The following is a 72089-nucleotide window of genomic DNA, read 5'->3' as shown; positions in this document are numbered from 1 at the left end:
TCAACCAAACAAAAAAATTGACCTTTCACGCCAAATCTCCTAGGCTGCTGCCTAGGGCTACGAAGCGATCTCGTAATTCACTCATATTTCTCTCCAACTAGCTCTAATTTTTTTGAACCAATTCCCATCACAATAATATTATACAGGGCTATTATTGACCATGAATTGGAGTCCTAACTCAACCAAACAAAAAAATTGACCTTTCAGGCCAAATCTTCTAGGCAGCTGCCTAGGGCTCCGTAGCGATCTCGTAACTCACTCATATTTTTCTCTAACAAGCTCTAATTTTTTTGAACCTTTTCCCATCTCAATAATATTATATAGGGCTATTATTGACCATGAATTGGGGTCCTAATTCAACCAAACAAAAAAATAGACCTTTCAGGCCAAATCACCTAGGCAGCTACCTAGGGCTCCGAAGCGATTTCGTAATTCACTCATATTTCATTCTAACAAGCCCTAATTTTTTTGAACCTTTTCCCATCTCAATAATATTATATAGGGCAATTATTGACCATGAATTGGGGACCTAATTCAACCAAACAAAAAAATTGACCTTTCAGGCCAAATCTCCTAGGCGGCTGCCTAGGGCTTCGAAGCGATCTCGGAATTCACTCATATTTCTCTCTAACTAGCTCTAATTTTTTTAAACCTTTTCCCATGTCAATAATATTATATAGGTGTATTATTTACCATGAATTGGCGACCTAATTCAACTAAACAAAAAATTGACCTTTCAGGCCAAATCTCCTAGGCAGCGGCCTAGGGCTCCGAAGCGATCTCGTAATTCACTCATATTTCTCTCTAACAATCTCTAATTTTTTTTCCCCTTTTCGCATCTAAATAATATTATATAGGGCTATTATTGACCATGAATTGGGGTCCTAATTCAACCAAACAAAAAAATTGAACTTTCTGGCCAAATCTCCTAGGCAGCGGCCTAGGGCAACGAAGCGATCTCGTAATTCACTCATATTTCTCTCTAACTAGCTCTCATTTTTTTGAACCATTTCCCATCTCAATAATATTATATAGGGCTATAATTCACCATGAATTGGTGTCCTAATTCAACCAAACAAAAAATTCACCTTTCAGGCCAAATCTCATAGGCAGCTGCCTAGGGCTCCGAAGCGATCTCGTAATTCACTCATATTTCTCTCTAACTAGCTCTAATTTTTTTGAACCATTTCCCATCTCAATAATATTATATAGGGATATTATTGACCATGAATAGGTGTCCTAATTCAACCAAACAAAAAAATTGACCTTTCAGGCCAAATCTCCTAGGCAGCTGCCTAGGGCTCCGTAGCGATCTCGTAATTCACTCATATTTCTCTCTAACAAGCTCTAATTTTTTTGAACCTTTTCCCATCTCAATAATATTATATAGGTCTATTATTTACCATGAATTGGCGACCTAATTCAACTAAAAAAAAAAAATTGACCTTTCAGGCCAAATCTCCTAGGCCGCTGCCTAGGGCTTCGAAGCGATCTCGGAATTCACTCATATTTCTCTCTAACTAGCTCTAATTTTTTTGAACCTTTTCCCATGTCAATAATATTATATAGGTCTATTATTTACCATGAATTGGCGACCTAATTCAACTAAACAAAAAATTGACCTTTCAGGCCAAATCTCCTAGGCAGCTGCCTAGGGCTCCGTTGCGATCTCGTAATTCACTCATATTTCTCTCTAACAAGCTCTAATTTTTTTTGAACCTTTTCCCATCTAAATAATATTATATAGTGCTATGATTGACCGTGAATTGGGGTCCTAATTCAACCAAACAAAATAATTGACCTTTCAGGCCAAATCTCCTAGGCAGCTGCCTAGGGCACCGAAGCGATCTCGTAATACACTCATATTTTCTCTAACTAGCTCAAATTTTTTTGAACCTTTTCCCATCTCAATAATATTATATAGGGCTATTATTGACCATTAATTGGCGACCTAATTCAACGAAACAAAAAAATTGACCTTTCAGCTCAAATCTCCTAGGCAGTTGCCTAGGGCTCCGAAGCGATCTCGTAATACTCTTATATTTCTCCCAAACAAGCTCTAATTTTTTTGAACCTTTTCCCATCTCAATAATATTATATAGGGATATGATTGACCATGAATTGGCGACCTAATTCAACCAAACAAAAAAATTGACCGTTCAGGCCAAATCTCCTAGGTAGCCGCCTAGGGCTCCGAAGCGATCTCGTAATACACTCATATTTCTCTCTAACTAGCTCTAATATTTTTGAACCTTTTCCCATCTCAATAATATTATATAGGGCTATTATCTACCATTAATTGGTGACCTAATTCAACCAAACAAAAAAATTGACCGTTCAGGCCAAATCTCCTAGGCAGCTGCCTAGGGCTCCGAAGAGATCTCGTAATACACTCATATTTCTCCCTAACAAGCTCTAATTTTTTTGAACCATTTCCCATCTCAATAATATTATATAGGGCTATTATTGACCATGAATTGGGGTCCTAATTCAACAAAACAAAAAAATTGACCTTTCAGGCCAAATCTCCTAGGCAGTTGCCTAGGGCTCCGAAGCGATCTCGTAATACACTCATATTTCTCCCTAACAAGCTCTAAATTTTTTGAACCTTTTCCCATCTCAATAATATTATATAGGGATATTATTGACCATGAATTGGGGTCCTAATTCAACCGAACAAAAAAACTGACCTTTCAGGCCAAATCTTCTAGGCAGCAGCCTAGGGCTCTGAAGCGATCTCGTAATTCACTCATATTTCTCTCTAACTAGCTCTAATTTTTTTGAACCATTTCCCATCTCAATAATATTATATAGGGCTATTATTGACCATGAATTGGTGTCCTAATTCAACCAAACAAAAAAATTGACCTTTCAGACCAAATCTCCTAGGCAACTGCCTAGGGCTCCGTAGCGATCTCGTAATTCACTCAAATTTCTCTCTAACAAGCTCTAATTTTTTTGAACCTTTTCCCATCTCAATAATATTATATAGGGCTATTATTGACCATGAATTGGTGTCCTAATTCAACCAAACAAAAAAATTGACCTTTCAGGCCAAATCTCCTAGGCAGCTGCCTAGGGCTCCGTAGCGATCTCGTAATTCACTCATATTTCTCTCTAACTAGCTCTAATTTTTTTGAACCATTTCCCATCTCAATAATATTATATAGGGCTATTATTGACCATGAATTGGAGTCCTAACTCAACCAAACAAAAAAATTTACCTTTCAGGCCAAATCTTCTAGGCAGCTGCCTAGGGCTCCGTAGCGATCTCGTAATTCACTCATATTTTTCTCTAACAAGCTCTAAATTTTTTTGAACCTTTTCCCATCTCAATAATATTATATAAGTCTATTATTTACCATGAATTGGCGACCTAATTCAACTCAACAAAAAAATTGACCTTTCAGGCCAAATCTCCTAGGCAGCTGCCTAGGGCTCCGAAGCGATCTCGTAATACACTCATATTTCCCTCTAACTAGCTCAAATTTTTTTGAACCTTTTACCATCTCAATAATATTATATAGGGCTAAGATTGACCAAGAATTGGCGACCTAATTCAACCAAACAAAAAAATTGACCGTTCAGGCCAAATCTCCTAGGCAGATGCCTAGGGCTCCGTAGCGATCTCGTAATTCACTCATATTTCTCTCTAACAAGCTCTAATTTTTTTGAACCTTTTCCCATCTCAATAATATTTTATAGGGCTATTATTGACCATGAATTGGGGACCTAATTCAACCAAACAAAAAAATTGACCTTTCAGGCCAAATCTCCTAGGCGGCTGCCTAGGGCTTCGAAGCGATCTCGGAATTCACTCATATTTCTCTCTAACTAGCTCTAATTTTTTTGAACCTTTTCCCATGTCAATAATATTATATAGGTCTATTATTTACCATGAATTGGCGACCTAATTCAACTAAACAAAAAATTGACCTTTCAGGCCAAATCTCCTAGGCAGCTGCCTAGGGCTCCGTAGCGATCTCGTAATTCACTCATATTTCTCTCTAACAAGCTCTAATTTTTTTTGAACCTTTTCCCATCTCATTAATATTATATAGGGCTATGATTGACCATGAATTGGGGTCCTAATTCTACCAAACAAAAAAATTGACCTTTCAGGCCAAATCTCCTAGGCAGCATCCTAGGGCACCGAAGCGATCTCGTAATACACTCATATTTCTCTCTAACTAGCTCAAATTTTTTTGAACCTTTTACCATCTCAATAATATTATATAGGGCTAAGATTGACCAAGAATTGGCGACCTAATTCAACCAAACAAAAAAATTGACCGTTCAGGCCAAATCTCCTAGGCAGCTGCCTAGGGCTCCGTAGCGATCTCGTAATTCACTCATATTTCTCTCTAACAAGCTCTAATTTTTTTGAACCTTTTCCCATCTCAATAATATTATATAGGTCTATTATTTACCATGAATTGGCGACCTAATTCATCTAAACAAAAAAATTGACCTTTCAGGCCAAATCTCCTAGGCGGCTGCCTAGGGCTTCGAAGCGATCTCGGAATTCACTCATATTTCTCTCTAACTAGCTCTAATTTTTTTGAACCTTTTCCCATGTCAATAAAATTATATAGGTCTATTATTTACCATGAATTGGCGACCTAATTCAACTAAACAAAAAATTGACCTTTCAGGCCAAATCTCCTAGGCAGCTGCCTAGGGCTCCGTTGCGATCTCGTAATTCACTCATATTTCTCTCTAACAAGCTCTAATTTTTTTTGAACCTTTTCCCATCTCATTAATATTATATAGGGCTATGATTGACCGTGAATTGGGGTCCTAATTCAACCAAACAAAAAAATTGACCTTTCAGGCCAAATCTCCTAGGCTGCTGCCTAGGGCACCGAAGCGATCTCGTAATACACTCATATTTCTCTCTAACTAGCTCAAATTTTTTTGAACCTTTTCCCATCTCAATAATATTATATAGGGCTATTATTGACCATTAATTGGCGACCTAATTCAACGAAACCAAAAAATTGACCTTTCAGGCCAAATCTCCTAGGCAGTTGCCTAGGGCTCCGAAGCGATCTCGTAATTCACTCATATTTCTCCCAAACAAGCTCTAATTTTTTTGAACCTTTTCCCATGTCAATAATATTATATAGGGCTATGATTGACCATGAATTGGCGACCTAATTCAACCAAACAAAAAAATTGACCGTTCAGGCCAAATCTCCTAGGTAGCCGCCTAGGGCTCCGAAGCGATCTCGTAATACACTCATATTTCTCTCTAACTAGCTCTAATATTTTTGAACCTTTTCCCATCTCAATAATATTATATAGGGCTATTATCTACCATTAATTGGTGACCTAATTCAACCAAACAAAAAAATTGACCGTTCAGGCCAAATCTCCTAGGCAGCTGCCTAGGGCTCCGAAGAGATCTCGTTATACACTCATATTTCTCCCTAACAGCTCTAATTTTTTTGAACCATTTCCCATCTCAATAATATTATATAGGGCTATTATTGACCATGAATTGGGGTCCTAATTCAACAAAACAAAAAAATTGACCTTTCAGGCCAAATCTCCTAGGCAGTTGCCTAGGGCTCCGAAGCGATCTCGTAATACACTCATATTTCTCCCTAACAAGCTCTAATTTTTTTGAACCTTTTCCCATCTCAATAATATTATATAGGGCTATTATTGACCATGAATTGGGGTCCTAATTCAACCGAACAAAAAAACTGACCTTTCAGGCCAAATCTCCTAGGCAGCAGCCTAGGGCTCTGAAGCGATCTCGTAATTCACTCATATTTCTCTCTAACTAGCTCTAATTTTTTTGAACCATTTCCCATCTCAATAATATTATATAGGGCTATTATTGACAATGAATTGGTGTCCTAATACAACCAAACAAAAAAATTGACCTTTCAGGCCAAATCTCCTAGGCAGCTGCCTAGGGCTCCGTAGAGATCTCGTAATTCACTCAAATTTCTCTCTAACAAGCTCTAATTTTTTTGAACCTTTTCCCATCTCAATAATATTATATAGCGCTATTATTGACCATGAATTGGTGTCCTAATTCAACCAAACAAAAAAATTGACCTTTCAGGCCAAATCTCCTAGGCAGCTGCCTAGGGCTCCGTAGCGATCTCGTAATTCACTCATATTTCTCTCTAACAAGCTCTAGTTTTTTTTTAATCTTTTCCCATCTCATTAATATTATATAGGGCTATGATTGACCATGAATTGGGGTCCTAATTCAACCAAACAAAAAAATCGACCTTTCAGGCCAAATCTCCTAGGCAGCTGCCTAGGGCACCGAAGCGATCTCGTAATACACTCATATTTCTCTCTAACTAGCTCAAATTTTTTTGAACCTTTTACCATCTCAATAATATTATATAGGGCTAAGATTGACCATGAATTGGCGACCTAATTCAACCAAACAAAAAAATTGACCGCTCAGGCCAAATCTCCTAGGCAGCTGCCTAGGGCTCCGAAGCGATCTCGTAATACACTCATATTTCTCTCTAACTAGCTCTAATATTTTTGAACCTTTTCCCATCTCAATAATATTATATAGGGCTATTATTTACCATGAATTGGTGACCTAATTCAACCAAACAAAAAAATTGATCGTTCAGGCCAAATCTCCTAGGCAGCTGCCTAGGGCTCCGAAGCGATCTCGAATACATTCATATTTCTCCCTAACAAGCTCTAATTTTTTTGAACCATTTCCCATCTCAATAATATAATATAGGGCTATTATTGACCATGAATTGGGGTCCTAATTCAACCAAACAAAAAAATTGACCTTTCAGGCCAAATCTCCTAGGCAGTTGCCTAGGGCTCCGAAGCGATCTCGTAATTCACTCATATTTCTCCCTAACAAGCTCTAATTTTTTTGAACCTTTTCCCATCTCAATAATATTATATAGGGCTATGATTGACCATGAATTGGGGTCCTAATTCAACCGAACAAAAAAATTGACCTTTCAGCCCAAATCTCCTAGGCAGCTGCCTAGGGCTCCGAAAGGATCTCGTAATTCACTCATATTTCTCTCTAACAATCTCTAATTTTTTTTCACCTTTTCGCATCTAAATAATATTATATAGGGCTATTATTGACCATGAATTGGGGTCCTAATTCAACCAATCAAAAAAATTGAACTTTCAGGCCAAATCTCCTAGGCAGCGGCCTAGGGCAACGAAGCGATCTCGTAATTCACTCATATTTCTCTCTAACTAGCTCTCATTTTTTTGAACCATTTCCCATCTCAATAATATTATATAGGGCTATTATTGACCATGAATTGGTGTCCTAATTAAACCAAACAAAAAAATTGACCTTTCAGGCCAAATCTCATAGGCAGCTGCCTAGGGCTCCGAAGCGATCTCGTAATTCACTCATATTTCTCTCTAACTAGCTCTAATTTTTTTGAACCATTTCCCATCTCAATAATATTATATAGGGCAATTATTTACCATGAATTGGCGACCTAATTCAACCAAACAAAAAAATTGATCGTTCAGGCCAAATCTCCTAGGCAGCTGCCTAGGGCTCCGAAGTGATCTCGTAATTCACTCATATTTCTCTTTAACAATCTCTAATTTTTTTGAACCATTTCCCATCTCAATAATATAATATAGGGCTATTATTGACCATGAATTGGGGTCCTAATTCAACCAAACAAAAAAATTGACCTTTCAGGCCAAATCTCCTAGGCAGTTGCCTAGGGCTCCGAAGCGATCTCGTAATTCACTCATATTTCTCTCTAACTAGCTCTAATTTTTTTGAACCATTTCCCATCTCAATAATATTATATAGGGCAATTATTTACCATGAATTGGCGACCTAATTCAACCAAACAAAAAAATTGATCGTTCAGGCCAAATCTCCTAGGCAGCTGCCTAGGGCTCCGAAGTGATCTCGTAATTCACTCATATTTCTCTCTAACAATCTCTAATTTTTTTTCACCTTTTCGCATCTAAATAATATTATATAGGGCTATTATTGACCATGAATTGGGGTCCTAATTCAACCAAACAAAAAAATTGAACTTTCAGGCCAAATCTCCTAGGCAACGGCCTAGGGCAACGAAGCGATCTCGTAATTCACTCATATTTCTCTCTAACTAGCTCTGATTTTTTTGAACCATTTCCCATCTCAATAATATTATATAGGGCTATAATTGACCATGAATTGGTGTCCTAATTCAACCAAACAAAAAATTCACCTTTCAGGCCAAATCTCATAGGCAGCTGCCTAAGGCTCCGAAGCGATCTCGTAATTCACTCATATTTCTCTCTTACTAGCTCTAATTTTTTTGAACCATTTCCCATCTCAATAATATTATATGGGGATATTATTGACCATGAATAGGTGTCCTAATTCAACCAAACAAAAAAATTGACCTTTCAGGCCAAATCTCCTAGGCAGCTGCCTAGGGCTCCGTAGCGATCTCGTAATTCACTCATATTTCTCTCTAACAAGCTCTAATTTTTTTGAACCTTTTCCCATCTCAATAATATTATATAGGTCTATTATTTACCATGAATTGGCGACCTAATTCAACTAAACAAAAAAATTGACCTTTCAGGCCAAATCTCCTAGGCAGCAGCCTAGGGCTCCGTAGCGATCTCATAATTCACTCATATTTCTCTCTAACATGCTCTAATTTTTTTGAACCTTTTCCCATCTCAATAATATTATATAGGTCTATTATTTAACATGAATTGGCGACCTAATTCAACTAATCAAGAAAATTGACCTTTCAGGCCAAATCTCCTAGGCAGCTGCCTAGGGCTCCGTAGCGATCTTGTAATTCACTCATATTTCTCTCTAACAAGCTCTAATTTTTTTGAACCTTTTCCCATCTCATTAATTTTATATAGGGCTATGATTGACCATGAATTGGGGTCCTAATTCAACAAAACAAAACAATTGACCTTTCAAGCCAAATCTCCTAGGAAGCTACCTAGGGCACCGAAGCGATCTCGTAATAAACTCATATTTCTCTCTTACTAGCTCTAATTTTTTTGAACCTTTTCCCATCTCAATAATATTATATAGGGCTATGATTGACCATGAATTGGCGACCTAATTCAACCAAACAAAAAAATTGACCGTTCAGGCCAAATCTCCTAGGTAGCCGCCTAGGGCTCCGAAGCGATTTCGTAATACACTCATATTTCTCTCTAACTAGCTCTAATATTTTTGAACCTTTTCCCATCTCAATAATATTATATAGGGCTATTATCTACCATTAATTTGTGACCTAATTCAACCAAACAAAAAAATTGACCGTTCAGGCCAAATCTCCTAGGCAGCTGCCTAGGGCTCCGAAGCGATCTCGTAATACACTCATATTTCTCCCTAACAAGCTCTAATTTTTTTGAACCATTTCCCATCTCAATAATATTATATAGGGCTATTATTGACCATGAATTGGGGTCCTAATTCAACAAAACAAAAAAATTGACCTTTCAGGCCAAATCTCCTAGGCAGTTGCCTAGGGCTCCGAAGCGATCTCGTAATACACTCATATTTCTCCCTTACAAGCTCTAAATTTTTTGAACCTTTTCCCAACTCAATAATATTATATAGGGCTATTATTGACCATGAATTGGGGTCCTAATTCAACCGAACAAAAAAACTAACCTTTCAGGCCAAATCTCCTAGGCAGCAGCCTAGGGCTTTGAAGCGATCTCGTAATTCACTCATATTTCTCTCTAACTAGCTCTAATTTTTTTGAACCATTTCCCATCTCAATAATATTATATGGGGATATTATTGACCATGAATAGGTGTCCTAATTCAACCAAACAAAAAAATTGACCTTTCAGGCCAAATCTCCTAGGCAGGTGCCTAGGGCTCCGTAGCGATCTCGTAATTCACTCATATTTCTCTCTAACAAGCTCTAATTTTTTTGAACCTTTTCCCATCTCAATAATATTATATAGGTCTATTATTTACCATGAATTGGCGACCTAATTCAACTAAACAAAAAAATTGACCTTTCAGGCCAAATCTCCTAGGCAGCAGCCTAGGGCTCCGTAGCGATCTCATAATTCACTCATATTTCTCTCTAACAAGCTCTAATTTTTTTGAACCTTTTCCCATCTCAATAATATTATATAGGTCTATTATTTAACATGAATTGGCGACCTAATTCAACTAATCAAGAAAATTGACCTTTCAGGCCAAATCTCCTAGGCAGCTGCCTAGGGCTCCGTAGCGATCTTGTAATTCACTCATATTTCTCTCTAACAAGCTCTAATTTTTTTGAACCTTTTCCCATCTCATTAATTTTATATAGGGCTATGATTGACCATGAATTGGGGTCCTAATTCAACAAAACAAAACAATTGACCTTTCAAGCCAAATCTCCTAGGAAGCTACCTAGGGCACCGAAGCGATCTCGTAATAAACTCATATTTCTCTCTTACTAGCTCTAATTTTTTTGAACCTTTTCCCATCTCAATAATATTATATAGGGCTATGATTGACCATGAATTGGCGACCTAATTCAACCAAACAAAAAAATTGACCGTTCAGGCCAAATCTCCTAGGTAGCCGCCTAGGGCTCCGAAGCGATCTCGTAATACACTCATATTTCTCTCTAACTAGCTCTAATATTTTTGAACCTTTTCCCATCTCAATAATATTATATAGGGCTATTATCTACCATTAATTGGTGACCTAATTCAACCAAACAAAAAAATTGACCGTTCAGGCCAAATCTCCTAGGCAGCTGCCTAGGGCTCCGAAGCGATCTCGTAATACACTCATATTTCTCCCTAACAAGCTCTAATTTTTTTGAACCATTTCCCATCTCAATAATATTATATAGGGCTATTATTGACCATGAATTGGGGTCCTAATTCAACAAAACAAAAAAATTGTCCTTTCAGGCCAAATCTCCTAGGCAGTTGCCTAGGGCTCCGAAGCGATCTCGTAATACACTCATATTTCTCCCTAACAAGCTCTAAATTTTTTGAACCTTTTCCCATCTCAATAATATTATATAGGGCTATTATTGACCATGAATTGGGGTCCTAATTCAACCGAACAAAAAAACTGACCTTTCAGGCCAAATCTCCTAGGCAGCAGCCTAGGGCTCTGAAGCGATCTCGTAATTCACTCATATTTCTCTCTAACTAGCTCTAATTTTTTTTGAACCTTTTCCCATCTCAATAATATTATATAGGGCTATTATTGACCATGAATTGGGGTCCTAATTCAACCAAACAAAAAAATTGACCTTTCAGGCCAAATCACCTAGGCGGCTACCTAGGGCTCCGAAGCGATTTCGTAATTCACTCATATTTCATTCTAATAAGCTCTAATTTTTTTGAACCTTTTCCCATCTCAATAATATTTTATAGGGCTATTATTGACCATGAATTGGGGACCTAATTCAACCAAACAAAAAAATTGACCTTTCAGGCCAAATCTCCTAGGCGGCTGCCTAGGGCTTCGAAGCGATCTCGGAATTCACTCATATTTCTCTCTAACTAGCTCTAATTTTTTTGAACCTTTTCCCATCTCAATAATATTATATAGGTCTATTATTTACCATGAATTGGCGACCTAATTTAACTAAACAAAAAATTGACCTTTCAGGCCAAATCTCCTAGGCAGCTGCCTAGGGCTCCGTAGCGATCTCGTAATTCACTCATATTTCTCTCTAACAAGCTCTAGTTTTTTTTGAATCTTTTCCCATCTCATTAATATTATATAGGGCTATGATTGACCATGAATTGGGGTCCTAATTCAACCAAACAAAAAAAATTGACCTTTCAGGCCAAATCTCCTAGGCAGCTACCTAGGGCACCGAAGCGATCTCGTAATACACTCATATTTCTCTCTAACTAGCTCAAATTTTTTTGAACCTTTTACCATCTCAATAATATTATATAGGGCTAAGATTGACCATGAATTGGCGACCTAATTCAACCAAACAAAAAAATTGACCGTTCAGGCCAAATCTCCTAGGCAGTTGCCTAGGGCTCCGAAGCGATCTCGTAATTCACTCATATTTCTCTCTAACTAGCTCTAATTTTTTTGAACCATTTCCCATCTCAATAATATTATATAGGGCAATTATTTACCATGAATTGGCGACCTAATTCAACCAAACAAAAAAATTGATCGTTCAGGCCAAATCTCCTAGGCAGCTGCCTAGGGCTCCGAAGTGATCTCGTAATTCACTCATATTTCTCTCTAACAATCTCTAATTTTTTTTCACCTTTTCGCATCTAAATAATATTATATAGGGCTATTATTGACCATGAATTGGGGTCCTAATTCAACCAAACAAAAAAATTGAACTTTCAGGCCAAATCTCCTAGGCAACGGCCTAGGGCAACGAAGCGATCTCGTAATTCACTCATATTTCTCTCTAACTAGCTCTGATTTTTTTGAACCATTTCCCATCTCAATAATATTATATAGGGCTATAATTGACCATGAATTGGTGTCCTAATTCAACCAAACAAAAAATTCACCTTTCAGGCCAAATCTCATAGGCAGCTGCCTAGGGCTCCGAAGCGATCTCGTAATTCACTCATATTTCTCTCTAACTAGCTCTAATTTTTTTGAACCATTTCCCATCTCAATAATATTATATGGGGATATTATTGACCATGAATAGGTGTCCTAATTCAACCAAACAAAAAAATTGACCTTTCAGGCCAAATCTCCTAGGCAGCTGCCTAGGGCTCCGTAGCGATCTCGTAATTCACTCATATTTCTCTCTAACAAGCTCTAATTTTTTTGAACCTTTTCCCATCTCAATAATATTATATAGGTCTATTATTTACCATGAATTGGCGACCTAATTCAACTAAACAAAAAAATTGACCTTTCAGGCCAAATCTCCTAGGCAGCAGCCTAGGGCTCCGTAGCGATCTCATAATTCACTCATATTTCTCTCTAACAAGCTCTAATTTTTTTGAACCTTTTCCCATCTCAATAATATTATATAGGTCTATTATTTAACATGAATTGGCGACCTAATTCAACTAATCAAGAAAATTGACCTTTCAGGCCAAATCTCCTAGGCAGCTGCCTAGGGCTCCGTAGCGATCTTGTAATTCACTCATATTTCTCTCTAACAAGCTCTAATTTTTTTGAACCTTTTCCCATCTCATTAATTTTATATAGGGCTATGATTGACCATGAATTGGGGTCCTAATTCAACAAAACAAAACAATTGACCTTTCAAGCCAAATCTCCTAGGAAGCTACCTAGGGCACCGAAGCGATCTCGTAATAAACTCATATTTCTCTCTTACTAGCTCTAATTTTTTTGAACCTTTTCCCATCTCAATAATATTATATAGGGCTATGATTGACCATGAATTGGCGACCTAATTCAACCAAACAAAAAAATTGACCGTTCAGGCCAAATCTCCTAGGTAGCCGCCTAGGGCTCCGAAGCGATCTCGTAATACACTCATATTTCTCTCTAACTAGCTCTAATATTTTTGAACCTTTTCCCATCTCAATAATATTATATAGGGCTATTATCTACCATTAATTGGTGACCTAATTCAACCAAACAAAAAAATTGACCGTTCAGGCCAAATCTCCTAGGCAGCTGCCTAGGGCTCCGAAGCGATCTCGTAATACACTCATATTTCTCCCTAACAAGCTCTAATTTTTTTGAACCATTTCCCATCTCAATAATATTATATAGGGCTATTATTGACCATGAATTGGGGTCCTAATTCAACAAAACAAAAAAATTGACCTTTCAGGCCAAATCTCCTAGGCAGTTGCCTAGGGCTCCGAAGCGATCTCGTAATACACTCATATTTCTCCCTAACAAGCTCTAAATTTTTTGAACCTTTTCCCATCTCAATAATATTATATAGGGCTATTATTGACCATGAATTGGGGTCCTAATTCAACCGAACAAAAAAACTGACCTTTCAGGCCAAATCTCCTAGGCAGCAGCCTAGGGCTCTGAAGCGATCTCGTAATTCACTCATATTTCTCTCTAACTAGCTCTAATTTTTTTGAACCATTTCCCATCTCAATAATATTATATGGGGATATTATTGACCATGAATAGGTGTCCTAATTCAACCAAACAAAAAAATTGACCTTTCAGGCCAAATCTCCTAGGCAGCTGCCTAGGGCTCCGTAGCGATCTCGTAATTCACTCATATTTCTCTCTAACAAGCTCTAATTTTTTTGAACCTTTTCCCATCTCAATAATATTATATAGGTCTATTATTTACCATGAATTGGCGACCTAATTCAACTAAACAAAAAAATTGACCTTTCAGGCCAAATCTCCTAGGCAGCAGCCTAGGGCTCCGTAGCGATCTCATAATTCACTCATATTTCGCTCTAACAAGCTCTAATTTTTTTGAACCTTTTCCCATCTCAATAATATTATATAGGTCTATTATTTAACATGAATTGGCGACCTAATTCAACTAATCAAGAAAATTGACCTTTCAGGCCAAATCTCCTAGGCAGCTGCCTAGGGCTCCGTAGCGATCTTGTAATTCACTCATATTTCTCTCTAACAAGCTCTAATTTTTTTGAACCTTTTCCCATCTCATTAATTTTATATAGGGCTATGATTGACCATGAATTGGGGTCCTAATTCAACAAAACAAAACAATTGACCTTTCAAGCCAAATCTCCTAGGAAGCTACCTAGGGCACCGAAGCGATCTCGTAATAAACTCATATTTCTCTCTTACTAGCTCTAATTTTTTTGAACCTTTTCCCATCTCAATAATATTATATAGGGCTATGATTGACCATGAATTGGCGACCTAATTCAACCAAACAAAAAAATTGACCGTTCAGGCCAAATCTCCTAGGTAGCCGCCTAGGGCTCCGAAGCGATCTCGTAATACACTCATATTTCTCTCTAACTAGCTCTAATATTTTTGAACCTTTTCCCATCTCAATAATATTATATAGGGCTATTATCTACCATTAATTGGTGACCTAATTCAACCAAACAAAAAAATTGACCGTTCAGGCCAAATCTCCTAGGCAGCTGCCTAGGGCTCCGAAGCGATCTCGTAATACACTCATATTTCTCCCTAACAAGCTCTAATTTTTTTGAACCATTTCCCATCTCAATAATATTATATAGGGCTATTATTGACCATGAATTGGGGTCCTAATTCAACAAAACAAAAAAATTGACCTTTCAGGCCAAATCTCCTAGGCAGTTGCCTAGGGCTCCGAAGCGATCTCGTAATACACTCATATTTCTCCCTAACAAGCTCTAAATTTTTTGAACCTTTTCCCATCTCAATAATATTATATAGGGCTATTATTGACCATGAATTGGGGTCCTAATTCAACCGAACAAAAAAACTGACCTTTCAGGCCAAATCTCCTAGGCAGCAGCCTAGGGCTCTGAAGCGATCTCGTAATTCACTCATTTTTCTCTCTAACTAGCTCTAATTTTTTTTGAACCTTTTCCCATCTCAATAATATTATATAGGGCTATTATTGACCATGAATTGGGGTCCTAATTCAACCAAACAAAAAAATTGACCTTTCAGGCCAAATCACCTAGGCGGCTACCTAGGGCTCCGAAGCGATTTCGTAATTCACTCATATTTCATTCTAACAAGCTCTAATTTTTTTGAACCTTTTCCCATCTCAATAATATTTTATAGGGCTATTATTGACCATGAATTGGGGACCTAATTCAACCAAACAAAAAAATTGACCTTTCAGGCCAAATCTCCTAGGCGGCTGCCTAGGGCTTCGAAGCGATCTCGGAATTCACTCATATTTCTCTCTAACTAGCTCTAATTTTTTTGAACCTTTTCCCATCTCAATAATATTATATAGGTCTATTATTTACCATGAATTGGCGACCTAATTTAACTAAACAAAAAATAGACCTTTCAGGCCAAATCTCCTAGGCAGCTGCCTAGGGCTCCGTAGCGATCTCGTAATTCACTCATATTTCTCTCTAACAAGCTCTAGTTTTTTTTGAATCTTTTCCCATCTCATTAATATTTTATAGGGCTATGATTGACCATGAATTGGGGTCCTAATTCAACCAAACAAAAAAAATTGACCTTTCAGGCCAAATCTCCTAGGCAGCTACCTAGGGCACCGAAGCGATCTCGTAATACACTCATATTTCTCTCTAACTAGCTCAAATTTTTTTGAACCTTTTACCATCTCAATAATATTATATAGGGCTAAGATTGACCATGAATTGGCGACCTAATTCAACCAAACAAAAAAATTGACCGTTCAGGCCAAATCTCCTAGGCAGCTGCCTAGGGCTCCGAAGCGATCTCGTAATACACTCATATTTCTCTCTAACTAGCTCTAATATTTTTGAACCTTTTCCCATCTCAATAATATTATATAGGGCTATTATTTACCATGAATTGGTGACCTAATCCAACCAAACAAAAAAATTGATCGTTCAGGCCAAATCTCCTAAGCAGCTGCCTAGGGCTCCGAAGCGATCTCGTAATACATTCATATTTCTCCCTAACAAGCTCTAATTTTTTTGAACCATTTCCCATCTCAATAATATATTATAGGGCTATTATTGACCATGAATTGGGGTCCTAATTCAACCAAACAAAAAAATTGACCTTTCAGGCCAAATCTCCTAGGCAGTTGCCTAGGGCTCCGAAGCGATCTCGTAATTCACTCATATTTCTCCCTAACAAGCTCTAATTTTTTTGAACCTTTTCCCATCTCAATAATATTATATAGGGCTATGATTGACCATGAATTGGGGTCCTAATTCAACCGAACAAAAACATTGACCTTTCAGGCCAAATCTCCTAGGCTGCTGCCTAGGGCTCCGAAGCGATTTCGTAATTCACTCCTATTTCTCTCTAACAAGCTCTAATTTTTTTGAACCTTTTCCCATCTCAATAATATTATATAGGGCTATTATTGACCATGAATTGGGGTCATAATTCAACAAAACAAAAAAATTGACCTTTCAGGCCAAATCTCCTAGGCAGTTGCCTAGGGCTCCGAAGCGATCTCGTAATACACTCATATTTCTCCCTAACAAGCTCTAATTTTTTTGAACCTTTTCCCATCTCAATAATATTATATAGGGCTATGATTGACCATGAATTGGGGTCCTAATTCAACCGAACAAAAAAATTGACCTTTCAGGCCAAATCTCCTAGGCTGCTGCCTAGGGCTCCGAAGCGATTTCGTAATTCACTCCTATTTCTCTCTAACAAGCTCTAATTTTTTTGAACCTTTTCCCATCTCAATAATATTATATAGGGCTATTATTGACCATGAATTGGGGTCCTAATTCAACAAAACAAAAAAATTGACCTTTCAGGCCAAATCTCCTAGGCAGTTGCCTAGGGCTCCGAAGCGATCTCGTAATACACTCATATTTCTCCCTAACAAGCTCTAAATTTTTTGAACCTTTTCCCATCTCAATAATATTATATAGGGCTATTATTGACCATGAATTGGGGTCCTAATTCAACCGAACAAAAAAACTGACCTTTCAGGCCAAATCTCCTAGGCAGCAGCCTAGGGCTCTGAAGCGATCTCGTAATTCACTCATATTTCTCCCTAACAAGCTCTAATTTTTTTGAACCATTTCCCATCTCAATAATATTATATAGGGCTATTATTGACCATGAATTGGGGTCCTAATTCAACAAAACAAAAAAATTGACCTTTCAGGCCAAATCTCCTAGGCTGTTGCCTAGGGCTCCGAAGCGATCTCGTAATACACTCATATTTCTGCCTAACAAGCTCTAAATTTTTTGAACCTTTTCCCATCTCAATAATATTATATAGGGCTATTATTGACCATGAATTGGGGTCTTAATTCAACCGAACAAAAAAACTGACCTTTCAGGCCAAATCTCCTAGGCAGCAGCCTAGGGCTCTGAAGCGATCTCGTAATTCACTCATATTTCTCTCTAACTAGCTCTAATTTTTTTTGAACCTTTTCCCATCTCAATAATATTATATAGGGCTATTATTGACCATGAATTGGGGTCCTAATTCAACCAAACAAAAAAATTGACCTTTCAGGCCAAATCACCTAGGCGGCTACCTAGGGCTCCGAAGCGATTTCGTAATTCACTCATATTTCATTCTAACAAGCTCTAATTTTTTTGAACCTTTTCCCATCTCAATAATATTTTATAGGGCTATTATTGACCATGAATTGGGGACCTAATTCAACCAAACAAAAAAATTGACCTTTCAGGCCAAATCTCCTAGGCGGCTGCCTAGGGCTTCGAAGCGATCTCGGAATTCACTCATATTTCTCTCTAACTAGCTCTAATTTTTTTGACCCTTTTCCCATCTCAATAATATTATATAGGTCTATTATTTTCCATGAATTGGCGACCTAATTTAACTAAACAAAAAATTGACCTTTCAGGCCAAATCTCCTAGGCAGCTGCCTAGGGCTCCGTAGCGATCTCGTAATTCACTCATATTTCTCTCTAACAAGCTCTAGTTTTTTTTGAATCTTTTCCCATCTCATTAATATTATATAGGGCTATGATTTACCATGAATTGGGGTCCTAATTCAACCAAACAAAAAAAATTGACCTTTCAGGCCAAATCTCCTAGGCAGCTGCCTAGGGCACCGAAGCGATCTCGTAATACACTCATATTTCTCTCTAACTAGCTCAAATTTTTTTGAACCTTTTACCATCTCAATAATATTATATAGGGCTAAGATTGACCATGAATTGGCGACCTAATTCAACCAAACAAAAAAATTGACCGTTCAGGCCAAATCTCCTAGGCAGCTGCCTAGGGCTCCGAAGCGATCTCGTAATACACTCATATTTCTCTCTAACTAGCTCTAATATTTTTGAACCTTTTCCCATCTCAATAATATTATATAGGGCTATTATTTACCATGAATTGGTGACCTAATCCAACCAAACAAAAAAATTGATCGTTCAGGCCAAATCTCCTAAGCAGCTGCCTAGGGCTCCGAAGCGATCTCGTAATACATTCATATTTCTCCCTAACAAGCTCTAATTTTTTTGAACCATTTCCCATCTCAATAATATAATATAGGGCTATTATTGACCATGAGTTGGGGTCCGAATTCAACCAAACAAAAAAATTGACCTTTCAGGCCAAATCTCCTAGGCAGTTGCCTAGGGCTCCGAAGCGATCTCGTAATTCACTCATATTTCTCCCTAACAAGCTCTAATTTTTTTGAACCTTTTCCCATCTCAATAATATTATATAGGGCTATGATTGACCATGAATTGGGGTCCTAATTCAACCGAACAAAAAAATTGACCTTTCAGGCCAAATCTCCTAGGCAGCTGCCTAGGGCTCCGAAGCGATTTCGTAATTCACTCCTATTTCTCTCTAACAAGCTCTAATTTTTTTGAACCTTTTCCCATCTCAATAATATTATATAGGGCTATTATTGACCATGAATTGGGGTCCTAATTCAACCAATCAAAAAAATTGACCTTTGAGGCCAAATCTCCTAGGCAGCTGCCTAGGGCTCCGAAGCGATTTCGTAATTCACTCATATTTCTCTCTAACAAGCTCTAATTTTTTTGAACCTTTTCCCATCTCAATAATATTATATAGGGCCATTATTGACCATGAATTGGGGTCCTAATTCAACCAATCAAAAAAATTGACCTTTGAGGCCAAATCTCCTAGGCAGCTGCCTAGGGCTCCGAAGCGATTTCGTAATTCACTCATATTTCTCTTTAACAAGCTCTAATTTTTTTGAAACTTTTCCCATCTCAATAATATTATATACAGCTATTATTGACTATTAATTGGGGTCCTAATGCAACCAATCAAAAAAATTAACCTTTCAGGCCAAATCTCCTAGGCAGCTGCCTAGGGCTCCGAAGCGATTTCGTAATTCACTCATATTTCTCTCTAACAAGCTCTAATTTTTTTGAAACTTTTCCCATCTCAATAATATTATATACGGCTATTATTGACTATTAATTGGGGCCCTAATTCAACCAAACAAAATAATTGACCTTTCAGGCCAAATCTCCTAGGCAGCTGCCTAGGGCTCCGAAGCGATTTCGTAATTCACTCATATTTCTCTCTAACAAGCTCTAATTTTTTTGAACCACTTCCCATCTCAATAATATTATATAGGGCTATTATTGACCATGAATTGGGGTCCTAATTTAAGCAAACAAAAAAATTGACCTTTCAGGCCAAATCTCCTAGGCAGCTGCCTAGGGCTCCGAAGCGATTTCGTAATTCACTCATATTTCTCTCTAACAAGCTCTAATTTTTTTGAACCTTTTCCCATCTCAATAATATTATATAGGGCTATTATTGACCATGAATTGGGGTCCTAATTCAACCAAACAAAAAAATTGACCTTTCAGGCCAAATCTCCGAGGCAGCTGCCTAGGGCTCCGAAGCGATTTCGTAATTCACTCATATTTCTCTCTAACAAGCTCTAATTTTTTTGAACCTTTTCCCATCTCAATAATATTATATAGGGCTATTATTGACCATGAATTGGGTTCCTAATTCAGCCAATCAAAAAAATTAACCTTTCAGGCCAAATCTCCTAGGCTGCTGCCTAGGGCTACGAAGCGTTTTCGTAATTCACTCATATTTCTCTCTAACAAGCTCTTATTTTTTTGAAACTTTTCCCATCTCAATAATATTATATACGGCTATTATTGACTATTAATTGGGGTCCTAATTAAACCAATCAAAAAAATTAACCTTTCAGGCCAAATCTCCTAGGCAGCTACCTAGGGCTACGAAGCGTTTTCGTAATTCACTCATATTTCTCTCTAACAAGCTCTAATTTTTTTGAACCTTTTCCCATCTCAATAATATTATATAGGGCTATTATTGACCATGAATTGGGGTCCTAATTCAACCAATCAAAAAAATTGACCTTTCAGGCCAAATCTCCTAGGCAGCTGCCTAGGGCTTCGAAGCGATTTCGTAATTCACTCATATTTCTCTCTAACAAGCTCTAACTTTATTGAACCTTTTCCCATCTCAATAATATTATATAGGGCTATTATTGACCATGAATTGGGGTCCTAATTCAACCAAACAAAAAAATTGACCTTTCAGGCCAAATCTCCTAGGCAGCTGCATAGGGCTCCGTAGCGATTTCGTAATTCACTCATATTTCTCTCTAACAAGCTCTAATTTTTTTGAACCTTTTCCCATCTTAATAATATTATATAGGGCTATTATTGACCATGAATTGGGGTCCTAATTCAACCAATCAAAAAAATTGACCTTTCAGGCCAAATCTCCTAGGCAGCTGCCTAGGGCTCCGAAGCGATTTCGTAATTCACTCATATTTCTCTCTAACAAGCTCTAACTTTATTGAACCTTTTCCCATCTCAATAATATTATATAGGGCTATTATTGACCATGAATTGGGGTCCTAATTCAACCAAACAAAAAAATTGACCTTTCAGGCCAAATCTCCTAGGCAGCTGCCTAGGGCTCCGAAGCGATTTCGTAATTCACTCATATTTCTCTTTAACAAGCTCTAATTTTTTTGAACCTTTTACCATCTCAATAATATTATATAGGGCTATTATTGACCATGAATTGGGGTCCTAATTCAACCAAACAAAAAAATTGACCTTTCAGGCCAAATCTCCTAGGCAGCTGCCTAGGGCTCCGAAGCGATTTCGTAATTCACTCATATTTCTCTCTAACAAGCTCTAATTTTTTTGAACCTTTTCCCATCTCAATAATATTATATAGGGCTATTATTGACCATGAATTGGGGTCCTAATTCAGCCAATCAAAAAAATTAACCTTTCAGGCCAAATCTCCTAGGCTGCTGCCTAGGGCTACGAAGCGTTTTCGTAATTCACTCATATTTCTCTCTAACAAGCTCTAATTTTTTTGAACCTTTTCCCATCTCAATAATATTATATAGGGCTATTATTGACCATGAATTGGGGTCCTAATTCAACCAATCAAAAAAATTGACCTTTGAGGCCAAATCTCCTAGGCAGCTGTCTAGGGCTCCGAAGCGATTTCGTAATTCACTCATATTTCCCTCTAACAAGCTCTAATTTTATTGAACCTTTTACCATCTCAATAATATTATATAGGGCTATTATTGACCATGAATTGGGGTCCTAATTCAACCAAACAAAAAAATTGACCTTTCAGGCCAAATCTCCTAGGCAGCTGCCTAGGGCTCCGAAGCGATTTCGTAATTCACTCATATTTCTCTCTAACATGCTCTAATTTTTTTGAACCTTTTCCCATCTCAATAATATTATATAGGGCTATTATTGACCATGAATTGTGGTCCTAATACAACCAATCAAAAAAATTAACCTTTCAGGCCAAATCTCCTAGGCTGCTGCCTAGGGCTACGAAGCGTTTTCGTAATTCACTCATATTTCTCTCTAACAAGCTCTAATTTTTTTGAACCTTTTCCCATCTCAATAAAATTATTTAGGGCTATTATTGACCATGAATTGGGGTCCTAATTCAACCAAACAAAAAAATTGACCTTTCAGGCCAAATCTCCTAGGCAGCTGCCTAGGGCTCCGAAGCGATTTCGTAATTCACTCATATTTCTCTCTAACAAGCTCTAATGTTTTTGAACCTTTTCCCATCTCAATAATATAATATAGGGCTATTATTGACAATGAATTGGGGTCCTAATTCAACCAATCAAAAAAATTGACCTTTGAGGCCAAATCTCCTAGGCAGCTGCCTAGGGCTCCGAAGCGATTTCGTAATTCTCTCATATTTCTCTCTAACAAGCTCTAATGTTTTTGAACCTTTTCCCATCTCAATAATATTATATAGGGCTATTATTGACAATGAATTGGGGTCCTAATTCAACCAATCAAAAAAATTGACCTTTGAGGCCAAATCTCCTAGGCAGCTGCATAGGGCTCCGTAGCGATTTCGTAATTCACTCATATTTCTCTCTAACAAGCTCTAATTTTTTTGAACCTTTTCCCATCTTAATAATATTATATAGGGCTATTATTGACCATGAACTGGGGTCCTAATTCAACCAATCAAAAAAATTGACCTTTCAGGCCAAATCTCCTAGGCAGCTGCCTAGGGCTCCGAAGCGATTTCGTAATTCACTCATATTTCTCTCTAACAAGCTCTAACTTTATTGAACCTTTTCCCATCTCAATAATATTATATAGGGCTATTATTGACCATGAATTGGGGTCCTAATTCAACCAAACAAAAAAATTGACCTTTCAGGCCAAATCTCCTAGGCAGCTGCCTAGGGCTCCGAAGCGATTTCGTAATTCACTCATATTTCTCTTTAACAAGCTCTAATTTTTTTGAACCTTTTACCATCTCAATAATATTATATAGGGCTATTATTGACCATGAATTGGGGTCCTAATTCAACCAAACAAAAAAATTGACCTTTCAGGCCAAATCTCCTAGGCAGCTGCCTAGGGCTCCGAAGCGATTTCGTAATTCACTCATATTTCTCTCTAACAAGCTCTAATTTTTTTGAACCTTTTCCCATCTCAATAATATTATATAGGGCTATTATTGACCATGAATTGGGGTCCTCATTCAACCAATCAAAAAAATTGACCTTTCAGGCCAAATCTCCTAGGCAGCTGCCTAGGGCTCCGAAGCGATTTCGTAATTCACTCATATTTCTCTCTAACAAGCTCTAATTTTTTTGAAACTTTTCCCATCTCAATAATATTATATACGGCTATTATTGACTATTAATTGGGGCCCTAATTCAACCAAACAAAATAATTGACCTTTCAGGCCAAATCTCCTAGGCAGCTGCCTAGGGCTCCGAAGCGATTTCGTAATTCACTCATATTTCTCTCTAACAAGCTCTAATTTTTTTGAACCTCTTCCCATCTCAATAATATTATATAGGGCTATTATTGACCATGAATTGGGGTCCTAATTTAAGCAAACAACAAAATTGACCTTTCGGGCCAAATCTCCTAGGCAGCTGCCTAGGGCTCCGAAGCGATTTCGTAATTCACTCATATTTCTCTCTAACAAGCTCTAATTTTTTTGAACCTTTTCCCATCTCAATAATATTATATAGGGCTATTATTGACCATGAATTGGGGTCCTAATTCAGCCAATCAAAAAAATTAACCTTTCAGGCCAAATCTCCTAGGCTGCTGCCTAGGGCTACGAAGCGTTTTCGTAATTCACTCATATTTCTCTCTAACAAGCTCTAATTTTTATGAACCTTTTCCCATCTCAATAATATTATATAGGGTTATTATTGACCATGAATTGGGGTCCTAATTCAACCAATCAAAAAAATTGACCTTTGAGGCCAAATCTCCTAGGCAGCTGTCTAAGGCTCCGAAGCGATTTCGTAATTCACTCATATTTCTCTCTAACAAGCTCTAATTTTATTGAACCTTTTACCATCTCAATAATATTATATAGGGCTATTATTGACCATGAATTGGGGTCCTAATTCAACCAAACAAAAAAATTGACCTTTCAGGCCAAATCTCCTAGGCAGCTGCCTAGGGCTCCGAAGCGATTTCGTAATTCACTCATATTTCTCTCTAACAAGCTCTAATTTTTTTGAACCTGTTCCCATCTCAATAATATTATATAGGGCTATTATTGACCATGAATTGGGGTCCTAATTCAGCCAATCAAAAAAATTAACCTTTCAGGCCAAATGTCCTAGGCTGCTGCCTAGGGCTACGAAGCGTTTTCGTAATTCACTCATATTTCTCTCTAACAAGCTCTAATTTTTATGAACCTTTTCCCATCTCAATAATATTATATAGGGCTATTATTGACCATGTATTGGGGTCCTAATTCAACCAATCAAAAAAAATTGACCTTTGAGGCCAAATCTCCTAGGCAGCTGTTTAGGGCTCCGAAGCGATTTCGTAATTCACTCATATTTCTCTCTAACAAGCTCTAATTTTATTGAACCTTTTACCATCTCAATAATATTATATAGGGCTATTATTGACCATGAATTGGGGTCGTAATTAAACCAAACAAAAAAATTGACCTTTCAGGCCAAATCTCCTAGGCAGCTGCCTAGGGCTCCGAAGCGATTTCGTAATTCACTCATATTTCTCTCTAACATGCTCTAATTTTTTTGAACCTTTTCCCATCTCAATAATATTATATAGGGCTATTATTGACCATGAATTGGGGTCCTAATACGACCAATCAAAAAAATTAACCTTTCAGGCCAAATCTCCTAGGCTGCTGCCTAGGGCTCTTAAGCGTTTTCGTAATTCACTCATATTTCTCTCTAACAAGCTCTAATTTTTTTGAACCTTTTCCCATCTCAATAATATTATTTAGGGCTATTTTTGACCATGAATTGGGGTCCTAATTCAACCAAATAAAAAAATTGACCTTTCAGGCCAAATCTCCTAGGCAGCTGCCTAGGGCTCCGAAGCGATTTCGTAATTCACTCATATTTCTCTCTAACAAGCTCTAATTTTTATGAACCTTTTCCCATCTCAATAATATTATATAGGGCTATTATTGACCATGTATTGGGGTCCTAATTCAACCAATCAAAAAAATTGACCTTTGAGGCCAAATCTCCTAGGCAGCTTTCTAGGGCTCCGAAGCGATTTCGTAATTCACTCATATTTCTCTCTAACAAGCTCTAATTTTATTGAACCTTTTACCATCTCAATAATATTATATAGGGCTATTATTGACCATGAATTGGGGTCGTAATTCAACCAAACAAAAAAATTGACCTTTCAGGCCAAATCTCCTAGGCAGCTGCCTAGGGCTCCGAAGCGATTTCGTAATTCACTCATATTTCTCTCTAACATGCTCTAATTTTTTTGACCCTTTTCCCATCTCAATAATATTATATAGGGCTATTATTAACCATGAATTGGGGTCCTAATACAACCAATCAAAAAAATTAACCTTTCAGGCCAAATCTCCTAGGCTGCTGCCTAGGGCTACGAAGCGTTTTCGTAATTCACTCATATTTCTCTCTAACAAGCTCTAATTTTTTTGAACCTTTTCCCATCTCAATAATATTATTTAGGGCTATTTTTGACCATGAATTGGGGTCCTAATTCAACCAAACAAAAAAATTGACCTTTCAGGCCAAATCTCCTAGGCAGCTGCCTAGGGCTCCGAAGCGATTTCGTAATTCACTCATATTTCTCTCTAACAAGCTCTAATTTTTTTGAACCTTTTCCCATCTCAATAATATTATATAGGGCTATTATTGACCATGAATTGGGGTCCTAATTCAACCAATCAAAAAAATTGACCTTTGAGGCCAAATCTCCTAGGCAGCTGCCTAGGGCTCCGAAGCGATTTCGTAATTCACTCATATTTCTCTCTAACAAGCTCTAATTTTTTTGAAACTTTTCCCATCTCAATAATATTATATACGGCTATTATTGACTATTAATTGGGGTCCTAATTCAACCAATCAAAAAAATTAACCTTTCAGGCCAAATCTCCTAGGCAGCTGCCTAGGGCTACGAAGCGTTTTCGTAATTCACTCATATTTCTCTCTAACAAGCTCTAATTTTTTTGAACCTCTTCCCATCTCAATAATATTATATAGGGCTATTATTGACCATGAATTGGGGTCCTAATTTAAGCAAACAAAAAAATTGACCTTTCGGGCCAAATCTCCTAGGCTGCTGCCTAGGGCTCCGAAGCGATTTCGTAATTCACTCATATTTCTCTCTAACAAGCTCTAATTTTTTTGAACCTTTTCCCATCTCAATAATATTATATAGGGCTATTATTGACCATGAATTGGGGTCCTAATTCAGCCAATCAAAAAAATTAACCTTTCAGGCCAAATCTCCTAGGCTGCTGCCTAGGGCTACGAAGCGTTTTCGTAATTCACTCATATTTCTCTCTAACAAGCTCTAATTTTTTTGAACCTTTTCCCATCTCAATAATATTATTTAGGGCTATTTTTGACCATGAATTGGGGTCCTAATTCAACCAAACAAAAAAATTGACCTTTCAGGCCAAATCTCCTAGGCAGCTGCCTAAGGCTCCGAAGCGATTTCGTAATTCACTCATATTTCTCTCTAACAAGCTCTAATTTTTTTGAACCTTTTCCCATCTCAATAATATTATATAGGGCTATTATTGACCATGAATTGGGGTCCTAATTCAACCAATCAAAAAAATTGACCTTTGAGGCCAAATCTCCTAGGCAGCTGCCTAGGGCTCCGAAGCGATTTCGTAATTCACTCATATTTCTCTCTAACAAGCTCTAATTTTTTTGAAACTTTTCCCATCTCAATAATATTATATACGGCTATTATTGACTATTAATTGGGGTCCTAATTCAACCTATCAAAAAAATTAACCTTTCAGGCCAAATCTCCTAGGCAGCTGCCTAGGGCTACGAAGCGTTTTCGTAATTCACTCATATTTCTCTCTAACAAGCTCTAATTTTTTTGAACCTCTTCCCATCTCAATAATATTATATAGGGCTATTATTAACCATGAATTGGGGTCCTAATACAACCAATCAAAAAAATTAACCTTTCAGGCCAAATCTCCTAGGCTGCTGCCTAGGGCTACGAAGCGTTTTCGTAATTCACTCATATTTCTCTCTAACAAGCTCTAATTTTTTTGAACCTTTTCCCATCTCAATAATATTATTTAGGGCTATTTTTGACCATGAATTGGGGTCCTAATTCAACCAAACAAAAAAATTGACCTTTCAGGCCAAATCTCCTAGGCAGCTGCCTAGGGCTCCGAAGCGATTTCGTAATTCACTCATATTTCTCTCTAACAAGCTCTAATTTTTTTGAACCTTTTCCCATCTCAATAATATTATATAGGGCTATTATTGACCATGAATTGGGGTCCTAATTCAACCAATCAAAAAAATTGACCTTTGAGGCCAAATCTCCTAGGCAGCTGCCTAGGGCTCCGAAGCGATTTCGTAATTCACTCATATTTCTCTCTAACAAGCTCTAATTTTTTTGAAACTTTTCCCATCTCAATAATATTATATACGGCTATTATTGACTATTAATTGGGGTCCTAATTCAACCTATCAAAAAAATTAACCTTTCAGGCCAAATCTCCTAGGCAGCTGCCTAGGGCTACGAAGCGTTTTCGTAATTCACTCATATTTCTCTCTAACAAGCTCTAATTTTTTTGAACCTCTTCCCATCTCAATAATATTATATAGGGCTATTATTGACCATGAATTGGGGTCCTAATTTAAGCAAACAAAAAAATTGACCTTTCGGGCCAAATCTCCTAGGCAGCTGCCTAGGGCTCCGAAGCGATTTCGTAATTCACTCATATTTCTCTCTAACAAGCTCTAATTTTTTTGAACCTTTTCCCATCTCAATAATATTATATAGGGCTATTATTGACCATGAATTGGGGTCCTAATTCAGCCAATCAAAAAAATTAACCTTTCAGGCCAAATCTCCTAGGCTGCTGCCTAGGGCTACGAAGCGTTTTCGTAATTCACTCATATTTCTCTCTAACAAGCTCTAATTTTTATGAACCTTTTCCCATCTCAATAATATTATATAGGGTTATTATTGACCATGAATTGGGGTCCTAATTCAACCAATCAAAAAAATTGACCTTTGAGGCCAAATCTCCTAGGCAGCTGTCTAGGGCTCCGAAGCGATTTCGTAATTCACTCATATTTCTCTCTAACAAGCTCTAATTTTATTGAACCTTTTACCATCTCAATAATATTATATAGGGCTATTATTGACCATGAATTGGGGTCCTAATTCAACCAAACAAAAAAATTGACCTTTCAGGCCAAATCTCCTAGGCAGCTGCCTAGGGCTCCGAAGCGATTTCGTAATTCACTCATATTTCTCTCTAACAAGCTCTAATTTTTTTGAAACTTTTCCCATCTCAATAATATTATATACGGCTATTATTGACTATTAATTGGGGTCCTAATTCAACCAATCAAAAAAATTAACCTTTCAGGCCAAATCTCCTAGGCAGCTGCCTAGGGCTACGAAGCGTTTTCGTAATTCACTCATATTTCTCTCTAACAAGCTCTAATTTTTTTGAACCTCTTCCCATCTCAATAATATTATATAGGGCTATTATTGACCATGAATTGGGGTCCTAATTTAAGCAAACAAAAAAATTGACCTTTCGGGCCAAATCTCCTAGGCTGCTGCCTAGGGCTCCGAAGCGATTTCGTAATTCACTCATATTTCTCTCTAACAAGCTCTAATTTTTTTGAACCTTTTCCCATCTCAATAATATTATATAGGGCTATTATTGACCATGAATTGGGGTCCTAATTCAGCCAATCAAAAAAATTAACCTTTCAGGCCAAATCTCCTAGGCTGCTGCCTAGGGCTACGAAGCGTTTTCGTAATTCACTCATATTTCTCTCTAACAAGCTCTAATTTTTTTGAACCTTTTCCCATCTCAATAATATTATTTAGGGCTATTTTTGACCATGAATTGGGGTCCTAATTCAACCAAACAAAAAAATTGACCTTTCAGGCCAAATCTCCTAGGCAGCTGCCTAAGGCTCCGAAGCGATTTCGTAATTCACTCATATTTCTCTCTAACAAGCTCTAATTTTTTTGAACCTTTTCCCATCTCAATAATATTATATAGGGCTATTATTGACCATGAATTGGGGTCCTAATTCAACCAATCAAAAAAATTGACCTTTGAGGCCAAATCTCCTAGGCAGCTGCCTAGGGCTCCGAAGCGATTTCGTAATTCACTCATATTTCTCTCTAACAAGCTCTAATTTTTTTGAAACTTTTCCCATCTCAATAATATTATATACGGCTATTATTGACTATTAATTGGGGTCCTAATTCAACCTATCAAAAAAATTAACCTTTCAGGCCAAATCTCCTAGGCAGCTGCCTAGGGCTACGAAGCGTTTTCGTAATTCACTCATATTTCTCTCTAACAAGCTCTAATTTTTTTGAACCTCTTCCCATCTCAATAATATTATATAGGGCTATTATTGACCATGAATTGGGGTCCTAATTTAAGCAAACAAAAAAATTGACCTTTCGGGCCAAATCTCCTAGGCAGCTGCCTAGGGCTCCGAAGCGATTTCGTAATTCACTCATATTTCTCTCTAACAAGCTCTAATTTTTTTGAACCTTTTCCCATCTCAATAATATTATATAGGGCTATTATTGACCATGAATTGGGGTCCTAATTCAGCCAATCAAAAAAATTAACCTTTCAGGCCAAATCTCCTAGGCTGCTGCCTAGGGCTACGAAGCGTTTTCGTAATTCACTCATATTTCTCTCTAACAAGCTCTAATTTTTATGAACCTTTTCCCATCTCAATAATATTATATAGGGCTATTATTGACCATGAATTGGGGTCCTAATTCAACCAATCAAAAAAATTGACCTTTGAGGCCAAATCTCCTAGGCAGCTGCCTAGGGCTCCGAAGCGATTTCGTAATTCACTCATATTTCTCTCTAACAAGCTCTAATTTTTTTGAAACTTTTCCCATCTCAATAATATTATATACGGCTATTATTGACTATTAATTGGGGTCCTAATTCAACCTATCAAAAAAATTAACCTTTCAGGCCAAATCTCCTAGGCAGCTGCCTAGGGCTACGAAGCGTTTTCGTAATTCACTCATATTTCTCTCTAACAAGCTCTAATTTTTTTGAACCTCTTCCCATCTCAATAATATTATATAGGGCTATTATTGACCATGAATTGGGGTCCTAATTTAAGCAAACAAAAAAATTGACCTTTCGGGCCAAATCTCCTAGGCAGCTGCCTAGGGCTCCGAAGCGATTTCGTAATTCACTCATATTTCTCTCTAACAAGCTCTAATTTTTTTGAACCTTTTCCCATCTCAATAATATTATATAGGGCTATTATTGACCATGAATTGGGGTCCTAATTCAGCCAATCAAAAAAATTAACCTTTCAGGCCAAATCTCCTAGGCTGCTGCCTAGGGCTACGAAGCGTTTTCGTAATTCACTCATATTTCTCTCTAACAAGCTCTAATTTTTATGAACCTTTTCCCATCTCAATAATATTATATAGGGTTATTATTGACCATGAATTGGGGTCCTAATTCAACCAATCAAAAAAATTGACCTTTGAGGCCAAATCTCCTAGGCAGCTGTCTAGGGCTCCGAAGCGATTTCGTAAATCACTCATATTTCTCTCTAACAAGCTCTAATTTTATTGAACCTTTTACCATCTCAATAATATTATATAGGGCTATTATTGACCATGAATTGGGGTCCTAATTCAACCAAACAAAAAAATTGACCTTTCAGGCCAAATCTCATAGGCAGCTGCCTAGGGCTCCGAAGCGATTTCGTAATTCACTCATATTTCTCTCTAACAAGCTCTAATTTTTTTGAAACTTTTCCCATCTCAATAATATTATATACGGCTATTATTGACTATTAATTGGGGTCCTAATTCAACCAATCAAAAAAATTAACCTTTCAGGCCAAATCTCCTAGGCAGCTGCCTAGGGCTACGAAGCGTTTTCGTAATTCACTCATATTTCTCTCTAACAAGCTCTAATTTTTTTGAACCTCTTCCCATCTCAATAATATTATATAGGGCTATTATTGACCATGAATTGGGGTCCTAATTTAAGCAAACAAAAAAATTGACCTTTCGGGCCAAATCTCCTAGGCTGCTGCCTAGGGCTCCGAAGCGATTTCGTAATTCACTCATATTTCTCTCTAACAAGCTCTAATTTTTTTGAACCTTTTCCCATCTCAATAATATTATATAGGGCTATTATTGACCATGAATTGGGGTCCTAATTCAGCCAATCAAAAAAATTAACCTTTCAGGCCAAATCTCCTAGGCTGCTGCCTAGGGCTACGAAGCGTTTTCGTAATTCACTCATATTTCTCTCTAACAAGCTCTAATTTTTATGAACCTTTTCCCATCTCAATAATATTATATAGGGTTATTATTGACCATGAATTGGGGTCCTAATTCAACCAATCAAAAAAATTGACCTTTGAGGCCAAATCTCCTAGGCAGCTGTCTAGGGCTCCGAAGCGATTTCGTAATTCACTCATATTTCTCTCTAACAAGCTCTAATTTTATTGAACCTTTTACCACCTCAATAATATTATATAGGGCTATTATTGACCATGAATTGGGGTCCTAATTCAACCAAACAAAAAAATTGACCTTTCAGGCCAAATCTCCTAGGCAGCTGCCTAGGGCTCCGAAGCGATTTCGTAATTCACTCATATTTCTCTCTAACAAGCTCTAATTTTTTTGAACCTTTTCCCATCTCAATAATATTATATAGGGCTATTATTGACCATGAATTGGGGTCCTAATTCAGCCAATCAAAAAAATTAACCTTTCAGGCCAAATCTCCTAGGCTGCTGCCTAGGGCTACGAAGCGTTTTCGTAATTCACTAATATTTCTCTCTAACAAGCTCTAATTTTTATGAACCTTTTCCCATCTCAATAATATTATATAGGGCTATTATTGACCATGTATTGGGGTCCTAATTCAACCAATCAAAAAAATTGACCTTTGAGGCCAAATCTCCTAGGCAGCTGTCTAGGGCTCCGAAGCGATTTCGTAATTCACTCATATTTCTCTCTAACAAGCTCTAATTTTATTGAACCTTTTACCATCTCAATAATATTATATAGGGCTATTATTGACCATGAATTGGGGTCGTAATTCAACCAAACAAAAAAATTGACCTTTCAGGCCAAATCTCCTAGGCAGCTGCCTAGGGCTCCGAAGCGATTTCGTAATTCACTCATATTTCTCTCTAACATGCTCTAATTTTTTTGAACCTTTTCCCATCTCAATAATATTATATAGGGCTATTATTGACCATGAATTGGGGTCCTAATACAACCAATCAAAAAAATTAACCTTTCAGGCCAAATCTCCTAGGCTGCTGCCTAGGGCTACGAAGCGTTTTCGTAATTCACTCATATTTCTCTCTAACAAGCTCTAATTTTTTTGAACCTTTTCCCATCTCAATAATATTATATACGGATATTATTGACTATTAATTGGGGCCCTAATTCAACCAAACAAAATAATTGACCTTTCAGGCCAAATCTCCTAGGCAGCTGCCTAGGGCTCCGAAGCGATTTCGTAATTCACTCATATTTCTCTCTAACAAGCTCTAATTTTTTTGAACCTTTTCCCATCTCAATAATATTATTTAGGGCTATTTTTGACCGTGAATTGGGGTCCTAATTCAACCAAACAAAAAAATTGACCTTTCAGGCCAAATCTCCTAGGCAGCTGCCTAGGGCTCCGAAGCGATTTCGTAATTCACTCATATTTCTCTCTAACAAGCTCTAATTTTTTTGAACCTTTTCCCATCTCAATAATATTATATAGGGCTATTATTGACCATGAATTGGGGTCCTAATTCAACCAATCAAAAAAATTGACCTTTGAGGCCAAATCTCCTAGGCAGCTGCCTAGGGCTCCGAAGCGATTTCGTAATTCACTCATATTTCTCTCTAACAAGCTCTAATTTTTTTGAAACTTTTCCCATCTCAATAATATTATATACGGCTATTATTGACTATTAATTGGGGTCCTAATTCAACCAATCAAAAAAATTAACCTTTCAGGCCAAATCTCCTAGGCAGCTGCCTAGGGCTACGAAGCGTTTTCGTAATTCACTCATATTTCTCTCTAACAAGCTCTAATTTTTTTGAACCTTTTCCCATCTCAATAATATTATATAGGGCTATTATTGACCATGAATTGGGGTCCTAATACAACCAATCAAAAAAATTAACCTTTCAGGCCAAATCTCCTAGGCAGCTGCCTAGGGCTCCGAAGCGATTTCGTAATTCACTCATATTTCTCTCTAACAAGCTCTAATTTTTTTGAACCTCTTCCCATCTCAATAATATTATATAGGGCTATTATTGACCATGAATTGGGGTCCAAATTACACCAAACAAAAAAATTGACCTTTCAGGCCAAATCTCCTAGGCAGCTGCCTAGGGCTCCGAAGCGATTTCGTAATTCACTCATATTTCTCACTAACAAACTCTAATTTTATTGACCCTTTTCCCATCTCAATAATATTATACAGGGCTATTATTGGACACGAATTGGGGCCCTAATTCAACCAAACAAAATAATTGACCTTTCAGGCCAAATCTCCTAGGCAGCTGCCTAGGGCTCCGAAGCGATTTCGTAATTCACTCATATTTCTCTCTAACAAGCTCTAACTTTATTGAACCTTTTCCCATCTCAATATTATTATATAGGGCTATTATTGACCATGAATTGGGGTCCTCATTCAACCAATCAAAAAAATTGACCTTTCAGGCCAAATCTCCTAGGCAGCTGCCTAGGGCTCCGAAGCGATTTCGTAATTCACTCATATTTCTCTCTAACAAGCTCTAACTTTCTTGAACCTTTTCCCATCTCAATAATATTATATAGGGCTATTATTGACCATGAATTGGGGTCCTAATTCAACCAAACAAAAAAATTGACCTTTCAGGCCAAATCTCCTAGGCAGCTGCATAGGGCTCCGAAGCGATTTCGTAATTCACTCATATTTCTCTCTAACAAGCTCTAATTTTTTTGAACCTTTTCCCATCTCAATAATATTATATAGGGCTATTACTGACCATGAATTGAGGTCCTAATTCAACCAATCAAAAAAATTGACCTTTCAGGCCAAATCTCCTAGGCAGCTGCCTAGGGCTCCGAAGCGATTTCGTAATTCACTCATATTTCTCTCTAACAAGCTCTAATTTTATTGAACCTTTTACCATCTCAACAATATTATATAGGGCTATTATTGACCATGAATTGGGGTCCTAATTCAACCAAACAAAAAAATTGACCTTTCAGGCCAAATCTCCTAGGCAGCAGCCTAGGGCTCCGAAGCGATTTCGTAATTCACTCATATTTCTCTCTAACAAGCTCTAATTTTTTTGAACCTCTTCCCACCTCAATAATATTATATAGGGCTATTATTGATCATGAATTGGAGTCCTAATTCAACCAATCAAAAAAATTGACCTTTCAGGCCAAATCGCCTAGGTAGCTGCCTAGGCCTCCGAAGCGATTTCGTAATTCACTCATATTTCTCTCTAACAAGCTCTAATTTTATTGACCCTTTTCCCATCTCAATAATATTATATAGGGCTATTATTGGACACGAATTGGGGCCCTAATTCAACCAAACAAAAAAATTGACCTTTCAGGGCAAATCTCCTAGGCAGTAGCCGAGGGCTCCGAAGCGATTTCGTAATTCACTCATATTTCTCTCTAACATGCTCTAATTTTTTTGAACCTCTTCCCATCTCAATAATATTATATAGGGCTATTATTGACCATGAATTGGGGTCCTAATTTAACCAATCAAAAAAATTGACCTTTCATGCCAAATCTCCTAGGCAGCTGCCTAGGGCTCCGAAGCAATATCGTAATTCACTCATATTTCACTCTAACAAGCTCTAATTTTTTTGAACCTCTTCCCATCTCAATAATATTATAAAGGGCCATTATTGACTATGAATTGGAGTCCTAATTCAACCAAACAAAAAAATTGACCTTTCAGGACAAATTTCCTAGGCAGCTGCCTAGGGCTCCGAAGCGATTTCGTAATTCACTCGTATTTCTCTCTAACTAGCTCTAATTTTTTTGAACTTTTTCCCATCACAATAATATTTTATAGGGCTATTATAGACCATGAATTGGGGTCCTAATTTAACCAAACAAAAAAATTGACCTTTCAGGCCAAATCTCCTAGGCAGCTGCCTAGGGCATCGAAGCGATCTCGTAATTCACTCATATTTCTCTCTAACTAGCTCTAATTTTTTTGAACCTTTTCCCATCTCAATAATATTATATAGGGCTATTATTGACCATGAATTGGGGTCCTAATTCAACCAAACAAAAAAATTGACCTTTTAGGCCAAATCTCCTAGGCAGCTGCCTAGGGCTACGAAGCGATTTCGTAATTCACTCATATTTCTCTCTAACAAGCTCTAATTTTTTTGAAACTTTTCCCATTTCAATAATATTATATACGGCTATTATTGACTATTAATTGGGGTTCTAATTCAACCAATCAAAAAAATTAACCTTTCAGGCCAAATCTCCTAGGCAGCTGCCTAGGGCTACGAAGCGTTTTCGTAATTCACTCATATTTCTCTCTAACAAGCTCTAATTTTTTTGAACCTTTTCCCATCTCAATAATATTATATAGGGCTATTATTGACCATGAATTGGGGTCCTAATTCAACCAATCAAAAAAATTGACCTTTCAGGCCAAATCTCCTAGGCAGCTGCCTAGGGCTCCGAAGCGATTTCGTAATTCACTCATATTTCTCTCTAACAAGCTCTAACTTTATTGAACCTCTTCCCATCTCAATAATAACATATAGGGCTATTATTGACCATGAATTGGGGACCTAATTCAACCAAACAAAAAAATTGACCTTTCAGGCCAAATCTCCTAGGCAGCTGCATAGGGCTCCGTAGCGATTTCGTAATTCACTCATATTTCTCTCTAACAAGCTCTAATTTTTTTGAACCATTTCCCATCTTAATAATATTATATAGGGCTATTATTGACCATGAATTGGGGTCCTAATTCAACCAATCAAAAAAATTGACCTTTCAGGTCAAATCTCCTAGGCAGCTGCCTATGGCTCCGAAGCGATTTCGTAATTCACTCATATTTCTCTCTAACAAGCTCTAACTTTATTGAATCTTTTCCCATCTCAATAATATTATATAGGGCTATTATTGACCATGAATTGGGGTCCTAATTCAACCAAACAAAAAAATTGACCTTTCAGGCCAAATCTCCTAGGCAGCTGCCTAGGGCTCCGAAGAGATTTCGTAATTCACTCATATTTCTCTTTAACAAGCTCTAATTTTTTTGAATCTTTTCCCATCTCAATAATATTATATAGGGCTATTATTGACCATGAATTGGGGTCCTAATTCAACCAAACAAAAAAATTGACCTTTCAGGCCAAATCTCCTAGGCAGCTGCCTAGGGCTCCGAAGCGATTTCGTAATTCACTCATATTTCTCTCTAACAAGCTCTAATTTTTTTGAATCTTTTCCCATCTCAATAATATTATATAGGGCTATTATTGACCATAAATTGGGGTCCTAATTCAACCAAACAAAAAAATTGACCTTTCAGGCCAAATCTCCTAGGCAGCTGCCTAGGGCTCCGAAGCGATTTCGTAATTCACTCATATTTCTCTCTAACAAGCTCTAATTTTTTTGAACCTTTTACCATCTCAATAATATTATATAGGGCTATTATTGACCATGAATTGGGGTCCTAATTCAACCAAACAAAAAAATTGACCTTTCAGGCCAAATCTCCTAGGCAGCTGCCTAGGGCTCCAAAGCGATTTCGTAATTCACTCATATTTCTCTCTAACAAGCTCTAATTTTTTTGAACCTTTTCCCATCTCAATAATATTATATAGGGCTATTATTGACCATGAATTGGGGTCCTAATTCAACCAATCAAAAAAATTGACCTTTGAGGCCAAATCTCCTAGGCAGCTGTCTAGGGCTCCGAAGCGATTTCGTAATTCACTCATATTTCTCTCTAACAAGCTCTAATTTTATTGAACCTTTTACCATCTCAATAATATTATATAGGGCTATTATTGACCATGAATTGGGGTCCTAATTCAACCAAACAAAAAAATTGACCTTTCAGGCCAAATCTCCTAGGCAGCCTAGGGCTCCGAAGCGATTTCGTAATTCACTCATATTTCTCTCTAACAAGCTCTAATTTTTTTGAATCTTTTCCCATCTCAATAATATTATATAGGGCTATTATTGACCATAAATTGGGGTCCTAATTCAACCAAACAAAAAAATTGACCTTTCAGGCCAAATCTCCTAGGCAGCTGCCTAGGGCTCCGAAGCGATTTCGTAATTCACTCATATTTCTCTCTAACAAGCTCTAATTTTTTTGAACCTTTTACCATCTCAATAATATTATATAGGGCTATTATTGACCATGAATTGGGGTCCTAATTCAACCAAACAAAAAAATTGACCTTTCAGGCCAAATCTCCTAGGCAGCTGCCTAGGGCTCCGAAGCGATTTCGTAATTCACTCATATTTCTCACTAACAAACTCTAATTTTATTGACCCTTTTCCCATCTCAATAATATTATACAGGGCTATTATTGGACACGAATTGGGGCCCTAATTCAACCAAACAAAATAATTGACCTTTCAGGCCAAATCTCCTAGGCAGCTGCCTAGGGCTCCGAAGCGATTTCGTAATTCACTCATATTTCTCTCTAACAAGCTCTAACTTTATTGAACCTTTTCCCATCTCAATATTATTATATAGGGCTATTATTGACCATGAATTGGGGTCCTCATTCAACCAATCAAAAAAATTGACCTTTCAGGCCAAATCTCCTAGGCAGCTGCCTAGGGCTCCGAAGCGATTTCGTAATTCACTCATATTTCTCTCTAACAAGCTCTAACTTTCTTGAACCTTTTCCCATCTCAATAATATTATATAGGGCTATTATTGACCATGAATTGGGGTCCTAATTCAACCAAACAAAAAAATTGACCTTTCAGGCCAAATCTCCTAGGCAGCTGCATAGGGCTCCGAAGCGATTTCGTAATTCACTCATATTTCTCTCTAACAAGCTCTAATTTTTTTGAACCTTTTCCCATCTCAATAATATTATATAGGGCTATTACTGACCATGAATTGAGGTCCTAATTCAACCAATCAAAAAAATTGACCTTTCAGGCCAAATCTCCTAGGCAGCTGCCTAGGGCTCCGAAGCGATTTCGTAATTCACTCATATTTCTCTCTAACAAGCTCTAATTTTATTGAACCTTTTACCATCTCAACAATATTATATAGGGCTATTATTGACCATGAATTGGGGTCCTAATTCAACCAAACAAAAAAATTGACCTTTCAGGCCAAATCTCCTAGGCAGCAGCCTAGGGCTCCGAAGCGATTTCGTAATTCACTCATATTTCTCTCTAACAAGCTCTAATTTTTTTGAACCTCTTCCCACCTCAATAATATTATATAGGGCTATTATTGATCATGAATTGGAGTCCTAATTCAACCAATCAAAAAAATTGACCTTTCAGGCCAAATCGCCTAGGTAGCTGCCTAGGCCTCCGAAGCGATTTCGTAATTCACTCATATTTCTCTCTAACAAGCTCTAATTTTATTGACCCTTTTCCCATCTCAATAATATTATATAGGGCTATTATTGGACACGAATTGGGGCCCTAATTCAACCAAACAAAAAAATTGACCTTTCAGGGCAAATCTCCTAGGCAGTAGCCGAGGGCTCCGAAGCGATTTCGTAATTCACTCATATTTCTCTCTAACATGCTCTAATTTTTTTGAACCTCTTCCCATCTCAATAATATTATATAGGGCTATTATTGACCATGAATTGGGGTCCTAATTTAACCAATCAAAAAAATTGACCTTTCATGCCAAATCTCCTAGGCAGCTGCCTAGGGCTCCGAAGCAATATCGTAATTCACTCATATTTCACTCTAACAAGCTCTAATTTTTTTGAACCTCTTCCCATCTCAATAATATTATAAAGGGCCATTATTGACTATGAATTGGAGTCCTAATTCAACCAAACAAAAAAATTGACCTTTCAGGACAAATTTCCTAGGCAGCTGCCTAGGGCTCCGAAGCGATTTCGTAATTCACTCGTATTTCTCTCTAACTAGCTCTAATTTTTTTGAACTTTTTCCCATCACAATAATATTTTATAGGGCTATTATAGACCATGAATTGGGGTCCTAATTTAACCAAACAAAAAAATTGACCTTTCAGGCCAAATCTCCTAGGCAGCTGCCTAGGGCATCGAAGCGATCTCGTAATTCACTCATATTTCTCTCTAACTAGCTCTAATTTTTTTGAACCTTTTCCCATCTCAATAATATTATATAGGGCTATTATTGACCATGAATTGGGGTCCTAATTCAACCAAACAAAAAAATTGACCTTTTAGGCCAAATCTCCTAGGCAGCTGCCTAGGGCTACGAAGCGATTTCGTAATTCACTCATATTTCTCTCTAACAAGCTCTAATTTTTTTGAAACTTTTCCCATTTCAATAATATTATATACGGCTATTATTGACTATTAATTGGGGTTCTAATTCAACCAATCAAAAAAATTAACCTTTCAGGCCAAATCTCCTAGGCAGCTGCCTAGGGCTACGAAGCGTTTTCGTAATTCACTCATATTTCTCTCTAACAAGCTCTAATTTTTTTGAACCTTTTCCCATCTCAATAATATTATATAGGGCTATTATTGACCATGAATTGGGGTCCTAATTCAACCAATCAAAAAAATTGACCTTTCAGGCCAAATCTCCTAGGCAGCTGCCTAGGGCTCCGAAGCGATTTCGTAATTCACTCATATTTCTCTCTAACAAGCTCTAACTTTATTGAACCTTTTCCCATCTCAATAATAACATATAGGGCTATTATTGACCATGAATTGGGGACCTAATTCAACCAAACAAAAAAATTGACCTTTCAGGCCAAATCTCCTAGGCAGCTGCATAGGGCTCCGTAGCGATTTCGTAATTCACTCATATTTCTCTCTAACAAGCTCTAATTTTTTTGAACCATTTCCCATCTTAATAATATTATATAGGGCTATTATTGACCATGAATTGGGGTCCTAATTCAACCAATCAAAAAAATTGACCTTTCAGGTCAAATCTCCTAGGCAGCTGCCTATGGCTCCGAAGCGATTTCGTAATTCACTCATATTTCTCTCTAACAAGCTCTAACTTTATTGAATCTTTTCCCATCTCAATAATATTATATAGGGCTATTATTGACCATGAATTGGGGTCCTAATTCAACCAAACAAAAAAATTGACCTTTCAGGCCAAATCTCCTAGGCAGCTGCCTAGGGCTCCGAAGAGATTTCGTAATTCACTCATATTTCTCTTTAACAAGCTCTAATTTTTTTGAATCTTTTCCCATCTCAATAATATTATATAGGGCTATTATTGACCATGAATTGGGGTCCTAATTCAACCAAACAAAAAAATTGACCTTTCAGGCCAAATCTCCTAGGCAGCTGCCTAGGGCTCCGAAGCGATTTCGTAATTCACTCATATTTCTCTCTAACAAGCTCTAATTTTTTTGAATCTTTTCCCATCTCAATAATATTATATAGGGCTATTATTGACCATAAATTGGGGTCCTAATTCAACCAAACAAAAAAATTGACCTTTCAGGCCAAATCTCCTAGGCAGCTGCCTAGGGCTCCGAAGCGATTTCGTAATTCACTCATATTTCTCTCTAACAAGCTCTAATTTTTTTGAACCTTTTACCATCTCAATAATATTATATAGGGCTATTATTGACCATGAATTGGGGTCCTAATTCAACCAAACAAAAAAATTGACCTTTCAGGCCAAATCTCCTAGGCAGCTGCCTAGGGCTCCAAAGCGATTTCGTAATTCACTCATATTTCTCTCTAACAAGCTCTAATTTTTTTGAACCTTTTCCCATCTCAATAATATTATATAGGGCTATTATTGACCATGAATTGGGGTCCTAATTCAACCAATCAAAAAAATTGACCTTTGAGGCCAAATCTCCTAGGCAGCTGTCTAGGGCTCCGAAGCGATTTCGTAATTCACTCATATTTCTCTCTAACAAGCTCTAATTTTATTGAACCTTTTACCATCTCAATAATATTATATAGGGCTATTATTGACCATGAATTGGGGTCCTAATTCAACCAAACAAAAAAATTGACCTTTCAGGCCAAATCTCCTAGGCAGCCTAGGGCTCCGAAGCGATTTCGTAATTCACTCATATTTCTCTCTAACATGCTCTAATTTTTTTGAACCTTTTCCCATCTCAATAATATTATATAGGGCTATTATTGACCATGAATTGGGGTCCTAATACAACCAATCAAAAAAATTAACCTTTCAGGCCAAATCTCCTAGGCTGCTGCCTAGGGCTACGAAGCGTTTTCGTAATTCACTCATATTTCTCTCTAACAAGCTCTAATTTTTTTGAACCTTTTCCCATCTCAATAAAATTATTTAGGGCTATTATTGACCATGAATTGGGGTCCTAATTCAACCAAACAAAACAATTGACCTTTCAGGCCAAATCTCCTAGGCAGCTGCCTAGGGCTCCGAAGCGATTTCGTAATTCACTCCTATTTCTCTCTAACAAGCTCTAATTTTTTTGAACCTTTTCCCATCTCAATAATATTATATAGGGCTATTATTGACCATGAATTGGGGTCCTAATTCAACCAATCAAAAAAATTGACCTTTGAGGCCAAATCTCTTAGGCAGCTGCCTAGGGCTCCGAAGCGATTTCGTAATTCACTCATATTTCTCTCTAACAAGCTCTAATTTTTTTGAACCTTTTCCCATCTTAATAATATTATATAGGGCTATTATTGACCATGAATTGGGGTCCTAATTCAACCAATCAAAAAAATTGACCTTTCAGGTCAAATCTCCTAGGCAGCTGCCTAGGGCTCCGAAGCGATTTCGTAATTCACTCATATTTCTCTCTAACAAGCTCTAATTTTTTTGAACCTTTTCCCATCTCAATAATATTATATAGGGCTATTATTGACCATGAATTGGGGTCCTAATTCAACCAAACAAAAAAATTGACCTTTCAGGCCAAATCTCCTAGGCAGCTGCCTAGGGCTCCGAAGCGATTTCGTAATTCACTCATATTTCTCTCTAACAAGCTCTAATTTTTTTGAACCTTTTCCCATCTCAATAATATTATATAGGGCTATTATTGACCATGAATTGGGGTCCTAATTCAGCCAATCAAAAAAATTATCCTTTCAGGCCAAATCTCCTAGGCTGCTGCCTAGGGCTACGAAGCGTTTTCGTAATTCACTCATATTTCTCTCTAACAAGCTCTAATTTTTTTGAACCTTTTCCCATCTCAATAATATTATATAGGGCTATTATTGACCATGAATTGGGGTCCTAATTCAACCAATCAAAAAAATTGACCTTTGAGGCCAAATCTCCTAGGCAGCTGTCTAGGGCTCCGAAGCGATTTCGTAATTCACTCATATTTCTCTCTAACAAGCTCTAATTTTATTGAACCTTTTACCATCTCAATAATATTATATAGGGCTATTATTGACCATGAATTGGGGTCCTAATTCAACCAAACAAAAAAATTGACCTTTCAGGCCAAATCTCCTAGGCAGCCTAGGGCTCCGAAGCGATTTCGTAATTCACTCATATTTCTCTCTAACATGCTCTAATTTTTTTGAACCTTTTCCCATCTCAATAATATTATATAGGGCTATTATTGACCATGAATTGGGGTCCTAATACAACCAATCAAAAAAATTAACGTTTCAGGCCAAATCTCCTAGGCTGCTGCCTAGGGCTACGAAGCGTTTTCGTAATTCACTCATATTTCTCTCTAACAAGCTCTAATTTTTTTGAACCTTTTCCCATCTCAATAAAATTATTTAGGGCTATTATTGACCATGAATTGGGGTCCTAATTCAACCAAACAAAAAAATTGACCTTTCAGGCCAAATCTCCTAGGCAGCTGCCTAGGGCTCCGAAGCGATTTCGTAATTCACTCCTATTTCTCTCTAACAAGCTCTAATTTTTTTGAACCTTTTCCCATCTCAATAATATTATATAGGGCTATTATTGACCATGAATTGGGGTCCTAATTCAACCAATCAAAAAAATTGACCTTTGAGGCCAAATCTCTTAGGCAGCTGCCTAGGGCTCCGAAGCGATTTCGTAATTCACTCATATTTCTCTCTAACAAGCTCTAATTTTTTTGAACCTTTTCCCATCTCAATAATATTATATAGGGCTATTATTGACCATGAATTGGGGTCCTAATTCAACCAATCAAAAAAATTGACCTTTGAGGCCAAATCTCCTAGGCAGCTGCCTAGGGCTCCGAAGCGATTTCGTAATTCACTCATATTTCTCTTTAACAAGCTCTAATTTTTTTGAAACTTTTCCCATCTCAATAATATTATATACAGCTATTATTGACTATTAATTGGGGTCCTAATTCAACCAATCAAAAAAATTAACCTTTCAGGCCAAATCTCCTAGGCAGCTGCCTAGGGCTCCGAAGCGATTTCGTAATTCACTCATATTTCTCTCTAACAAGCTCTAATTTTTTTGAAACTTTTCCCATCTCAATAATATTATATACGGATATTATTGACTATTAATTGGGGCCCTAATTCAACCAAACAAAATAATTGACCTTTCAGGCCAAATCTCCTAGGCAGCTGCCTAGGGCTCCGAAGCGATTTCGTAATTCACTCATATTTCTCTCTAACATGCTCTAATTTTTTTGAACCTCTTCCCATCTCAATAATATTATATAGGGCTATTATTGACCATGAATTGGGGTCCTAATTTCAGCAAACAAAAAAATTGACCATTCAGGCCAAATCTCCTAGGCAGCTGCCTAGGGCTCCGAAGCGATTTCGTAATTCACTCATATTTCTCTCTAACAAGCTCTAATTTTTTTGAACCTTTTCCCATCTCAATAATATTATATAGGGCTATTATTGACCATGAATTGGGGTCCTAATTCAGCCAATCAAAAAAATTAACCTTTCAGGCCAAATCTCCTAGGCTGCTGCCTAGGGCTACGAAGAGTTTTCGTAATTCACTCATATTTCTCTCTAACAAGCTCTAATTTTTTTGAACCATTTCCCATCTTAATAATATTATATAGGGCTATTATTGACCATGAATTGGGGTCCTAATTCAACCAATCAAAAAAATTGACCTTTCAGGTCAAATCTCCTAGGCAGCTGCCTATGGCTCCGAAGCGATTTCGTAATTCACTCATATTTCTCTCTAACAAGCTCTAACTTTATTGAATCTTTTCCCATCTCAATAATATTATATAGGGCTATTATTGACCATGAATTGGGGTCCTAATTCAACCAAACAAAAAAATTGACCTTTCAGGCCAAATCTCCTAGGCAGCTGCCTAGGGCTCCGAAGAGATTTCGTAATTCACTCATATTTCTCTTTAACAAGCTCTAATTTTTTTGAATCTTTTCCCATCTCAATAATATTATATAGGGCTATTATTGACCATGAATTGGGGTCCTAATTCAACCAAACAAAAAAATTGACCTTTCAGGCCAAATCTCCTAGGCAGCTGCCTAGGGCTCCGAAGCGATTTCGTAATTCACTCATATTTCTCTCTAACAAGCTCTAATTTTTTTGAATCTTTTCCCATCTCAATAATATTATATAGGGCTATTATTGACCATAAATTGGGGTCCTAATTCAACCAAACAAAAAAATTGACCTTTCAGGCCAAATCTCCTAGGCAGCTGCCTAGGGCTCCGAAGCGATTTCGTAATTCACTCATATTTCTCTCTAACAAGCTCTAATTTTTTTGAACCTTTTACCATCTCAATAATATTATATAGGGCTATTATTGACCATGAATTGGGGTCCTAATTCAACCAAACAAAAAAATTGACCTTTCAGGCCAAATCTCCTAGGCAGCTGCCTAGGGCTCCAAAGCGATTTCGTAATTCACTCATATTTCTCTCTAACAAGCTCTAATTTTTTTGAACCTTTTCCCATCTCAATAATATTATATAGGGCTATTATTGACCATGAATTGGGGTCCTAATTCAACCAATCAAAAAAATTGACCTTTGAGGCCAAATCTCCTAGGCAGCTGTCTAGGGCTCCGAAGCGATTTCGTAATTCACTCATATTTCTCTCTAACAAGCTCTAATTTTATTGAACCTTTTACCATCTCAATAATATTATATAGGGCTATTATTGACCATGAATTGGGGTCCTAATTCAACCAAACAAAAAAATTGACCTTTCAGGCCAAATCTCCTAGGCAGCCTAGGGCTCCGAAGCGATTTCGTAATTCACTCATATTTCTCTCTAACATGCTCTAATTTTTTTGAACCTTTTCCCATCTCAATAATATTATATAGGGCTATTATTGACCATGAATTGGGGTCCTAATACAACCAATCAAAAAAATTAACCTTTCAGGCCAAATCTCCTAGGCTGCTGCCTAGGGCTACGAAGCGTTTTCGTAATTCACTCATATTTCTCTCTAACAAGCTCTAATTTTTTTGAACCTTTTCCCATCTCAATAAAATTATTTAGGGCTATTATTGACCATGAATTGGGGTCCTAATTCAACCAAACAAAACAATTGACCTTTCAGGCCAAATCTCCTAGGCAGCTGCCTAGGGCTCCGAAGCGATTTCGTAATTCACTCCTATTTCTCTCTAACAAGCTCTAATTTTTTTGAACCTTTTCCCATCTCAATAATATTATATAGGGCTATTATTGACCATGAATTGGGGTCCTAATTCAACCAATCAAAAAAATTGACCTTTGAGGCCAAATCTCTTAGGCAGCTGCCTAGGGCTCCGAAGCGATTTCGTAATTCACTCATATTTCTCTCTAACAAGCTCTAATTTTTTTGAACCTTTTCCCATCTTAATAATATTATATAGGGCTATTATTGACCATGAATTGGGGTCCTAATTCAACCAATCAAAAAAATTGACCTTTCAGGTCAAATCTCCTAGGCAGCTGCCTAGGGCTCCGAAGCGATTTCGTAATTCACTCATATTTCTCTCTAACAAGCTCTAATTTTTTTGAACCTTTTCCCATCTCAATAATATTATATAGGGCTATTATTGACCATGAATTGGGGTCCTAATTCAACCAAACAAAAAAATTGACCTTTCAGGCCAAATCTCCTAGGCAGCTGCCTAGGGCTCCGAAGCGATTTCGTAATTCACTCATATTTCTCTCTAACAAGCTCTAATTTTTTTGAACCTTTTCCCATCTCAATAATATTATATAGGGCTATTATTGACCATGAATTGGGGTCCTAATTCAGCCAATCAAAAAAATTATCCTTTCAGGCCAAATCTCCTAGGCTGCTGCCTAGGGCTACGAAGCGTTTTCGTAATTCACTCATATTTCTCTCTAACAAGCTCTAATTTTTTTGAACCTTTTCCCATCTCAATAATATTATATAGGGCTATTATTGACCATGAATTGGGGTCCTAATTCAACCAATCAAAAAAATTGACCTTTGAGGCCAAATCTCCTAGGCAGCTGTCTAGGGCTCCGAAGCGATTTCGTAATTCACTCATATTTCTCTCTAACAAGCTCTAATTTTATTGAACCTTTTACCATCTCAATAATATTATATAGGGCTATTATTGACCATGAATTGGGGTCCTAATTCAACCAAACAAAAAAATTGACCTTTCAGGCCAAATCTCCTAGGCAGCCTAGGGCTCCGAAGCGATTTCGTAATTCACTCATATTTCTCTCTAACATGCTCTAATTTTTTTGAACCTTTTCCCATCTCAATAATATTATATAGGGCTATTATTGACCATGAATTGGGGTCCTAATACAACCAATCAAAAAAATTAACGTTTCAGGCCAAATCTCCTAGGCTGCTGCCTAGGGCTACGAAGCGTTTTCGTAATTCACTCATATTTCTCTCTAACAAGCTCTAATTTTTTTGAACCTTTTCCCATCTCAATAAAATTATTTAGGGCTATTATTGACCATGAATTGGGGTCCTAATTCAACCAAACAAAAAAATTGACCTTTCAGGCCAAATCTCCTAGGCAGCTGCCTAGGGCTCCGAAGCGATTTCGTAATTCACTCCTATTTCTCTCTAACAAGCTCTAATTTTTTTGAACCTTTTCCCATCTCAATAATATTATATAGGGCTATTATTGACCATGAATTGGGGTCCTAATTCAACCAATCAAAAAAATTGACCTTTGAGGCCAAATCTCTTAGGCAGCTGCCTAGGGCTCCGAAGCGATTTCGTAATTCACTCATATTTCTCTCTAACAAGCTCTAATTTTTTTGAACCTTTTCCCATCTCAATAATATTATATAGGGCTATTATTGACCATGAATTGGGGTCCTAATTCAACCAATCAAAAAAATTGACCTTTGAGGCCAAATCTCCTAGGCAGCTGCCTAGGGCTCCGAAGCGATTTCGTAATTCACTCATATTTCTCTTTAACAAGCTCTAATTTTTTTGAAACTTTTCCCATCTCAATAATATTATATACAGCTATTATTGACTATTAATTGGGGTCCTAATTCAACCAATCAAAAAAATTAACCTTTCAGGCCAAATCTCCTAGGCAGCTGCCTAGGGCTCCGAAGCGATTTCGTAATTCACTCATATTTCTCTCTAACAAGCTCTAATTTTTTTGAAACTTTTCCCATCTCAATAATATTATATACGGATATTATTGACTATTAATTGGGGCCCTAATTCAACCAAACAAAATAATTGACCTTTCAGGCCAAATCTCCTAGGCAGCTGCCTAGGGCTCCGAAGCGATTTCGTAATTCACTCATATTTCTCTCTAACATGCTCTAATTTTTTTGAACCTCTTCCCATCTCAATAATATTATATAGGGCTATTATTGACCATGAATTGGGGTCCTAATTTCAGCAAACAAAAAAATTGACCATTCAGGCCAAATCTCCTAGGCAGCTGCCTAGGGCTCCGAAGCGATTTCGTAATTCACTCATATTTCTCTCTAACAAGCTCTAATTTTTTTGAACCTTTTCCCATCTCAATAATATTATATAGGGCTATTATTGACCATGAATTGGGGTCCTAATTCAGCCAATCAAAAAAATTAACCTTTCAGGCCAAATCTCCTAGGCTGCTGCCTAGGGCTACGAAGAGTTTTCGTAATTCACTCATATTTCTCTCTAACAAGCTCTAATTTTTATGAACCTTTTCCCATCTCAATAATATTATATAGGGCTATTATTGACCATGAATTGGGGTCCTAATTCAACCAATCAAAAAAATTGACGTTTGAGGCCAAATCTCCTAGGCAGTTGTCTAGGGCTCCGAAGCGATTTCGTAATTCACTCATATTTCTCTCTAACAAGTTCTAATTTTATTGAACCTTTTACCATCTCAATAATATTATATAGGGCTATTATTGACCATGAATTGGGGTCCTAATTCAACCAAACAAAAAAATTGACCTTTCAGGCCAAATCTCCTAGGCAGCTGCCTAGGGCTCCGAAGCGATTTCGTAATTCACTCATATTTCTCTCTAACAAGCTCTAATTTTTTTGAACCTTTTCCCATCTCAATAATATTATATAGGGCTATTATTGACCATGAATTGGGGTCCTAATTCAGCCAATCAAAAAAATTAACCTTTCAGGCCATTTCTCCTAGGCTGCTGCCTAGGGCTACGAAGCGTTTTCGTAATTCACTCATATTTCTCTCTAACAAGCTCTAATTTTTATGAACCTTTTCCCATCTCAATAATATTATATAGGGCTATTATTGACCATGAATTGGGGTCCTAATTCAACCAATCAAAAAAATTGACCTTTGAGGCCAAATCTCCTAGGCAGCTGTCTAGGGCTCCGAAGCGATTTCGTAATTCACTCATATTTCTCTCTAACAAGCTCTAATTTTATTGAACCTTTTACCATCTCAATAATATTATATAGGGCTATTATTGACCATGAATTGGGGTCCTAATTCAACCAAACAAAAAAATTGACCTTTCAGGCCAAATCTCCTAGGCAGCTGCCTAGGGCTCCGAAGCGATTTCGTAATTCACTCATATTTCTCTCTAACATGCTCTAATTTTTTTGAACCTTTTCCCATCTCAATAATATTATATAGGGCTATTATTGACCATGAATTGGGGTCCTAATACAACCAATCAAAAAAATTAACCTTTCAGGCCAAATCTCCTAGGCTGCTGCCTAGGGCTACGAAGCGTTTTCGTAATTCACTCATATTTCTCTCTAACAAGCTCTAATTTTTTTGAACCTTTTCCCATCTCAATAATATTATTTAGGGCTATTATTGACCATGAATTGGGGTCCTAATTCAACCAAACAAAAAAATTGACCTTTCAGGCCAAATCTCCTAGGCAGCTGCCTAGGGCTCCGAAGCGATTTCGTAATTCACTCATATTTCTCTCTAACAAGCTCTAATTTTTTTGAAACTTTTCCCATCTCAATAATATTATATACGGCTATTATTGACTATTAATTGGGGTCCTAATTCAACCAATCAAAAAAATTAACCTTTCAGGCCAAATCTCCTAGGCAGCTGCCTAGGGCTACGAAGCGTTTTCGTAATTCACTCATATTTCTCTCTAACAAGCTCTAATTTTTTTGAAACTTTTCCCATCTCAATAATATTATATAGGGCTATTATTGACCATGAATTGGGGTCCTAATACAACCAATCAAAAAAATTAACCTTTCAGGCCAAATCTCCTAGGCAGCTGCCTAGGGCTCCGAAGCGATTTCGTAATTCACTCATATTTCTCTCTAACAAGTTCTAATTTTTTTGAACCTCTTCCCATCTCAATAATATTTTATAGGGCTATTATTGACCATGAATTGGGGTCCTAATTCAACCAAACAAAAAAATTGACCTTTCACTCCAAATCTCCTAGGCAGCTGCGTAGGGCTCCGAAGCGATTTCGTAATTCACTCATATTTCTCTCTAACAAGCACTAATTTTTTTGAACCTCTTCCCATCTCAATAATATTATATAGGGCTATTATTGACCATGAATTGGGGTCCTAATTTAACCAAACAAAAAAATTGACCTTTCAGGCCAAATCTCCTAGGCAGCTGCCTATGGCTCCGAAGCGATTTCGTAATTCACTCATATTTCTCACTAACAAATTCTAATTTTATTGACCCTTTTCCCATCTCAATAATATTATACAGGGCTATTATTGGACACGAATTGGGGCCCTAATTCAACCAAACAAAATAATTGACCTTTCAGGCCAAATCTCCTAGGCAGCTGCCTAGGGCTCCGAAGCGATTTCGTAATTCACTCATATTTCTCTCTAACAAGCACTAATTTTTTTGAACCTCTTCCCATCTCAATAATATTATATAGGGCTATTATTGACCATGAATTGGGGTCCTAATTTAACCAAACAAAAAAATTGACCTTTCAGGCCAAATCTCCTAGGCAGCTGCCTATGGCTCCGAAGCGATTTCGTAATTCACTCATATTTCTCTCTAACAAATTCTAATTTTATTGACCCTTTTCCCATCTCAATAATATTATACAGGGCTATTATTGGACACGAATTGGGGCCCTAATTCAACCAAACAAAATAATTGACCTTTCAGGCCAAATCTCCTAGGCAGCTGCCTAGGGCTCCGAAGCGATTTCGTAATTCACTCATATTTCTCTCTAACATGCTCTAATTTTTTTGAACCTTTTCCCATCTCAATAATATTATATAGGGCTATTATTGACCATGAATTGGGGTCCTAATACAACCAATCAAAAAAATTAACCTTTCAGGCCAAATCTCCTAGGCTGCTGCCTAGGGCTACGAAGCGTTTTCGTAATTCACTCATATTTCTCTCTAACAAGCTCTAATTTTTTTGAACCTTTTCCCATCTCAATAAAATTATTTAGGGCTATTATTGACCATGAATTGGGGTCCTAATTCAACCAAACAAAAAAATTGACCTTTCAGGCCAAATCTCCTAGGCAGCTGCCTAGGGCTCCGAAGCGATTTCGTAATTCACTCCTATTTCTCTCTAACAAGCTCTAATTTTTTTGAACCTTTTCCCATCTCAATAATATTATATAGGGCTATTATTGACCATGAATTGGGGTCCTAATTCAACCAATCAAAAAAATTGACCTTTGAGGCCAAATCTCTTAGGCAGCTGCCTAGGGCTCCGAAGCGATTTCGTAATTCACTCATATTTCTCTCTAACAAGCTCTAATTTTTTTGAACCTTTTCCCATCTCAATAATATTATATAGGGCTATTATTGACCATGAATTGGGGTCCTAATTCAACCAATCAAAAAAATTGACCTTTGAGGCCAAATCTCCTAGGCAGCTGCCTAGGGCTCCGAAGCGATTTCGTAATTCACTCATATTTCTCTTTAACAAGCTCTAATTTTTTTGAAACTTTTCCCATCTCAATAATATTATATACAGCTATTATTGACTATTAATTGGGGTCCTAATTCAACCAATCAAAAAAATTAACCTTTCAGGCCAAATCTCCTAGGCAGCTGCCTAGGGCTCCGAAGCGATTTCGTAATTCACTCATATTTCTCTCTAACAAGCTCTAATTTTTTTGAAACTTTTCCCATCTCAATAATATTATATACGGATATTATTGACTATTAATTGGGGCCCTAATTCAACCAAACAAAATAATTGACCTTTCAGGCCAAATCTCCTAGGCAACTGCCTAGGGCTCCGAAGCGATTTCGTAATTCACTCATATTTCTCTCAAACAAGCTCTAATTTTTTTGAACCTCTTCCCATCTCAATAATATTATATAGGGCTATTATTGACCATGAATTGGGGTCCTAATTTCAGCAAACAAAAAAATTGACCATTCAGGCCAAATCTCCTAGGCAGCTGCCTAGGGCTCCGAAGCGATTTCGTAATTCACTCATATTTCTCTCTAACAAGCTCTAATTTTTTTGAACCTTTTCCCATCTCAATAATATTATATAGGGCTATTATTGACCATGAATTGGGGTCCTAATTCAGCCAATCAAAAAAATTAACCTTTCAGGCCAAATCTCCTAGGCTGCTGCCTAGGGCTACGAAGAGTTTTCGTAATTCACTCATATTTCTCTCTAACAAGCTCTAATTTTTATGAACATTTTCCCATCTCAATAATATTATATAGGGCTATTATTGACCATGAATTGGGGTCCTAATTCAACCAATCAAAAAAATTGACGTTTGAGGCCAAATCTCCTAGGCAGCTGTCTAGGGCTCCGAAGCGATTTCGTAATTCACTCATATTTCTCTCTAACAAGTTCTAATTTTATTGAACCTCTTCCCATCTCAATAATATTTTATAGGGCTATTATTGACCATGAATTGGGGTCCTAATTCAACCAAACAAAAAAATTGACCTTTCACTCCAAATCTCCTAGGCAGCTGCGTAGGGCTCCGAAGCGATTTCGTAATTCACTCATATTTCTCTCTAACAAGCACTAATTTTTTTGAACCTCTTCCCATCTCAATAATATTATATAGGGCTATTATTGACCATGAATTGGGGTCCTAATTTAACCAAACAAAAAAATTGACCTTTCAGGCCAAATCTCCTAGGCAGCTGCCTAGGGCTCCGAAGCGATTTCGTAATTCACTCATATTTCTCACTAACAAATTCTAATTTTATTGACCCTTTTCCCATCTCAATAATATTATACAGGGCTATTATTGGACACGAATTGGGGCCCTAATTCAACCAAACAAAATAATTGACCTTTCAGGCCAAATCTCCTAGGCAGCTGCCTAGGGCTCCGAAGCGATTTCGTAATTCACTCATATTTCTCTCTAACAAGCTCTAACTTTATTGAACCTTTTCCCATTTCAATATTATTATATAGGGCTATTATTGACCATGAATTGGGGACCTAATTCAACCAAACAAAAAAATTGACCTTTCAGGCCAAATCTCCTAGGCAGCTGCATAGGGCTCCGAAGCGATTTCGTAATTCACTCATATTTCTCTCTAACAAGCTCTAATTTTTTTGAACCTTTTCCCATCTCAATAATATTATATAGGGCTATTATTGACCATGAATTGGGGTCCTAATTCAACCAATCAAAAAAATTGACCTTTCAGGCCAAATCTCCTAGGCAGCTGCATAGGGCTCCGAAGCGATTTCGTAATTCACTCATATTTCTCTCTAACAAGCTCTAATTTTTTTGAACCTTTTCCCATCTCAATAATATTATATAGGGCTATTATTGACCATGAATTGGGGTCCTAATTCAACCAATCAAAAAAATTGACCTTTCAGGCCAAATCTCCTAGGCAGCTGCCTAGGGCTCCGAAGCGATTTCGTAATTCACTCATATTTCTCTCTAACAAGCTCTAATTTTATTGAACCTTTTACCATCTCAACAATATTATATAGGGCTATTATTGACCATGAATTGGGGTCCTAATTCAACCAAACAAAAAAATTGACCTTTCAGGCCAAATCTCCTAGGCAGCAGCCTAGGGCTCCGAAGCGATTTCGTAATTCACTCATATTTCTCTCTAACAAGCTCTAATTTTTTTGAACCTCTTCCCACCACAATAATATTATATAGGGCTATTATTGATCATGAATTGGAGTCCTAATTCAACCAATCAAAAAAATTGACCTTTCAGGCCAAATCGCCTAGGTAGCTGCCTAGGCCTCCGAAGCGATTTCGTAATTCACTCATATTTCTCTCTAACAAGCTCTAATTTTATTGACCCTTTTCCCATCTCAATAATATTATATAGGGCTATTATTGGACACGAATTGGGGCCCTAATTCAACCAAACAAAAAAATTGACCTTTCAGGGCAAATCTCCTAGGCAGTTGCCGAGGGCTCCGAAGCGATTTCGAAATTCACTCATATTTCTCTCTAACATGCTCTAATTTTTTTGAACCTCTTCCCATGTCAATAATATTATATAGGGCTATTATTGACCATGAATTGGGGTCCTAATTTAACCAATCAAAAAAATTGACCTTTCATGCCAAATCTCCTAGGCAGCTGCCTAGGGCTCCGAAGCGATATCGTAATTCACTCATATTTCACTCTAACAAGCTCTAATTTTTTTGAACCTCTTCCCATCTCAATAATATTATAAAGGGCTATTATTGACTATGAATTGGAGTCCTAATTCAACCAAACAAAAAAATTGACCTTTCAGGACAAATCTCCTAGGCAGCTGCCTAGGGCTCCGAAGCGATTTCGTAATTCACTCATATTTCTCTCTAACTAGCTCTAATTTTTTTGAACCTTTTCCCATCTCAATAATATTTTATAGGGCTATTATAGACCATGAATTGGGGTCCTAATTTAACCAAACAAAAAAATTGACCTTTCAGGCCAAATCTCCTAGGCAGCTGCCTAGGGCATCGAAGCGATCTCGTAATTCACTCATATTTCTCTCTAACTAGCTCTAATTTTTTTGAACCTTTTCCCATCTCAATAATATTATATAGGGCTATTATTGACCATGAATTGGGGTCCTAATTCAACCAAACAAAAAAATTGACCTTTTAGGCCAAATCTCCTAGGCAGCTGCCTAGGGCTACGAAGCGATTTCGTAATTCACTCATATTTCTCTCTAACAAGCTCTAATTTTTTTGAAACTTTTCCCATCTCAATAATATTATATAGGGCTATTATTGACCATGAATTGGGGTCCTAATTCAACCAATCAAAAAAATTGTCCTTTCAGGCCAAATCTCTTAGGCCGCTGCCTAGGGCTCCGAAGCGATTACGTAATTCACTCATATTTCTCTCTAACAAGCTCTAATTTTATTGAACCTTTTCCGAACTCAATAATATTATATAGGGCTATTATTGACCATGAATTGGGGTCCTAATTCAACCAAACAAAAAAATTGACCTTTCAGGCCAAATCTTCTAGGCCGCTGCCTAGGGATCCAAAACGATTTCGTAATTCACTCATATTTCTCTGTAACAAGCTCTAATTTTTTTGAACCTCTTCCCACCTGAATAATATTATATAGGGCTATTATTGACCATGAATTGGGGTCCAAATTCAACCAATCAAAAAAAATGATCTTTCAGGCCAAATCTCCTAGGTAGCTGCCTAGGCCTCCGAAGCGATTTCGTAATTCACTCATAATTCTCTCTAACAAGCTCTAATTTTATTGGCCCTTTTCCTATCTCAATAATATTATATAGGGCTATTATTGGACACGAATTGGGGCCCTAATTCAACCAAACAAAAAATTTGACCTTTTAGGCCAAATCTCCTAGGCAGCTACCTAGGGCTACGAAGCGATTTCGTAATTCACTCATATTTCTCTCTAACAAGCTCTAATTTTTTTTAACCTTTTCCCATCTCAATAATATTATATAGGGCTATTATTGACCATGAATTGGGGTCCAAATTCAACCAATCAAAAAAATTGACCTTTCAGGCCAAATCTCCTAGGCAGCTGCCTAGGGCTCCGAAGCGATTTCGTAATTCACTCATATTTCTCTCTAACAAGCTCTAACTTTATTGAACCTTTTCCCATCTCAATAATATTATATAGGGCTATTATTGACAAGGAATTGGGGTCCTAATTCAACCAAACAAAAAATTGACCTTTCAGGCCAAATCTCCTAGGCAGCTGCGTAGGGCTCCGTAGCGATCTCGTAATTCACTCATATTTCTCTCTAACAAGCTCTAATTTTTTTAAACCTTTTCCCATCTCAATAATATTATATAGGGCTATTATTGACCATGAATTGGGGTCCAAATTCAACCAATCAAAAAAATTGACCTTTCAGGCCAAATCTCCTAGGCAGCTGCCTAGGGCTCCGAAGCGATTTCGTAATTCACTCATATTTCTCACTAACAAGCTCTAATTTTATTGACCCTTTTCCCATCTCTATAATATTATATAGGGTTATTATTGGACACGAATTGGGGCCCTAATTCAACCAAACAAAATAATTGACCTTTCAGGCCAAATCTCCTACGCAGTTGCCTAGGGCTCCGAAGTGATTTCGTAATTCACTCATATTTCTCTCTAACATGGTCTAATTTTTTTGAACATCTTCCCATCTCAATAATATTATATAGGGCTATTATTGACTATGAATTGGGGTCCTAATTCAACCAAACAAAAAAATTGACCTTCGAGGCCAAATCTCCTAGGAAGCGACCTAGGGCTACGTAGCGATTTCGTAATTCACTCATATTTCTCTCTAACAAGCTCTAATTTTTTTGAACCTTTTCCCATCTCAATAATATTATATAGGGCTATTATTGACCATGAATTGGGGTCCTAATTCAACCAATCAAAAAAATTGGCCTTTCAGGCCAAATCTCCTAGGCAGCTGCCTAGGGCTCCGAAGCGATTTCGTAATTCACTTATATTTCTCTCTAACAAGCTCTATCTTTATTGAACCTTTTCCCATCTCAATAATATTATATAGGGCTATTATTGACCATGAATTGGGGTCCTAATTCAACCAATCAAAAAAATTGACCTTTGAGGCCAAATCTCCTAGGCAGTTGCCAAGGGCTCCGAAGCGATTTCGTAATTCACTCATATTTCTCTTTAACAAGCTCTAATTTTTTTGAAACTTTTCCCATCTCAATAATATTATATACAGCTATTATTGACTATTAATTGGGGTCCTAATTCAACCAATCAAAAAAATTAACCTTTCAGGCCAAATCTCCTAGGCAGCTGCCTAGGGCTCCGAAGCGATTTCGTAATTCACTCATATTTCTCTCTAACAAGCTCTAATTTTTTTGAACCTCTTCCCACCTGAATAATATTATATAGGGCTATTATTGACCATGAATTGGGGTCCTAATTCAACCAATAAAAAAAAATGATCTTTCAGGCCAAATCTCCTAGGTAGCTGCCTAGGCCTCCGAAGCGATTTCGTAATTCACTCATAATTCTCTCTAACAAGCTCTAATTTTATTGGCCCTTTTCCCATCTCAATAATATTATATAGGGCTATTATTGGACACGAATTGGGGCCCTAATTCAACCAAACAAAAAAATTGACCTTTTAGGCCAAATCTCCTAGGCAGCTACCTAGGGCTACGAAGCGATTTCGTAATTCACTCATATTTCTCTCTAACAAGCTCTAATTTTTTTTAACCTTTTCCCATCTCAATAATATTATATAGGGCTATTATTGACCATGAATTGGGGTCCAAATTCAACCAATCAAAAAAATTGACCTTTCAGGCCAAATCTCCTAGGCAGCTGCCTAGGGCTCCGAAGCGATTTCGTAATTCACTCATATTTCTCACTAACAAGCTCTAATTTTATTGACCCTTTTCCCATCTCTATAATATTATATAGGGTTATTATTGGACACGAATTGGGGCCCTAATTCAACCAAACAAAATAATTGACCTTTCAGGCCAAATCTCCTACGCAGCTGCCTAGGTCTCCGAAGCGATTTCGTAATTCACTCATATTTCTCTCTAACATGGTGTAATTTTTTTGAACATCTTACCATCTCAATAATATTATATAGGGCTATTATTGACTATGAATTGGGGTCCTAATTCAACCAAACAAAAAAATTGACCTTTGAGGCCAAATCTCCTAGGAAGCGACCTTGGGCTACGAAGCGATTTCGTAATTCACTCATATTTCTCTCTAACAAGTTCTAATTTTTTTGAACCTTTTCCGATCTCAATAATATTTAATAGGGCTATTATTGACCATGAATTGGGGTCCTAATTCAACCAAACAAAAAAATTGACCTTTCAGGCCAAATCTCCTAGGCAGCTGCATAGGGCTCCGAAGCGATTTCGTAATTCACTCATATTTCTCTCTAACAAGCTCTAATTTTTTTGAACCTTTTCCCATCTTAATAATATTATATAGGGCTATTATTGACCATGAATTGGGGTCCTAATTCAACCAATCAAAAAAATTGACCTTTCAGGCCAAATCTCCTAAGCTGCTGCCTAGGGCTCCGAAGCGATTTCGTAATTCACTCATATTTCTCTCTAACAAGCTCTAATTTTATTGAACCTTTTACCATCTCAATAATAATATATAGGGCTATTATTGACCATGAATTGGGGTCCTAATTCAACCAAACAAAAAAATTGACCTTTCAGGCCAAATCTCCTAGGCAGCAGCCTAGGGCTCCGAAGCGATTTCGTAATTCACTCATATTTCTCTCTAACAAGCTCTTATTTTTTTGAACCTTTTCCCATCTCAATAATATTATATAGGGCTATTATTGACCATGAATTGGGGTCCTAATTCAGCCTAAACCCTAAACCCAAAACCCCAAACCCCTAAACCCTAAACCCTAAACCCCTAAACCCCAAAACCCTAAACCCTAAACCCTAAACCCTAAACCCTAAACCCCAAACCCTAAACCCCAAACCCCAAAACCCTAAACCCTAAACCCTAAACCCTAAACCCCAAACCCTAAACCCCAAACCCCAAACCCTAAACCCCAAACCCCAAACCCCAAACCCCAAGCCCTAAACCCTAAACCCCAAACCCCAAACCCTAAACCCCAAACCCTAAACCCCAAACCCCAAACCCTAAACCCCAAACCCCAAACCCCAAACCCCAAACCCTAAACCCCAAACCCTAAACCCCAAACCCCAAACCCCAAACCCTAAACCCCAAACCCCAAACCCCAAACCCCAAACCCCAAACCCTAAACCCCAAACCCTAAACCCCAAACCCTAAACCCTAAACCCTAAACCCTAAACCCTAAACCCCAAACCCCAAACCCTAAACCCTAAACCCCAAACCCCAAACCCCAAACCCTAAACCCTAAACCCTAAACCCCAAACCCCAAACCCTAAACCCTAAACCCTAAACCCTAAACCCTAAACCCCAAACCCCAAACCCCAAACCCCAAACCCTAAACCCCAAACCCGAAACCCGAAACCCGAAACCCCAAACCCTAAACCCCAAACCCTAAACCCCAAACCCCAAACCCCAAACCCCAAACCCCAAACCCTAAACCCCAAACCCTAAACCCTAAACCCTAATACACTCAAATCTCCTAGGCAGCAGCCTAGGGCTCCGTAGCGATCTCGTAATTCACTCATATTTCTCCCTAACTAGCTCTAATTTTTTTGAACCTTTTCCCATCTCAATAATATTATATAGGTCTATTATTGACCATGAATTGGTGTCCTAATTCAACCAAACAAAAAAATTGACCTTTCAGGCCAAATCTCCTAGGCAACTGCCTAGGGCTCCGTAGCGATCTCGTAATTCACTCATATTTCTCTCTAACAAGCTCTAATTTTTTTGAACCTTTTCCCATCTCATTAATTTTATATAGGGCTATGATTGACCATGAATTGGGGTCCTAATTCAACCAAACAAAACAATTGACCTTTCAGGCCAAATCTCCTAGGCAGCTGCCTAGGGCTCCGAAGCGATCTCGTAATTCACTCATATTTCTCTCTAACGAGCTCTAATTTTTTTGAACCTTTTCCCATCTCAATAATATTATATAGGGCTATGATTGACCGTGAATTGGGGTCCTAATTCAACAAAACAAAAAAATTGACCTTTCAGGCCAAATCTCCTAGGCAGCTGCCTAGGGCTCCGAAGCGATCTCGTAATACACTCATATTTCTCTCTAACTAGCTCCAATATTTTTGAACCTTTTCCCATCTCAATAATATTATATAGGGCTATTATTTACCATGAATTGCCGACCTAATTCAACCAAACAAAAAAATTGACCGTTCAGGCCAAATGTCCTAGGCAGCAGCCTAGGGCTCCAAAGCGATCTCATAATACACTCATATTTCTCCCTAACAAGCTCTAATTTTTTTGAACCATTTCCCATCTCAATAATATTATATAGGGCAATTATTGAACTTGAATTGGGGACCTGATTCAACCAAACAAAAAAATTGACCTTTCAGGTCAGATCTCCTAGGCAGCTGCATAGGGCTCCGAAGCGATCTCTTAATTCACTCATATTTCACTCTAACAAGCTCTAATTTTTTTGAACCTTTTCCCATCTCAATAATATTATGTAGGGCTATTATTTACCATGAATTGGGGTCCTAATTCAACAAAACAAAAAAATTGACCTTTCAATTCAAATCTCCTAGGCAATTGCCTAGGGCTCCGTAGCGATCTCGTAATTCACTCATATTTCTCCCTAACTAGCTCTAATTTTTTTGAACCTTTTCCCATCTCAATAATATTATATAGGTCTATTATTGACCATGAATTGGTGTCCTAATTCAACCAAACAAAAAAATTGACCTTTCAGGCCAAATCTCCTAGGCAACTGCCTAGGGCTCCGTAGCGATCTCGTAATTCACTCATATTTCTCTCTAACAAGCTCTAATTTTTTTGAACCTTTTCCCATCTCATTAATTTTATATAGGGCTATGATTGACCATGAATTGGGGTCCTAATTCAACCAAACAAAACAATTGACCTTTCAGGCCAAATCTCCTAGGCAGCTGCCTAGGGCTCCGAAGCGATCTCGTAATTCACTCATATTTCTCTCTAACGAGCTCTAATTTTTTTGAACCTTTTCCCATCTCAATAATATTATATAGGGCTATGATTGACCGTGAATTGGGGTCCTAATTCAACAAAACAAAAAAATTGACCTTTCAGGCCAAATCTCCTAGGCAGCTGCCTAGGGCTCCGAAGCGATCTCGTAATACACTCATATTTCTCTCTAACTAGCTCCAATATTTTTGAACCTTTTCCCATCTCAATAATATTATATAGGGCTATTATTTACCATGAATTGCCGACCTAATTCAACCAAACAAAAAAATTGACCGTTCAGGCCAAATGTCCTAGGCAGCAGCCTAGGGCTCCAAAGCGATCTCATAATACACTCATATTTCTCCCTAACAAGCTCTAATTTTTTTGAACCATTTCCCATCTCAATAATATTATATAGGGCAATTATTGAACTTGAATTGGGGACCTGATTCAACCAAACAAAAAAATTGACCTTTCAGGTCAGATCTCCTAGGCAGCTGCATAGGGCTCCGAAGCGATCTCTTAATTCACTCATATTTCACTCTAACAAGCTCTAATTTTTTTGAACCTTTTCCCATCTCAATAATATTATGTAGGGCTATTATTTACCATGAATTGGGGTCCTAATTCAACAAAACAAAAAAATTGACCTTTCAATTCAAATCTCCTAGGCAATTGCCTAGGGCTCCGTAGCGATCTCGTAATTCACTCATATTTCTCTCTAACAAGCTCTAAGTTTTATTAACATTTTCCCATCTCAATAATATTATAACGGGCTATTATTGACCATTAATTGGCGACCTAATTCAACGAAACAAAAAAATTGACCTTTCAGGCCAAATCTCCTAGGTAGCTGCCTAGGGCTCCGAAGCGATCTCGTAATTCACTCATATTTCTCTCTAATGAGCTCTAATTTTTTTGAACCTTTTCGCATTTTAATAATATTATATGGGGCTATTATTGACCATGAATTGGGGTCCTAATTCAACCAAACAAAAAAATTGACCTTTCAGGCCAAATCTCCTAGGCAGCTGCCTAGGGCTCCGAAGCGATCTCGTCATTCACACATATTTCTCTCTAACAAGCTATAATTTTTTTTAACCTTTTCGCCTCTAAATAATATTATATAGGGCTATTATTGACCTTGAAATGGGGTCCTAAATCAACCAAACAAAAAAATTGACCTTTCAGGCCAAATCTCCTAGGCAGCTGCCTAGGGCTCCGAAGCGATCTCGTAATTCACTCATATTTCTCTCTAACGAGCTCTAATTTTTTTGAACCTTTTCCCATCTCAATAATATTATATAGGGCTATTATTGACCATGAATTGGGGTCCTAATTCAACCAAACAAAAAAATTGACCTTTCAGGCCAAATCTCCTAGGCAGTTGCCTAGGGCTCCGAAGCGATCTCGTAATTCACTCATATTTCTCTCTAACAAGCTCTAATTTTTTTGAACCATTTCTCATCTCAATAATATTATATAGGGCTATTATTGAGCTTGAATTGGGGACCTGATTCAGCCAAACAAAAAAATTGACCTTTCAGGTCAGATCTCCTAGGCTGCTGCCTAGGGCTCCGAAACGATCTCTTAATTCACTCATATTTCAATCTAACAAGCTCTAATTTTTTTGAACCTTTTCCCATCTCAATAATATTATGTAGGGCTATTATTGACCATGAATTGGGGTCCTAATTCAACCAAACAAAAAAATTGACCTTTCAGGCCAAATCTCCTAGGCAGTTGCCTAGGGCTCCGTAGCGATCTCGTAATTCACTCATATTTCTCTCTAACAAGCTCTAAGTTTTTTTAACCTTTTCCCATCTCAATAATATTATAACGGGCTATTATTGACCATTAATTGGCGACCTAATTCAACCAAACAAAAAAATTGACCTTTCAGGCCAAATCTCCTAGGCAGCTGCCTAGGGCTCCGAAGCGATCTCGTAATTCACTCATATTTCTCTCTAATGAGCTCTAATTTTTTTGAACCTTTTCGCATTTTAATAATATTATATGGGGCTATTATTGACCATGAATTGGGGTCCTAATTCAACCAAACAAAAAAATTGACCTTTCAGGCCAAATCTCCTAGGCAGCTGCCTAGGGCTCCGAAGCGATCTCGTCATTCACTCATATTTCTCTCTAACAAGCTATAATTTTTTTTAACCTTTTCGCCTCTAAATAATATTATATAGGGCTATTATTGACCTTGAATTGGGGTCCTAAATCAACCAAACAAAAAAATTGACCTTTCAGGCCAAATCTCCTAGGCAGCTGCCTAGGGCTCCGAAGCGATCTCGTAATTCACTCATATTTCTCTCTAACGAGCTCTAATTTTTTTGAACCTTTTCCCATCTCAATAATATTATATAGGGCTATTATTGACCATGAATTGGGGTCCTAATTCAACCAAACAAAAAAATTGACCTTTCAGGCCAAATCTCCTAGGCAGTTGCCTAGGGCTCCGAAGCGATCTCGTAATTCACTCATATTTCTCTCTAACAAGCTCTAATTTTTTTGAACCATTTCTCATCTCAATAATATTATATAGGGCTATTATTGAGCTTGAATTGGGGACCTGATTCAGCCAAACAAAAAAATTGACCTTTCAGGTCAGATCTCCTAGGCTGCTGCCTAGGGCTCCGAAACGATCTCTTAATTCACTCATATTTTACTCTAACAAGCTCTAATTTTTTTGAACCTTTTCCCATCTCAATAATATTATGTAGGGCTATTATTGACCATGAATTGGGGTCCTAATTCAACCAAACAAAAAAATTGACCTTTCAATTCAAATCTCCTTGGCAGTTGCCTAGGGCTCCGTAGCGATCTCGTAATTCACTCATATTTCTCTCTAACAAGCTCTAAGTTTTTTTAAATTTTTCCCATCTCAATAATATTATAACGGGCTATTATTGACCATTAATTGGCGACCTAATTCAACCAAACAAAAAAATTGACCTTTCAGGCCAAATCTCCTAGGCAGCTGCCTAGGGCTCCGAAGCGATCTCGTAATACACTCATATTTCTCCCCAACAAGCTCTAATTTTTTTGAACCATTTCCCATCTCAATAATATTATATAGGGCTATTATTGAGCTTGAATTGGGGACCTGATTCAACCAAACAAAAAAATTGACCTTTCAGGTCAGATCTCCTAGGCAGCTGCCTAGGGCTCCGAAGCGATCTCTTAATTCACTCATATTTTTGACTCTAACAAGCTCTAATTTTTTTGAACCTTTTCCCATCTCAATAATATTATGTAGGGCTATTATTTACCTTGAATTGGGGTCCTAATTCAACAAAACAAAAAAATTGACCTTTCAATTCAAATCTCCTAGGCAGTTGCCTAGGGCTCCGAAGCGATCTCGTAATTCACTCATATTTCTCTCTAACAAGCTCTAAGTTTTTTTCACCTTTTCGCATTTCAATAATATTATATGGGGCTATTATTGACCATGAATTGGGGTCCTAATTCAACCAAACAAAAAAATTGACCTTTCAAGCCAAATCTCCTAGGCAGCTGCCTAGGGCTCCAAAGCGATCTCGTCATTCACTCATATTTCTCTCTAACAAGCTATAATTTTTTTTAACCTTTTCGCCTCTAAATAATATTATATAGGGCTATTATTGACCATGAATTGGGGTCCTAAATCAACCAGTCAAAAAAATTGACCTTTCAGGCCAAATCTCCTAGGCAGCTGCCTAGGGCTCCGAAGCGATCTCGTATTTCACTCATATTTCTCTCTAACGAGCTCTAATTTTTTTGAACCTTTTCCCATCTCAATAATATTATATAGGGATATTATTGACCATGAATTGGGGTCCTAATTCAACCGAAGAAAAAAACTGACCTTTCAGGCCAAATCTCCTAGGCAGCAGCCTAGGGCTCTGAAGCGATCTCGTAATTCACTCATATTTCTCTCTAACTAGCTCTAATTTTTTTGAACCATTTCCCATCTCAATAATATTATATAGGGCTATTATTGACCATGAATTGGTGTCCTAATTCAACCAAACAAAAAAATTGATCTTTCAGGCCAAATCTCCTAGGCAACTGCCTAGGGCTCCGTAGCGATCTCGTAATTCACTCAAATTTCTCTCTAACAAGCTCTAATTTTTTTGAACCTTTTCCCATCTCAATAATATTATATAGGGCTATTATTGACCATGAATTGGTGTCCTAATTCAACCAAACAAAAAAATTGACCTTTCAGGCCAAATCTCTTAGGCAGCTGCCTAGGGCTCCGTAGCGATCTCGTAATTCACTCATATTTCTCTCTAACTAGCTCTAATTTTTTTGAACCATTTCCCATCTCAATAATATTATATAGGGCTATTATTGACCATGAATTGGAGTCCTAACTCAACCAAACAAAAAAATTTATCTTTCAGGCCAAATCTTCTAGGCAGCTGCCTAGGGCTCCGTAGCGATCTCGTAATTCACTCATATTTTTCTCTAACAAGCTCTAAATTTTTTTGAACCTTTTCCCATCTCAATAATATTATATAAGTCTATTATTTACCATGAATTGGCGACCTAATTCAACTCAACAAAAAAATTGACCTTTCAGGCCAAATCTCCTAGGCAGCTGCCTAGGGCTCCGAAGCGATCTCGTAATTCACTCATATTTCTCTCTAACAAGCTCTAATTTTTTTGAACTTTTTCCCATCTCAATAATATTATATAGGGCTATTATTGACCATGAATTGGGGTCCTAATTCAACCAAACAAAAAAATTGACCTTTCAGGCCAAATCACCTAGGCAGCTACCTAGGGCTCCGAAGCGATTTCGTAATTCACTCATATTTCATTCTAACAAGCTCTAATTTTTTTGAACCTTTTCCCATCTCAATAATATTTTATAGGGCTATTATTGACCATGAATTGGGGACCTAATTCAACCAAACAAAAAAATTGACCTTTCAGGCCAAATCTCCTAGGCGGCTGCCTAGGGCTTCGAAGCGATCTCGGAATTCACTCATACTTCTCTCTAACTAGCTCTAATTTTTTTGAACCTTTTCCCATGTCAATAATATTATATAGGTCTATTATTTACCATGAATTGGCGACCTAATTCAACTAAACAAAAAATTGACCTTTCAGGCCAAATCTCCTAGGCAGCTGCCTAGGGCTCCGTAGCGATCTCGTAATTCACTCATATTTCTCTCTAACAAGCTCTAATTTTTTTTGAACCTTTTCCCATCTCATTAATATTATATAGGGCTATGATTGACCATGAATTGGGGTCCTAATTCTACCAAACAAAGAAATTGACCTTTCAGGCCAAATCTCCTAGGCAGCAGCCTAGGGCACCGAAGCGATCTCGTAATACACTCATATTTCTCTCTAACTAGCTCAAATTTTTTTGAACCTTTTACCATCTCAATAATATTATAAAGGGCTAAGATTGACCAAGAATTGGCGACCTAATTCAACCAAACAAAAAAATTGACCTTTCAGGCCAAATCTCCTAAGCCGCTGCCGAGGGCACCGAAGCGATCTCGTAATTCACTCATATTTCTCTGTAACTAGCTCTAATTTTTTTGAACCATTTCCCATCTCAATAATATTATATAGGGCTATTATTGACCATGAATTGGGGTCCTAATTCAACCAAAAAAAAAAATTGACCTTTCAGGCCAAATCTCCTAGGCAGTTGCCTAGGGCTCCGAAGCGATCTCGTAATTCACTCATATTTCTCCCTAACAAGCTCTAATATTTTTGAACCTTTTCCCATCTCAATAATATTATATAGGGCTATTATTTACCATGAATTGGCGACCTAATTCAACCAAACAAAAAAATTGACCGTTCATGCCAAATGTCCTAGGCAGCTGCCTAGGGCTCCGCAGCGATCTCGTAATACACTCTTATTTCTCCCTAACAAGCTCTAATTTTTTTGAACCATTTCCCATCTCAATAATATAATATAGGGCTATTATCGAGCTTGAATTGGGGACCTGATTCAACCAAACAAAAAAATTGACCTTTCAGGTCAGATCTCCTAGGCAGCAGCCTAGGGCTCCGAAACGATCTCTTAATTAACTCATATTTCACTCTAACAAGCTCTAATTTTTTTGAACCTTTTCCCAACTCAATAATATTATATAGGGAAATTATTGACCATGAATTGGGGACCTAATTCCACCAAACAAAAAAATTGACCTTTCAGGCCAAATCTCCTAGGCGGCTGCCTAGGGCTTCGAAGCGATCTCGTAATACACTCATATTTCTCCCTAACAAGCTCTAATTTTTTTGAATCTTTTCCCATATCAATAATATTATATAGGGCTATGATTGACCATGGATTGGGGTCCTAATTCAACCGAACAAAAAAATTGACCTTTCAGGCCAAATCTCCTAGGCAGTTGCCTAGGGCTCCGAAGCGATCTCGTAATTCACTCATATTTCTCCCTAACAAGCTCTAATTTTTTTGCTCCTTTTCCCATCTCAATAATATTATATAGGGCTATTATTGACCATTAATTGGCGACCTAATTCAACGAAACAAAAAAATTGACCTTTCAGGCTAAATCTCCTAGGCAGTTGCCTAGGGCTCCGAAGCGATCTCGTAATTCACTCATATTTCTCCCAAACAAGCTCTAATTTTTTTGAACCTTTTCCCATCTCAATAATATTATATAGGGCTATGATAGACCATGAATTGGGGTCCTAATTAAACCAAACAAAAAAATTGACCTTTCAGGCCAAATCTCCTAGGCAGTTGCCTAGGGCTCCGAAGAGATCTCGTAATGCACTCATATTTCTCTCTAACAAGCTCTAATTTTTTTTCACCTTTTCGCATCTAAATAATATTATACCGGGCTATTATTGACCATGAATTGGCGTCCTAATTCAACCAAACAAAAAAATTGACCTTTCACGCCAAATCTCCTAGGCTGCTGCCTAGGGCTACGAAGCGATCTCGTAATTCACTCATATTTCTCTCCAACTAGCTCTAATTTTTTTGAACCAAATCCCATCACAATTATATTATACAGGGCTATTATTGACCATGAATTGGAGTCCTAACTCAACCAAAAAAAAAAATTGACCTTTCAGGCCAAATCTTCTAGGCAGCTGCCTAGGGCTCCGTAGCGATCTCGTAACTCACTCATATTTTTCTCTAACAAGCTCTAATTTTTTTGAACCTTTTCCCATCTCAATAATATTATATAGGGCTATTATTGACCATGAATTGGGGTCCTAATTCAACCAAACAAAAAAATTGACCTTTCAGGCCAAATCACCTAGGCAGCTACCTAGGGCTCCGAAGCGATTTCGTAATTCACTCATATTTCATTCTAACAAGCTCTAATTTTTTTGAACCTTTTCCCATCTCAATAATATTATATAGGGCAATTATTGACCATGAATTGGGGACCTAATTCAACCAAACAAAAAAATTGACCTTTCAGGCCAAATCTCCTAGGCGGCTGCCTAGGGCTTCGAAGCGATCTCGGAATTCACTCATATTTCTCTCTAACTAGCTCTAATTTTTTTAAACCTTTTCCCATGTCAATAATATTATATAGGTGTATTATTTACCATGAATTGGCGACCTAATTCAACTAAACAAAAAATTGACCTTTCAGGCCAAATCTCCTAGGCAGCGGCCTATGGCTCCGAAGCGATCTCGTAATTCACTCATATTTCTCTCTAACAATCTCTAATTTTTTTTCACCTTTTCGCATCTAAATAATATTATATAGGGCTATTATTGACCATGAATTGGGGTCCTAATTCAACCAAACAAAAAAATTGAACTTTCAGGCCAAATCTCCTAGGCAGCGGCCTAGGGCAACGAAGCGATCTCGTAATTCACTCATATTTCTCTCTAACAAGCTCTCATTTTTTTGAACCATTTCCCATCTCAATAATATTATATAGGGCTATAATTGACCATGAATTGGTGTCCTAATTCAACCAAACAAAAAATTCACCTTTCAGGCCAAATCTCATAGGCAGCTGCCTAGGGCTCCGAAGCGATCTCGTAATTCACTCATATTTCTCTCTAACTAGCTCTAATTTTTTTGAACCATTTCCCATCTCAATAATATTATATAGGGATATTATTGACCATGAATAGGTGTCCTAATTCAACCAAACAAAAAAATTGACCTTTCAGGCCAAATCTCCTAGGCAGCTGCCTAGGGCTCCGTAGCGATCTCGTAATTCATTCATATTTCTCTCTAACAAGCTCTAATTTTTTTGAACCTTTTCCCATCTCAATAATATTATATAGGTCTATTATTTACCATGAATTGGCGACCTAATTCAACTAAACAAAAAAATTGACCTTTCAGGCCAAATCTCCTAGGCCGCTGCCTAGGACTTCGAAGCGATATCGGAATTCACTCATATTTCTCTCTAACTAGCTCTAATTTTTTTGAACCTTTTCCCATGTCAATAATATTATATAGGTCTATTATTTACCATGAATTGGCGACCTAATTCAACTAAACAAAAAATTGACCTTTCAGGCCAAATCTCCTAGGCAGCTGCCTAGGGCTCCATTGCGATCTCGTAATTCACTCATATTTCTCTCTAACAAGCTCTAATTTTTTTTGAACCTTTTCCCATCTCATTAATATTATATAGGGCTATGATTGACCGTGAATTGGGGTCCTAATTCAACCAAACAAAAAAATTGACCTTTCAGGCCAAATCTCCTAGGCAGCTGCCTAGGGCACCGAAGCGATCTCGTAATACACTCATATTTCTCTCTAACTAGCTCAAATTTTTTTGAACCTTTTCCCATCTCAATAATATTATATAGGGCTATTATTGACCATTAATTGGCGACCTAATTCAACGAAACAAAAAAATTGACCTTTCAGCTCAAATCTCCTAGGCAGAGTTGCCTAGGGCTCCGAAGCGATCTCGTAATTCTCTCATATTTCTCCCAAACAAGCTCTAATTTTTTTGAACCTTTTCCCATCTCAATAATATTATATAGGGATATGATTGACCATGAATTGGCGACCTAATTCAACCAAACAAAAAAATTGACCGTTCAGGCCAAATCTCCTAGGTAGCCGCCTAGGGCTCCGAAGCGATCTCGTAATACACTCATATTTCTCTCTAACTTGCTCTAATATTTTTGAACCTTTTCCCATCTCAATAATATTATATAGGGCTATTATCTACCATTAATTGGTGACCTAATTCAACCAAACAAAAAAATTGACCGTTCAGGCCAAATCTCCTAGGCAGCTGCCTAGGGCTCCGAAGAGATCTCGTAATACACTCATATTTCTCCCTAACAAGCTCTAATTTTTTTGAACCATTTCCCATCTCAATAATATTATATAGGGCTATTATTGACCATGAATTGGGGTCCTAATTCAACAAAACAAAAAAATTGACCTTTCAGGCCAAATCTCCTAGGCAGTTGCCTAGGGCTCCGAAGCGATCTCGTAATACACTCATATTTCTCCCTAACAAGCTCTAAATTTTTTGAACCTTTTCCCATCTCAATAATATTATATAGGGATATTATTGACCATGAATTGGGGTCCTAATTCAACCGAAGAAAAAAACTGACCTTTCAGGCCAAATCTCCTAGGCAGCAGCCTAGGGCTCTGAAGCGATCTCGTAATTCACTCATATTTCTCTCTAACTAGCTCTAATTTTTTTGAACCATTTCCCATCTCAATAATATTATATAGGGCTATTATTGACCATGAATTGGTGTCCTAATTCAACCAAACAAAAAAATTGACCTTTCAGGCCAAATCTCCTAGGCAACTGCCTAGGGCTCCGTAGCGATCTCGTAATTCACTCAAATTTCTCTCTAACAAGCTCTAATTTTTTTGAACCTTTTCCCATCTCAATAATATTATATAGGGCTATTATTGACCATGAATTGGTGTCCTAATTCAACCAAACAAAAAAATTGACCTTTCAGGCCAAATCTCTTAGGCAGCTGCCTAGGGCTCCGTAGCGATCTCGTAATTCACTCATATTTCTCTCTAACTAGCTCTAATTTTTTTGAACCATTTCCCATCTCAATAATATTATATAGGGCTATTATTGACCATGAATTGGAGTCCTAACTCAACCAAACAAAAAAATTTACCTTTCAGGCCAAATCTTCTAGGCAGCTGCCTAGGGCTCCGTAGCGATCTCGTAATTCACTCATATTTTTCTCTAACAAGCTCTAAATTTTTTTGAACCTTTTCCCATCTCAATAATATTATATAAGTCTATTATTTACCATGAATTGGCGACCTAATTCAACTCAACAAAAAAATTGACCTTTCAGGCCAAATCTCCTAGGCAGCTGCCTAGGGCTCCGAAGCGATCTCGTAATTCACTCATATTTCTCTCTAACAAGCTCTAATTTTTTTGAACTTTTTCCCATCTCAATAATATTATATAGGGCTATTATTGACCATGAATTGGGGACCTAATTCAACCAAACAAAAAAATTGACCTTTCAGGCCAAATCTCCTAGGCGGCTGCCTAGGGCTTCGAAGCGATCTCGGAATTCACTCATACTTCTCTCTAACTAGCTCTAATTTTTTTGAACCTTTTCCCATGTCAATAATATTATATAGGTCTATTATTTACCATGAATTGGCGACCTAATTCAACTAAACAAAAAATTGACCTTTCAGGCCAAATCTCCTAGGCAGCTGCCTAGGGCTCCGTAGCGATCTCGTAATTCACTCATATTTCTCTCTAACAAGCTCTAATTTTTTTTGAACCTTTTCCCATCTCATTAATATTATATAGGGCTATGATTGACCATGAATTGGGGTCCTAATTCTACCAAACAAAGAAATTGACCTTTCAGGCCAAATCTCCTAGGCAGCAGCCTAGGGCACCGAAGCGATCTCGTAATACACTCATATTTCTCTCTAACTAGCTCAAATTTTTTTGAACCTTTTACCATCTCAATAATATTATATAGGGCTAAGATTGACCAAGAATTGGCGACCTAATTCAACCAAACAAAAAAATTGACCGTTCAGGCCCAATCTCCTAGGCAGCTGCCTAGGGCTCCGTAGCGATCTCGTAATTCACTCATATTTCTCTCTAACAAGCTCTAATTTTTTTGAACCTTTTCCCATCTCAATAATATTTTATAGGGCTATTATTGACCATGAATTGGGGACCT

Source organism: Humulus lupulus, chromosome 5, assembly GCF_963169125.1.
Source record: "Humulus lupulus chromosome 5, drHumLupu1.1, whole genome shotgun sequence".
NCBI classification, from domain to species: Eukaryota; Viridiplantae; Streptophyta; class Magnoliopsida; order Rosales; family Cannabaceae; genus Humulus; species Humulus lupulus.
The sequence above is the reverse complement of the archived record's forward strand: the minus strand, read 5'-3'. Positions refer to the sequence as shown.